Source organism: Hibiscus syriacus, unplaced genomic scaffold (genome assembly GCF_006381635.1).
Source record: "Hibiscus syriacus cultivar Baekdansim isolate YM2019G1 unplaced genomic scaffold, ASM638163v2 tig00110499_pilon, whole genome shotgun sequence".
NCBI classification, from domain to species: domain Eukaryota; kingdom Viridiplantae; phylum Streptophyta; class Magnoliopsida; order Malvales; family Malvaceae; genus Hibiscus; species Hibiscus syriacus.
In genome coordinates this window covers 897,294-969,382 of record NW_024062761.1, presented here as the reverse complement: position 1 = coordinate 969,382, position 72,089 = coordinate 897,294, and the positions used below count along the sequence as shown (strand labels likewise).

General features: G+C 33.6%; 1 long non-coding RNA gene and 2 pseudogenes across 1 annotated transcript; all 3 read right to left on the bottom strand.

Annotated features, from left to right (window-relative positions):
* Positions 1 to 26,486: 26,486 nt before the first annotated feature.
* LOC120129404 lies at positions 26,487 to 27,690 on the bottom strand. Its single transcript, XR_005516736.1, has 2 exons — positions 27,318 to 27,690; positions 26,487 to 26,792 (listed from the first exon to the last, which is right to left on the bottom strand). It is a non-coding gene; the product is annotated as an uncharacterized LOC120129404 (long non-coding RNA).
* A 2,465-nt stretch (positions 27,691 to 30,155) lies between these two features.
* On the bottom strand, positions 30,156 to 34,151 carry LOC120129413 (annotated as a pseudogene).
* Positions 34,152 to 37,643: 3,492 nt separating this feature from the next.
* Positions 37,644 to 45,485, bottom strand: LOC120129412 (annotated as a pseudogene).
* Between the last annotated feature and the right edge of the window lie 26,604 nt (positions 45,486 to 72,089).

Below are 72,089 nucleotides of genomic sequence, written 5' to 3'. Positions count from 1 at the left end.
TGAATAGTAAACTCGGTTAAACCCCCCCGATTTCAAAAAACTGAAAATCCCCAATTCCCAAACCTAGCCATCATACCTCCCTCCTCAATTCTTCCTCCTTCGACCAGCAGTGCAGTCACCGCCATCCCAATCGAACTAGCATCCCACCCTAACCAAACCCCAACTATCGAAGGCTCCAGATTGATCGTTGTTTTTCGTGGGTGAGAGGTTGAAGCTGCACCGAATACCCCCCTCATCGCATCAGTTTTTCTTTCGAGTTATCTGGCCGCCTCTATCGCTGTCTCGCCTCACTGCCACTCTAGGAAGACTCCTCAGCTCCGTGAGATCAAAACCCGACCAGTGGGGTGAGCTTGTCGCAGCCGATTTCCCTCCATCGTCGACGTGGGTAAGTCCCGAATGTTTCTAGTTATTTTGGCTCTGTTTGGTTGATTTTTGTTGTTTGATTTTGGTTAAAAATGGTGTGTAGCTGCTATTGGAGTACTCGGCCGACCACTCTGAGCCTTCGCCACTGCAACGCGCCTCTACATGCGCGTGGGCATCCTCCCCTACCCTTGAAACATTATAGAACTGGCCCAAACTTGTCAACCCGGTCTGAACCAAGTTTGTTTGACCCAATCGAGTCAACTCGTCCGAGTCAAGTCGTCTGAGTTAACCCGTTGACTTTGATAGTTGACTTTGAATGTTGACCATTAAGTTTAACCCAAAAAGTTAAATTTTTCAAAAAGTTGTATTTTATGTTTTCGACGTCGTGAGTCCGAATCTGAAGTTCGTTTTTCCAAATTCGCACTCGGTAAGTCATTTTTCAGTGTTTTACCTTTGGATTCAATATGGTTTCTCAATTAAGTTCAGTTCTGATATAAATTCGATTGTTATGTATTCAAGGAATTATTAGATTTTGAATTCAGGTTGGAGAGTTATATAATGGAGTTTAAATATTCAATCGATGGAGCACAAAAATTGAGATAATATTTAAATACCTTATGTATGCTTTCTGGAACTTGTTGATAATTGGTAACTGGATCGATAAAATGATTTGTCCTTTGGGTAAAATTAATTATTTTTGGACTCGAACAGAATTTTGGTAAAAAGAAAGTAAATTGTATAATACTCAGATGGCTTGTATAAGAAACCAGAAGATTGATTGGAAATAATTACAAGTTCAATGATTCATTAATAAATGAATTGACTTCAGGATTCATAAATTTTGATTAATTTCTTTAAAGGTTGAATACTGGAAATATTTGGATATGAAATTACAAAAAATAACAATATGGGCTAAAATTATGAAAATGCCCTTGTAATATATAAGACCACAACTTCCCCTGATGGTGAAGAATAACCTTGAAAATACATACTTGACCAATTATCATAAAAGTACATATTGTTTGGATTGAAAGGAATTACCGAAATTTCCTCGAGGTACAAAATAAACTCAAATGTTCAAATGACCAAAGTACCATGTACTCTAAAGGAATATTTTGAAGTCTAATTTATTGGAAGTAATGCCACTGGCATAATGGATTGGAAAGACGTTAATAGGCTTAAAATGTAAAAGGGACTGTGGATGGTTATGATAATGGAAATGAACTGAGAACTCAAATTATGATTCTCTTGAACCTTGGAATCACTGATTAAATTCTCGATCTATTTGAAAAATGCCAAAAATAAAATTCTACATTTGGAAATTCTTAATAGGGCAATCCCCCTGGTTTTGAATGATCATTTGAAGATTAGATTATTAGAAGTGCGACACATCACTAAGTATTTAAATGATGGATTATTCTCAAGTTTTGAAATAACTAATGTGTTTGTACCCAAAATGATTATAATAACCTCGAATACCAAGATGACTTAAATACCTCTAGGATATGAATTAAGTGAATGTCGTTGGATAGACTATGGGAAAATCGATGAACCTAAATGATATATTATCTCTAAAGGTTATGGAGCACGACCCAAATCGTCGGACATTTTGGGATACTATTACAAAGTGGAAATGAAATAAATACCAACAAAATATCTATTCGTCTCCTCAAGAACTGATCAAGGATGATTCTGATATTGATTAGATCAGCTGGTGTAGTCAGTAATAAGAAATGAATAATAGTGAAGTATCATGGTCCTAATGATTGATAAGTATCGTAATATTGGGAGATGTAGTTCAATCGGACTCGAAATCCTGATAATTTTATACATAATCTTGAATACCAAAAATCACCGCTCTATCCTTATTGACTTAAATAAATGAGAATTCTCCAAGAACCAAAATGTCTGGAATACCTCTGTTTGTTTGAGTAACGAAATCACTCTGTCATGCTTGAAATCTTAAGTACTCTGATGCATAAGATTTTGAATGTCTTACTGATACTCAATTGCCTACGAAAAATATTTGAATATTGTATGATCTTGATAAATCACTTCCCGAATGAATGATGAATCAATTAGCTATCAAACCCCCTATTATAGGGATCATGATTATAAAATCCTATTAAAATACAAAAGTTTTATGGTTCCCTACCAGATAAATACCAAGTATCTTCGAATAATATCTGGATCCTCTATTGTGTTCCTTTTGTGACATGTAAATGTTTTATCTATTTTAAAATGTGATTTTCTAAAATTATTAATTTTTTGATTTAATGGTTTATGAACTATGGTTACCTGAAATGTGTTATCTGGTTTCTTGTTTTCACTGGAAAATATAATAGTTCCTGTTTTATGGATCATGTAATCTATTGGTTACTACTTGAACTATTTTATTGGGACATTATCTGGGTAGGATACTAGAGTATGGGGGTTCAGCTCCGTCAAACTGGTAATTCCATATATAGGCTTAGAATGATCGAGCTAGTAATTCCTTACGAACCTAAGGTAACCCTTGGGTAGGCTCCAAGGTCACAATAAACTTTCTTGGCTAGGTTTTTAGGCCCCAAGGCACTCCCTTGGGTAAATCATGGGATTGCATATGGTGTATGGGTTGAGGGTATTTATATGATTTAAATAACTACATGATCACTTTTACTATATATTATTGGATCATTATTTTGATACTAAAGTTACTGCTCAATCTGATTTCTACTGGTACTATATGGGTAGGTTGGAGTATGCAGGTCCAGCTCGGTCAATCTGGTAATTCCTTATATAGTTCAAACCATTCCAGCTAATAATTCCTTATGGACCTAAGGTAACCCTTGGGTAGGCTTCGAGGCCCCGAGAAACTTTCTTGGGTAGACTCTTAGGCCCAAGGTACTCCCTTAGGGTGGCTCCTCTGCTGTGTCCTTAAGGTAAGTTCTTATGGATGCAATTATGGGGAACTACATAATGGTGTTCAGTTGGAGGATATTACTATAGTTTTTAAAATATATTTTTGTCGATATCATTTTTTGCCAGGGTGGGGAAAGATCGATACCGACTAGGAGGTTTTCTATTTGAAAATGTGAGGAATCGCAGCCAATCATTTAAGGTGCACCCACTAACCAAACTACAGCTGGCCACCAAAAGATGGTGGCCACCCCCTTTGCCGAAAGATGCCGACAACCACAAGAGCAGCTCGACCCCCTCACCGATCAACCAAGACCGAAAGATACTTCTTTTGTGGAAATAATAACGCACGATCACTCTCCACCCTCTCTAAACGATTGGTGGTGGCTCTCCACAATCAGTCACCGATTTGGTGGTCATTCCTCACTTTCGTTGACGTCAGCGACTCGCAAAACATTGGTGAGACCAAACTGACGCCTCTACTTCTATTCTAATCTTACTTTTCCCTTAACCGAAACTCCCACGATCCAAACCTTCGACAATGGCCAAACGACCACTGGCTACCAATCATCGCCCTCAAAGCTGAAGAGGGCTGACTCTGGCGACAGACCTCTCACCCCTCTTCACTCTCACCGTACCTAGAAAAAGAAAAAAATAATATATAAAAAAACATAAACATGAAGGTGAGACAGAACAATCTTTATTTTTTCTTCAACTTATAGAAAATGGGGGAAGAGATAGGGGGTTTGTTTCTATATTTGTTTTTGGGTTTTAAAGCCACACAAATATTAAAAGGTTAAAATTATATGGTTGGTCCCTATATTTTGTTCCTTTTTTTATTTTAGGACAAAATTAGGGTATTTTAGCTACCCCTCTTTTCTCGGTGTTGCGTAAACAATGATAAAGCAAAGATAAATAATAGCCTAATTTTGTCTAGCTACGATGTTTGTTTCGCATTTGTATTTTTTTTGATTGGATGAGTTTTTCTCATTATGAACTCTTCTTTGGGGATGTCACTCCATTTCCTTTTGTGATGGAATCACCAATGTTAAACAAGTTCTTCTAATATGAACTTTCTCTCCCTCATTGGATGAGTTCTTCTCATTATGAACTCTCCACTCGAAATGTTGATCCACCTCCTTTTGTGATGGAATTGAACAAAGGTTGAACAAGTTCTTCTCATTATGAACTTCTTCTCCTTCATCAGACGAGTTCTTCTCATTATGAACTCTCAATTGGAAATGTTGATGCAAGCTTGAACAAGTTCTTCTCATTATGAACTTATTCTCCCTCGTTAGATGAGTTCTTCTCATTATGAACTCTTCATTGGGGATGTTCATCCCTCGAGTGAGGTGTTGCTAATTCGAAGTGTGATCCAGCTCCTTATGCTGGATGAAAGTTTCAATCCACCTCCTTCTGTGATAGAATCGAACTAGATGTTGGTGTTGATTTACCTCTTTCTATGATAGAATCGAGCAAAAACTTAATGATGATCCAACTCCTTATGCGATGGATTTGAGTGAAATAAAAATGTCGATCAATCTCCTTCTGTGATAGAATCGAATGATATGTCGGTGTTGATCTACCTCATTTTGCAATAAAATCGAGAAACAAGTTGATGATGATCCAACTCCTTATGCGATGGATTTGAGTGAAATAAAATGTTGATCCTCCTCCTTCTGTGATGGAATCGAACGATATGTCGGTGCTGAACTACCTTCTTCTGTGATAGAATCGAGCATAAAGTTGAACAATCTCTTCATTATGAATTCTCTACTAGAAATGTTGATTGGTTTATCTTCTCTTTGAAGATTTTCAAACCTGCAAAAGATTATCATGTAAGATAAAATTTCTTGTTTCAAGGAAACTGTTTCCAGTGAGACGAAACTTTGTTTCAAGAGAAACTGTCTCAAGGGAGACAAAATTTGTTTTAAGGGAAACATATTCAAAGATTCTGTTTCAAGGGAAACTGTCTAAAGAGAGATAAAACTTGTTTCAAGGGAAACAGTGTCAACAGTGACAAAATTCGTTTCAAGGGAAACGATCTCAAATATTTGTGTTTCAAGAGAAACTATCTCAAGGGAGACAAAAATTTGTTTGATTAAAAGTTGTCTCTAGTGAGACAAAATTCATTTTTTAGAGGAAATAATCTCAACTGAAATTAATTTCGTTTTAAGTGAAACAAACTTGAAATTTGCATTTTAAAGGAAAAATGTTTCAAGCGAGACGAACTTTGTTTTGAGATAAATTATCTCAAGAGACAATTTGTTTTAAAGAAAACTTCCTCAATCAAGACAAAATTTGTTTTACAATTTATGGAAAAGTGTGTCAAGCGAGACATAGTTTGTTTTTTTAGAGAGGTGGTCTCAAAGGATTATAGACCGTCTATTCCTGAATGTTGAGGAAATATGTTTGGAAGATCTAATTATTGACTTCAGGAAGTCTAAATTGTGGATGTCATTATTCCTTTAGGTTGAAGACATCTGGTCATTTTTGAGCTTTTATTTCCTGAAATATCGACATGATGTATTCATGAATGCCTACCTTGTATGCTTACGGGTGTCATGATGCAATTTATTTGATGCGTTGTTGAATTTGTCCTCAAGGGAGGGCAAATCAAAGTCTTTATTGCACATGGTGATGAATGCAAAGATGTAAATTTCATGTGTCATGTACATATGTGTAGATGTATGTATATGTATGAGGAGAATGATTGTGTGAGCAACCTTTATTCTATCTCTGATTCAAGTTTGTTTTCATTTCCACCAAGGTGTACTTTTGCAAACATAGACCTGAGACAATTTGTTTTCCTTGCCTCATCAAATTTTTCCCTAAAAAATTGGTTTCCCTTGACCCAACTTCGATCTTGAGCTTCGGAGGGATATTCGTCAACTACCAAGATCCACTCCAGAGAGATTGTCTTGTTTGAAAAACGTTTTTCTTCTTCTTTCATTTGCAAAAGTCTAAAAATATAAATTAGAAAAGAGTTTTGAAAAATGTGTAATCAAACAATTTTGAAAATATTACCCCTTTCTAGGTTTCACAATTGAGACATATCATAAAACAATAGTTCATTGGATATTAAAGAATTAATTACACTTTTAATCCTTCAATAAATTATAGCTATTTGACAAGTGTCAAGATCAATACTATCTCTGAGGTATGGTTAAGTAAGGAAAATAAAATGTCTCAGGTTATTGTCTTTGGTCAAAAGTTTGATATTTTTATTTTTTTATGTTTACTGATCTGATAGGGTAGCTTCTATGCTTGTCTATTGGAAGTGTTCTATGGTTCTCAGCTCTCATGATCAGACTCGGGTTGTGCGATGCCTTATCAAGGGAAAACAACTGCATCGTCTTCATATTCGAGCCGTCTTTTCAGGTTTTCAACTCGAATTCTCCTTTGGTTTCAAGACGTTATCCAGAATTTACGTATTGAACCCCCCTTTGCTATTTTTTCTCTATCATGCATTAAAGATTTTAGAAAACCTTTTTGTAAATAAAAGATTAATCCTAATGCACGGGATGAAATCTAAAGATAATCTCTTCTATTTAGAAATCCATGTATGATTAGAAGGGACTTTTTAGGTACGTAATGGAGGTTATGGTTCATGGTTATGAAATAAAGTGATAAATAGACCCAAACAAGTGTTTAATGGTTATTGAACCAAGGATCAATTCATTCTGATACCTTCAATCTTGTCTTACTCAATTTGAATCTGCTCGTATGTGTCTTTATTTTCCTAATGCTCTATGATCTTCTGGTGAACTGATTCTGAAATGATTGTGCTTGATAAATCCTATGGTTTGAAGCTTGATGCGTCATTTGACTTAAGGGACTCTTTGCATGTGCTTCTTATCTTTTTTCTTTGCTTTTTCTTTTTCTTTTTTCTCTTTGCTTTTTTCTTTATTTGTTTTTTTATTTTTTATTTTTCTTTTTTTTTTTCTTTGCTTTTTCTTTCTTTGACTTTTTTTCTCTTGGATTTTTTCTTTGCTTTTTTCTTTGCTTTTTTTTTTTTTGCTTTTTCTTTGCTTTGATTTGATCTTCGCACTTTTCATTTGGTTCACCTTCTGGTATCTCATTTGGAATGCTGTTCTTCACTCATGCGATCATATTTCCTCCACCTTGCCCCCTAGTGTGGAGGGTGATCCTTGGTTAGAGTTGAATCATAAGAAAACATAATTTAGGCTCAAAGGGGACATAAGAAATATATTTTATCCTTTTATAAGGGATAAATAAATAATGTTGTTCACCATTTCATACACAGAAATCCTTGCAAAAGAGGTATCCCTAGAGGGATGGATTTTCAGGATTAATTTTAGTCATTGGAAAACAATGTAATTAATGCATGATGGAATTATTTTGAATTAATTTCTTCCTTTTTTCCTGCTTCTTCCTTCTAGTGTGTTTCAATTGTTCAGGATCATCTTCAGGAAGTTGAGTCAAAAGGCACCATCTTGTAGGAAGGTTTACGTCCAAGTGAACATTTTGTATTCAACATCTTCAGGTTTTATTGGTAAAATGTTGGTTTTGCGTTTAAGAAGATGATGGTGTGACTTTATTTGCTCAAAGAAAGTGAAGGGTATGGATTTTTTTGTCTCGAAAAAGATAAAAATAATGTTTTAAAGTCTCAAAGAGAATGAATGTCAAAATTTGGTTCTTTGGTAGTGACCATGAATTATTTCGGGTAAAGAATCGAGAGATTTTATTTTGGGATTTAGATAGGATAAGAAATGTCTAATCTTGCCATATGTCAAAAATCTATAATTCTTAAAGAATTAAAAGAATTCATAATTCATTTGATAATCTAAGAACTAAAGATTAAAACTCGTTCAATTATTCAACCTTAGAAGGTAGCATAAGTTCAATCATCAAAAGATTTAAAATATTTAAGCAAATATTAAAGTCATAACAAAAACGAGTTCAAACAAAACAATGCTCATAATGCAATTGCAAAATGCCTCTTGGTGGATGAAAATATCTCTTCTTGATTGGAATGCCCTACCATTAATCGACTTTCCATACCCCTGAATCAATCAGATTCTAGATCTTGTTCTTCAGTGCCCCATAATTTTCAATGAGGTGCCTTGATCTTCATATGGTGATAGCATCATGTCCATAACTTTCAATTCTTTTCTAGGAACGAATGGGATGACTTCATCTCACATCAAAACCTTTATCACAAGATTCTTCTTGAGTTACTCTCGGGACCCGTAATTAATGCACATGTTGAGATGCAATATATATACCATGTAATACATAATGTGTATATACTAATGCAAAGATGCATATGCAAATGTAAAATGCGTGTCAAAATGTGAGATGCAAATGCAGCAAGGAATTGATCCTAAAATAACTGTTCCTAGAAAAATTCTAGAAAAACCGACAATGTCTTGGTACAGTGGGGAAATGAAGATTTGGTCCATCTGAAAGTTGCCTAGCTCCTACGAGCATCCGGATACTGCATCGTCTTCAAAGCTTCTACTTTATCTCCTACATTCAGAAGTTTTTTGAGCTGGTTCATGATCTGGAAATGTTGGCTTCAACGTCGAACATTCTTGAATCCAACTTTTTACCTTAGTAGGTATACGTCTAGCTTCTCAGTAGGTAGACTTTCCCTTGACGTTACTCGATCTACTACTTCCAGAAATCACTCGAGCTGGTTCATGATCTTCAACTGTTGGCTTCATCGTCGAATCGTTTCAAGTCAAACTTGTTACCTCAGCAGACAGATGTCCGGCTCGTCTCCTTGGTAGGTAGGCTCCCTCTTGACACTACTCAATCTTCGTAGAGCATCTTTGAAATCCTACAGATCATAGAGAAAGGTATTTATGTGGTATTTTTTTCAAGAACCTTCTAAATGATCAGTTACTTAGGGATCAATACCTTTGAATGATATGGCATGTTCATGCAAAAATCCAATAAGAGCAGACAAAAGGAAACCAATGTTAGTAAAAACAAAAAATCAGGTTAGTTGAAATGAGTGGTCCAAGAAATGTAACCATAGCAAAAATAATCAAATACGACTCAAAGTTGAGACTGAAAAATAAAGCATACAAAGAAAATTAATAATCCTAACCGTATGCATTCTAGTTCTCCTAGGTTATCCACATGGTTCTAGCGAGGTAGGCTTACTAAATTCTCTATATGAGGCTGTGGTTCTAGCAAAGGTTCCCGAGTAATTTTTATAATTTGCTAAGGTTAACCCCGATTCTGGCCCATTACAGACTTACAAATCAGGTTCAACTTATAGGATCACACCACTAAAGTGTACCTCGGATCTGATATCCGGATAGGCAACTTAGGATGCTTTCTAGAGATACTTTATCAGACCCACACAAGGAAGCTCAATGCTCCTCGTGAGGTGTGACGTTTCTCTCTACTTAGGTAAACCGAGTATGATCTCGGGCTTAGAGCTATGATATGTAATAATCCTAAATAATTCCACAAAAGTGTAAGCATTAACCATAGAGAAAATCTATTTTTCTTTTCGAAATAACATAATGAACTGTAAATTAAATAAGATCGAACTCGTAATTTCCAAAATAATAAATATAGGGTAACCAACTTGTGGCTCGACTCTCAATTTGTTTTAAAAACAAAAGTCCCCTGCGGAGTCGCCAAGCTGTCAACACCATTTTTAGCCCGGGCGGGGAAAGACTGATACCAACTAGGGGGCTTTCTCTTTGAAAATATTTTGAAAATGTGAGAAGTCGCCACCAATCATTTAAAATGCGATTGGAACACTGTAAAAACTGAATGATTTTAATAAAACATTTTATTTTAATAAAATATCGAGTTTTAGGGTCTACGAAAATCCAAAAATCAGGTTCGGGAGTCGGTTACGCATGGGGAAGGATTAGCACCCCCATAAGCGCCCAAAAATTGATACCTAGTTGGTTACCCTATATTTAAAATTAGAAATTTTGAGTTCGATCTTTATTTAATTTGAAAATCATTATGGATGCAAAGTTAAAAAGGATATTCGTTTATCGAGACCGATAGCATTTTCCCCGAGCGTAAATGCGGGATATCAACTATTGTACCTAATAACCGAATATTGTCTCGTTTTTAGAAAATATGATGCAGTTTTTTAAAAAGGATGTCAATCTATTTAGGGAATCACCGGTAGTCACTCCCTGAGCATGATTACGAGAGATATACTATTAATTCTTTAAATAAGTGAACAGTGCCTTAGAGTTCAAATAAAATGCAATTAAAGAAAATTTTATTCAATCCTAATTAATCTAAGATAAATTAAGGTTTTTTCTAACTTAAGGTGACAAATTATGGAAATTAAAGAACCTAGCGGCTTAAATCTAAAAACGTAGGTTCTAATATTAATGCTATTTGATTTTATTCGATTATTGAGTCGAATAATCGGAATGGTCCCTCGAGCTTTTATCGAGAGCCACTTCGAATTATCCCCAAAATTAAGAGACTAATTTGAAATCTAAGTTAAACTAAAGGCTCTATCTAACCTATTTAATTATATCAATATTAAGAGTCTAATTTAATTTCAGGGACTAAAAAGGTCAAGGTCTAATGTACCGAGTTCTAAAAGATTTAGAAGTTTGGGACCTAAATTAATAATTTCTAAAGTTAAGGGGCTAATTAAAATCTAATTATTACCTAAATTATTGCAAAAAAATTTAGAAAATATTATTTATTAATTAATTTTAGAATTGAACAATCGATTCGAGTAATCAAATGTATAATGCGAAAACTCAATTCGAATTGCTCCCTAATTAAAATAGAGTGTCCTCCTAATTTTTAAATTTGATTCGAATATTAATTCAATTTAAAACTAAATCTAAGAAAATAAATCATGAAACCATACAATTACTAACAAACTTAATTAAAAAAGTATAATAACAAAAACAGTAAAAAAATTAAAAAAATGAAGTGTAAGTTAATATGCTTAAATGCAAATACAAAAAAAATATTGGGAATAATAAAAAGGACTGAAATAAAATACAGCAAAATTAAAGGGAAGAAAAATAAAATGTTGGAATTTAAAGTGCTGAAAAATAAATAAAATAAAATAAAAACAAAAATAAATTGCATAAATTTAAAAGTTAGGGGGTTAGTTTATGAAATAAAATAAAATGTTAGTAAGTTAGCAGTTAGGAGTTAGCAGGGTCTGGACCATATTAATGTGGGTCTTACCTCGGATCGGGTCACCACATGGTTGAATCAAATAATGCAAACAAATATATATATATATATATATATTAAAAATAAATAAAATAAAATAAAAAAATTAGTGGTTAGGAGAGTCCGAACCATAATAATATGGATCTTACACAGTTCCGGGTTACCACATGGTCGAATCGAATAATGTAAGCAAATATATAAAAATAAAATAAGTTAGTAGTTAGCAGGGTCCAAACCATCGGGCTACCACAAGGTTGAATCAAATATTAGAAATAATAAATAAATAAATAAATAAACAATGGTTAAAATGCAATAAATTAAAAAGTTAGTGGTTAACTTGAAATAAATAACATATCAAAATAGTGACCAAATTAAAGTAAAGCATAACCAGCATGTATATTTAGAATAAATAAATAAAGAGTGACCAGAGCAAAAAGGACTAAAATATAGGGGCTTATACGTAATTTACCTAAAAATTAAAAATACCTACCCCCACCTAAGTATAAACCACGTGAAAGCAAATACAACTTTCACCCTTTTCTGCCCGTGTAACCTATTAACCAAACTACAGCCGACCACATAAAGATGGTGGCCACCCCCTTTGCCGAACGACGCTGACGACCACAAGAGCAGCTCGACCCCCTCACCGATCAACTAAGATCGAAAGATACTTCTTTTCAGAAAATAATAACGCACGATCACTCTCCACCCTCTCTAAACGAATGGTGGTGGCTCTACATTATCGGCCACCGATTTGGTGGTCGTTCCTCACGTTTTTCGACATCGACGACTCGCAAAACACTAGTGAGACCAAACCGAGGCCTTTACTTCTATTCTAATCTTGCTCTTCCCTCAACATCAACTCCCACGACCCAAACCTCCGACAATGGCCAAATGGCCACCGACTACCAACCATCGCCCCCAAAGTTGAAGAGGGCTGACTCCGATAATAGACCCCTCACCCCTATTCACTCTCACCGTACCCTTACACGTTAAAGCTAGAAAAAGAAAAAAACAATATATATAAAAAACATAAACATGAAAGAGAGGGAGAACAAGCTTTATTTGTTTTTTCTTCAACTTACAGAAAACGGGGGGAAAGAGGGGGGTTGTTTCCAGCTTTGTTTTTGGATTTTAAAGCCACACAAATATTAATAAGGTAAAATTACATGGTTGGTCCCTATATTTTATTCCTTTTTTATTTTAGGAAAAATTAGGGTATTTTCAGTTTTTAATTGTTACTGTTTTAAAAGAGATATGTATCTCTTCACTGGTTTTGGTTAGAACACACTAGACATCCTTTTCCGATCTCCTAAAAAATTGGTACTCTGAATGTTTTGTAATAACCCGAAAAAGTGGAAAAAAAGATTTAAAATTGTGTAAATTGGTGAAATTTGATGATTAAATTAAAAGTTTTCAAAACTTGTAGGTCATTTTAGAAGTGAAGGAAATACAGGGATCAAGCCTTGAATTTACCCTTGGAGTATCGGCAGAATTTTTGTTATATATGAGTGCAATTGGTTTTTGTAAAACAGAAACCAATTGCTCAAATTATCTCCTCCAATGTCCAATTTTCAAACCCGATCCCGACGCCGTCTGACCACTGATCATCGATTTGAAACCACCATCTTGTTCGTCATCGATGGATGGATAAACCCCATAAAACAATTGAAGTGAAACACTGTCGTGAATTTTGATTCAAAATCTTGACGATTTTTAGCACCACCGCAGAAAGTTTTCAATTAATCTCCGATCGTTGCTCCTTTTTCGACACCTCCTGCACCATCTTATTCCTTGTGTCGTTTCGAGTCCACTAGTGTCCGTCACGTCTCCGTCATCATCGGCGCTTTTGGGAGGTGAAGCAGTCAAAGTTTTCGACGTGTTGAAAGCGAGCTCTTCATCGTTCAAAATTATGAACCGAGCTTTATAAGTTCCTCAAAATCGCATAAAATAATTTTAAGAAATATTTTTGCAATTTTTCCTTCATCGGATGAGGTCCCACGCGCCGCCCTTGCGCGTGGGAGAGCTTCGAAATAGGTTATAAGTAGTTTGACCAGTCTGAACCAGTTTGTCAAATCCGTCCGAACCGCGTACTATGAGAATTACCCGTAGGTTTCCATAAATTATTTAAATAAAGGTTAAGATTACTTCATTTTAGGATTCCAATATGGATTTTTTTGATTCGTAGGATCTAGCGCTGCAGCAGAGCGTGATCGATAGACTCAGTAGTAGGCTTCCATATCTGATTTCTCATACTGTTACAGGTGTGTTTCCTGAAAATGTTACATTACTGTTTTAAAATATACGTCTTAACACTGTGTATTTGATATATGATTTACCGCATATTTCTGATATGATTTATGGTTACGGTATTTTATACCGATTTCTGAATACTGATATCCGACATCTGAATTATCATATATTACTGATTTGATTTCTGATTTCTGTATTTCTGCTTATGGTTTCCAAGCATGGAATATGCTTATGTTTTTAAAGGATTATTCATTGTTTTCACTCGAATACATTCATGTTCATTACTGTCACTGGGGGGTATTTTTGGAGGAACATTATCTGCAGACTCCTTAGCTTTGTGCTCAAGGCCTTACTGGTTGTGCAAGGTGTATGATTATGGGGAACCTACACAAACAGATTGTGAAAGGATGGGGGTAGTGTTCATGTTTTTAAAACATGTTGCATAAACCAATTTTACTGGAATATTTTATTAGTATGTTTTTATACACTGTATGGAGCAAACAAGGCTTTTTAGTTCATTTTGTAAATTTTACCCTTTTCAGATAACAGCAGATCGTAAACTAGTAGATTTGGCATCAGGGGATATAAACTACTTTTACATTGTACGAACGTATTTCTCTAAATGTTTTTCAGTTATATTTGGTGACATGTATAATGCTATCATTTTTGGATATAACCGTATTACTGATATTCATATATGTTTATCGTATAAATCTTTATTATGGATAAATTTCATATATTAATGAAATGTGGATTTCAACGTTGTTTTAAAAATAAAAAGAATTTCTGAATGTGATACGTAATTACCTAGACATAGGCATAACGTCCAGGTCGGGTTTAGAGGGTTATATTTGGTGTAACAGAGCTTTCGGTTTTAAACACTCGGACTGTGGATGAGTCCTAAACTCTAGATTTTTAAGAATTTTGATATTTTCAAAAACCTGTCACCTTATTTTATGAATTATTTTTATCCGAGATACCTGATGCTAATCTGACTTATGTTTCAAATTCTTTCTGTAGAGCCTTATAGATCCAATGATGAGCACTACTAAAGGTCGTAGGACAGGACGTGGCTGTGGTTGAGGTCAAGTCGCTCGACCTTCTATTACAATAAATGGTCTGATGTCACCACGTGATCCTCCTATTTCGCATGTTGATCCAACCATTTCTCAGGATGATCCGATTACTCCTGTGAGAGACCCTCCCTTCATTGAAGATGAGGATACTGACATGAATAAAGATGCCATTAATAGAGTTGTCTTTCGCATATTTTAGAGAGCTGCTAGAGTCCCTAGTAATATGATTACAGTTGAGATTTCTAATTCCTTGGTAGCTGCTGGAGTAGTTACATTTGAGGGTATTACTGGTGGACCTCCGACAGACGCTGAGTATTGGCTGGAGGATACAGAGATAATTATGGATGAGATGGATCTGAGGCCTGAGAAGAAGTTAAAGGGAGCCCTGACTATGCTAAAAAAAGAGTTTCAGATGGTGGCAATCAATTTCTGGTAGTTTTCAAAGGAACCAGTTAACATGGGATCTTTTTAAGACACATTTTTGAAGTCGCTATATCGGAGAGAGAGATTTGCAGGAGAGACACTAGGAGTTTTAGAATCTGGAGTAGAGTAATATATTTGTTATGGACTATGAGGTTGAGTTCATCCGATTGAGCCACTATGCTCCTAGACCTGTTGACACTCAGACAGATCGATGGTTGAGGTTCGAGAATAGACTCAGGTATGAGATCAAGAGTCGAGTTTCTACCCATCGGGAGAGGAATTTTGATGCCTTGGTTGAGATAGCCAAGACTGTAAAGGAAATAGAGCGATTGGGTATGGAACGCAGGAGAGATAGAGATCGAGCTCAAGATCGATTCAGGAGGCCTTCTGGTTCTGTTGATTCTTCTGTACACCCCAGCAAGAGACGTAGGGGTGAGTCTTTTCAGAGAGGCGGTGTGAGTGTCAGGCCTGTGACATTCGATTCTTCAGTTGTTCATCCTTCTAGACATGGTGGATATTTTGGGTCTCAACCTTTACAGACATGTAATTATTGTGAGAGACCTCATTTTGGGGAATACAGGAGGAAATTGGGAACTTGTTTTAGATGTGGTTCAGGTGACCATATTGTAAAGGATTGTCCAGAGTTAACTCATTCAATTCAGACACCAGCTCGTACTCCCATTTGTACTCAGAGTACTATTCATACTCATGCAGGTGGTCGTACTCAAGAGAGATCATCAGGATCGGCTAGTAGAGGTCGAGCATCTCAGAGTAGTGGTCTATTCAGATATGAGGCCAGACAACCTGCATTGGTTTACACTGCTAGACTTCGACAGGATCGCGATGGGCCTAATGTGATTGCAGGTACTGTTACTATTCAATCAGTTCCCTACTTTGCATTGTTTGATAGTGGTTCTACAAATTCCTATGTATCACATTCTATTTCTGAGGGTTTGAATATTCCTGTTGAGAATACTAAGAATTCAGTGACAATTAAAAGTCCCTTAGGCAAGTCTATAGTGTTGGATCGTATTTTTAGAGAGTGTCCTATAGAGATCAATGGGGATATTTTTCTGGCCGACTTGATGGAGTTACCTTTGGAAGAGTTTGATTTGATTCTCGGCATAGATTGGTTGGACAAACATCGAGTTAATCTTGATTGTGAGACCAAGAGAGCTGTTCTGAAGACCCTAGTTATCCAAAAGATTGTACTGATTGGGGAACGTCGTGGATTTCTAACAAATGTTGTGTCTATTTTGGTAGCTGAGAAGATGATCAGAAAGGGTTCTGAGGCGTTTCTTTCTTATATTTTGGCCACTAGGGGTTCTCAATTTGATATTGAAGACATCCAGATTGTCAAGAATTTCTCGATGTTTTTCCTGAACAGTTTCATAGATTACCGCTAGATAGAGAAGTTGAGTTTGAGATTGAAGACTATTCTGGTTTCACCCCGGTTTCAATGGCTCCTTATCGTATGGCCCCAAAAGAGCTTAAGGAACTTAAAGTCCAACTCCAGGAGTTGTTGGATAGGGGATTTATCCGACCTAGTGTATCACCGTGGAGAGCCCCAGTTCTCTTTGTCAAGAAGAAAGATGGGACATTGAGATTCTGTATTGATTATAGGAAACTAAAACAAGCTCACGGTTAAAAAAAAATATCCTCTGCCCAGGATCGATGATCTATTTGACCAATTTCGAGGGGCTTCTATCTTTTCAAAAATAGACTTGAGGTCTGGTTATTACCAACTTAAATTGAAAGATTCTGATATTCCGAATACTACTTTTCGTACTCGGTATGGGTATTATAAGTTTTTAATGATGTCATTCGGGTTAACTAATGCCCCTGCTGCTTTTATGGATTTGATGCATCGGGTGTTTCGACCTTATTTGGACCAGTTTGTAGTTGTGTTCACCGATGACATACTAGGGTATTCTCGAACTGAAGCAGAACATAAGGAGCATTTAAGGATTGTTCTATAGACTCCAAGGGAAAATAAGTTATATGCTAAGTTGAGCAAGTGTGAGTTATGGCTCAACGAAGTGACTTTTCTTGGACATATCATTTATGCTGATTGTATTCGGGTGGATCCGAGCAAAGTAGAGGTTATTATGAACTGGAAGCAACCCAGAAACGTTTCTGAGATATGTAGTTTCTTGGGCTTAGCTGGTTACTACTGTCGTTTCTTTGAGGGGTTCTCCCTTATTGCAGCTCCTCTGACGAAACTATTGAGAAAAGATGTTCCATTTTTCTGGTCTGAGAACCAACAAGCTAGCTTTGAGAAACTGAAGATTGTTTTAACTCAAGCCCCAATGCTGATTCACCCTGAGTCTGGAAAAGATTTTTTTGTATATAGTGATGCTTCTCACTCTGGATTAGGATGTGTTTTGATGCAAGATGGGAAGGTTGTCGCTTATGCGTCACGTCAGTTAAAGCCATATAAGCGTAATTATCCTACTCACGATCTGGAGTTAGCTGTCGTGGTTTTTGCTTTAAAGATCTGGAGACACTACCTATACGGAGAAAATGTTATATCTATACCGATCAGAAGAGTCTAAAGTATCTGCTTACTCAGAAGGAATTGAATTTAAGACAGCGTCACTGGTTGGAGCTTCTAAAGGACTATGATTTTGACATAGATTATCATCCAGGGAAGGCTAATGTAGTGGCCGATGCCTTAAGTCGTAAGGCGATATCAGATCTCAGAGCCTTATTCGCCAACTTGAGTTTATTTGATGATAATAGTCTGTTAGCAGAATTGCAGGTTAAACCCACTTTGGCCGAGGATATTAAGGCCAAACAGCTCCTTGATAGCTCATTGTTTCCCATTATTGAACAAGTTAAGTAGGGATCGAGTTCAGAGTATACTATAGACCATAATGGTATTTTTTGCTTTCACGATCGTTATTGTGTCCCTAAAGATGATGAGCTTGGGTGGGTTATTCTTCAGGAGGCTCATAGTAGTCCTTTTGCTATGCATTATGGCGGGGACAAAATGTACAATAATCTCAAAGAGCGCTACTTTTGGACTGGTATGAAGAAGAATATTTCAGATTTTGTGGCAAGGTGTTTAACTTGTCAGCAGGTTAAGGCAGAGAACCAACATTCGTCTAGATTGTTACAGTCAATTAAGATTCCTGAGTAGAAATGGGAGCGTATTACGATGGATTTTGTTACTGGTCTTCCTCTGACTCCTTCCAAAAATGATTCTGTTTAGGTGATTGTTGATCGACTCACCAACTTAGCGCACTTTATCCCTATCCATGTTAATTATTCTCTAGACAAACTGGCTAGATTGTACATTTCTGTGATTGTTAGACTTCATGGTGTTCCGTTGTCTATCATATCTGACCGAGATCCGAGGTTTACTTCCAGGTTCTGGAAGGCATTGCACAAGGCTCTGGGTACTCGTTTGAATTTCAGTACAACTTTTCATCCATTGACTGATGGTCAGTCTGAGCGAGTTATTCAGGTGTTGGAGGATATGTTAGGGGGTTGTGTGATTGATTTCCGTGGTAGTTGGGAAGATTTCTTGCCATTAGCTGAGTTTGCTTACAATAATAGTTACCAGGCAAGTATTCGTATGGCACCGTATGAGGCTCTGTATGGACGTAGATTTCGTACTCCTATATGTTGGAAAGAGTTACATGATAGAAAAACTTTGGGTCCAGACTTGGTTTGAGAAACTGAAGATATTGTCAGATTGATTCGTGATCGGTTAAAAGAGGCATTTGAGGCAAAAATCATACGCATATAAGCGACAGAAGGATATCGAGTTTGAGGTTGTAGATCATGTTTTTCTCAAGGTATCTCCATGGAAGAAAGTATTGAGATTTGGACGTAAGGGTAAACTGAATTCGAGATTTATTGGGTTATATTGTATTCTGAAGAAAGTCAGACATGTTGCTTATAAGCTTGAGTTGCCTCCCTAGCTCAGTCGTATTCATAATATTTTTCATGTGTCTATGTTGAGGCGATACCGTCCAGATTTAGATCACATCATTCAGGTTAATGAGGTAGAGCCGAGACCTGATTTGTCATACGAGGAGGAGCCCGTTCAGATTTTAGAAAGAGATGAGCGTGTTCTTCGGAATAGGCGTATTCCAATGGTCAAAGTTTAGTGGAGTAACCGTGGCCCCTCAGAATTGTAACAACCCGGAAAAGTGGGAAAAATTTATCATTGTGTAAATTGGCGAAAATTGAGGATTAAATTAAAAGTTTTCAAAACTCGTAGGCCATTTTAGAAGTGATGGAAATTCAGGGACCAAGCCCTGAATTTACCCTTGGAGTGTCGGCAGAATTTTGGTTATATATCCGTGCAATTGGTTTCTGTTTTTGTTTCTGTAAAACAGAAACCAATTGCTCAAATTACCTCCTCCAATACCCAACTTCCAAACCTGATCCCGACGTCGTCCGACCACTGATCGTCGATTTGAAACCACCATCGTGTTCGTCATCGACTGATGAACAAACCCCGTAAAATAATTAAAGTGAAACATTATCAAACACCGTGAATTTCGATTCAAAGTCTCGATGTTTTTTAGTACCACCGCCGAGAAAATCTTCAATTAATCTCCGATCGTTGCTCCGATTTTGACACCTCCTGCACCATCGTATTCCTTGTGTCGTTCCGAGTCCACCGGTATCCGTCGTGTCTCCTTCGTCACTGGCGCGTGAGGGATGTGAAGCGGTCAAAGTTTTTGACGTGTTGAAATCGAGCTCTCCACCGTTCAAAATTGTGAATCGAGATTTGTAAGTGCCTTAAAATCGCTTAAAATAATTTTAGGAAATTTTTCCAACACCGGTGGAGGTTCTACGCGCCGCCCCTGCACGTGGGGGAGCTTCGAAATATGTTATAAGCAGTTTGACCGATTCGACAGGTTTGAACCGATTTGATCGATCCAAACCGGTTTGACCCGTTGACCCAACCCGACCCGTTGACCTGACCCGTTGATTGTTGACTTTGACCGACTATTGACCGTTGACCGTTAACTTTGATCGTTGCTTTGACCAAAAAGTCAAATTTTTTGAAAAGTCATATTTTAGGTTTTTTGACGTCCTGAGTCTGAATTTGAAGTCCATTTTTTTGAAATTCGAACCCAAAAACCTTCAATCGTCAGTCAAACCTGTTGACTTTGACCTTGACCAAAAAGTCTTATTTTATGATTTTCGACGTCCTGAATCTGATTCTGAAGTCAGTTTTGCCAAATTCTAACCCGAAATCCCAAAATCAAGCTCGTTAACCCAAAAATGCTTAGTATTTTTAGCATTTTTTATTCTTTATTTGAGATATGGTTATGGAATTAATCCAATAAGATATTTATGAAGGTACTCGTGTTTCACCTGAGCGAGAATCAGTTAGGTCCGGTATTGTCCGTTTTTTTCAAATCCGCCCGAAATGCGTACTACGAGAATTACCCGTATGCTTCCGTAAATTATTTAAATAAAGGTTAAGATTATTCATATTAGGATTCCAATATGGATTTTTCCGATTCATAGGATCTAGCGTTACAGCAGAGAGTGATCGACAGACTCAGTAGTAGACTTCCATATCTGATTTCTCAGACTGTTACAGGTGTGTTTCCTGACAGTGTTACATTACTGTTTTAAAATATATGTCTGAACACTGTGTATTTTATATATGATTTACCGCATATTTCTGATATGATTTCTGGTAACGGTATTTTATATCGATTTCTGAATACTGATATCCGACATCAGAATTATCGTATATTACTGATTTGATTTTTGATTTCTATATTTCTGCTTATAGTTTCCAAGCATGGAACATTCTTATGTTTTTAAAGGATTATTCATTGTTTTCACTCGAATTCATTCATGTTCATTACTGTCACTGGGGGGTATTTTTGGAGGAAGATTATCTGCAGGCTCCTCAGCTTTGTGCTGAGGGCCTTACTGGTTGTGCAAGGTGTATGGTTATGGGTAACCTACACAAACAGATTGTGAAAGCATGGGGGTACTGTTCATGTTTTTTAAAACATGTTGGATAAACCAATTTTACTGGAATATTTTATTAGTATGTTTTTATACACCGTATGGAGCACACTGGGCTTTTTAGCTCATTTTGTAAATTTTATCCTTTTCAGATAACAGCAAACCGTAAACTAGCAGATTTGGCATCAGGGGAGATCAACTACTTTTACTTTGTACGAACGTATTTATCTATATGTTTTTCAATTATATTTGGTGACATGTATTTTGCTATCGTTTTTGGATATAATCATATTACTGATATTTTGTTCCGTAAATATTTTATATGGTTTTCTAAAATATGTATTCATATATGTTTATCGTATAAATCTTTATTATGGATAAATTTCATATTAATGAAATGTGGATTTCAACGTTGTTTTAAAAATAAAAAGAATTTATGAATGTGATACGTAATTACCTAGACATAGGCATAACGTCCAGGTTGGGTTTAGGGGGTTACATGTGTCCTATGAACTGAAATCTATATGACTTTTACTTGATGAAATATCAGTGGAACCTCAGCTCATTACGAAAATCTACAGACAGCTGAGTCAATAAGGAAAATTTATGATGTTCCTTTTATCTGCATGTCCTTTAGTATCACTTGGTAGTTATGTATTATTGAGCTTCCTAATGCTCACTCTTTTACTCACCATTTCAAGTTAAAAGAATCATACCAATTCAGCTATCAGCATCAGTAAAGGAGTTCCACCGGTGTTGATTGCGAAGTATGGTGCAAGTGATTAGGGTCATGTAGGTTGTATTCTGTTTTTATATCAGAGTCTGAAACTTGTATGATTTTAATCCTGTTTATAACATATGAATGGTTTTTCTGAATTTGTATTATTTATAAATTGTTTTATGATTTTACGTGTTTTAATAAAAATTTAAATTTTCCCGGATTTTTATTGTGGGTCGCTCCAGTGGCCCTAATGTGATACCCCGGATTGGATCAGGTCACTCGCATCAGTCTGTGGGTGTTACTAAATGAGAACAACAACTGAAATTATGAATAAAAAAGAAACAATGAGAGCAACAACTGAGTCGTCTGTGGGTGTTACTAAATGAGAACAACAACTGAAATTATGAATAAAAAAGAAACAATGAGAGCAACAACTGAGTCGTCATTGATAAGTCTGTCTCGAGTGAAAGAAGAGGACCTCATTATTGTGGTTTGGAGAGTCATCTATGAATAAATACTTCCTTGTATTTACCTTAAATTAAAAAACAAAATCCACAAACCCATGTCATCCCTTGCAAAAACCCAATTGCGTCGTCCCTACCCTTTTTTCAAATTGTCGAACGGTCAAAGGAATGACCGACTATCACATTTGGGCAAACAACCAAACGGTCGATTGTCACACTCAGGCATTTAGATTTATATTTTTTTAGGGATTTGAATGTTTGGATATTAGGAGTTTAAGGATTTATGGTTGGGGATTTAGGGGAGTGGGGCGACGATCGGTTACTGGGTGGTCGATGAGGACCAAGGTTGTTGTTTGTCGACAGATGACGATGACTAGGGCGACATCGATGGTAGAGACACTTAAAATAATAATGTTTGTAACGATAGGCACTTAGATTGACCAAAAAATAGTTTAGACACTTAAATGAGAAAGAATGTATAATTTAAGCATTTATTTTTATATTAAGCTAAAATTAAATGAGGACTATGTAGAAACAATTTGTAAGTATTAAAGTTAAATTTATTAAATTAATTCTAATTTAGGACTAGTTTAAAATAATATGTTAATATTGAGTGTTAAAATGAATACCATGTTTTAAAATGGTATCATTAACCTTGTCATTATTAATTTAACGGAAAATATTTTGAATGAAATCATAATAAAAATTTAACGACTTCATTGACAATTTTTTTTTTTCAACAATAAGAAATTCGGAATAGAATCAACCTACAATCTAGTGATCTGTAGGATAATTTATCCTTATTTGTTTTAGTAAAGCCTTTTCATCTGAGAAAAAAAAGCCTAACTTATTTTTTTCTCACGATGGTAAATTTCAATTGTTAAGTGTTTTTTTTATTATTTTCAAGTTTTAATTATTTGTTATTTAAATAATTTAACTAGAACTCGTTGAATATAATAAATATGAACAAAAAATTAATTAAAATTGATTGAGTTGGAAACGATACTAATATGAACGTGGACAAAATAATAATTATATATTTCAAAGAATGACTTTTCATTATATTATAAGAATGCGTGTATATATGTTTCCAAAGCAAATTGTAGTTATTTCCCCATATTCATTTCAAGTTTCCATCTCCCAAAGAGACGCTTTTGCTTCTTGCAATTCGAATACTATATATGAAGCTTCTTAGTCAATCAGATAAGCCAGTTCATAAAAAATGGGTTCAAACGGCAAGTGTGTGATAGCAGCAACTTAATCAATTTATATCACTCTTTCTTGTAGTAGGAAAGAAGAAAAGAGGAGTCTTGTGAAGGTGCGGTTTGGTCGAAAAGAAGCCGAGCAGATACACTACTGGATGGGCCGAAACACACCGTTGAGGGAACTGATGAATGATTACACCCCACGCATTGCTATTTCTCCAAACTCCGTTCGATTTCTCTTCGATGGCTCAGCTATCAACCCATCCTCTTTACCCACTGAATTGCAAATGGAAGACGGTGATTCCATTGATGCTATTCGGCGTGACGAATTCATGGCAGGCACTGGATTGACATCGGGAAGTCTATCTGGGGTGAAAGAAGAGGACACAATTGTTGTTAATGTCAAGGCACGGGTTTAGGGTTTAGGCGGGACACGAAGATGCGTTATCTGATGCTTGATTACTTCCAACGAATTGGAGTTGTTTACGAATATATGAGGTTCCGTTTTGATGGTTCTCGTTTGAAGCTTGACCAAACTCCCAATGATTTAGAGATGGAGGACGGTGATGTCATCCATGCCGTTCCGTAGCTGTTTTGAGGTTGATTGTATTGTTCATTTAGGTCTTTAATGTTTCAATGTTATTAAAAAAGCTTATTTTCAAGTACTATTAAGCTCATATATATGTTTTTAATGGAGTTTAATTAATGGGACATTGGCTCATTAGTATTCTTCTTTATTTATGTTGGCGAAAAGGCTTAGGGTACACTACACATTTAGTACTTAATCTATTATTTTTGTTTTGTTTTAGTATCTAAATTTTAATTTATTTCAAAATTATATTTAACGTTTATTTTTTGTTTCGTTTTTTTATTTCTCATCATTAAAAACATGGGTGAGTTATACGTGCTATCTTTTCTATGAATAAATTACATTTTGAGCTCACTAAAGTTTATTTTTTAATTTAATTATTTAACTTTCAAGTTACTCTTAATTTAATTACTCTAACTTTTAGATTTTTTTATTTTGATTATATATTAATAAAGTAATAATAAAAACTGTTATGTCACAAAAATTATGAACAAGATAAATTAGAATTATTAAAATGAAAGCAATTGAAAAGTTGAATAGTTAAATTGAAAAAATTTAAATTTTAGATACCAAAGTAGGAATGAAAAAGATATAATTTAACCATAAAAATATAACGCTGTTAAGTTTTAATGACGAGATACTAAAATAAAATAAAAAAAATTAGTATGATTTTGAAACAAAGAAAGTTTAGGTACTAAAACAAAATAAAATTAATAATTTAGATACTAAATAAATAATTTACCTGAAAGCTTAAATATGACTTTGTTTATGTGGACTAAATAATTTTTGGATTGAGCCAAGAAATTGAGAAAAGCGAAAAATTGATTAGAACTGAAGCATGTGATTCAATTTGATTAGAGTTTTTTTTACTCTATACTAATAACATTTTTTATGGATTTAAATTTGTATATTTATATTCTATTTTAGTTTTAAACTTGTTTTATTTAAATGTTGAGTTTGGAAAATAGAGACAGTCAAAAATAGCAAAAGAGAATTTAACTGAAATCGATGATTTTTGTGACATTCAGTTTCAAATTCTAAAATCCAGTAACGTACAATTTAGTTTATAATTTATTGAAAAATGGAACCAAACTGAATCAAATGTACTCCTAAATAATTGTACTTAGGATTTGAGGATGAAACAACATTTGACCATTGCACCAGCTCAAATATACTCCTACATGGTGATGGAAAAATAGAATATTACAAAACGAGACATTGACTAAAAATATTAAATAAAATATTTAAATAGAATGATAATTGTGTCGTGGTAATCCATTGCCTTAGAAGTGAACTCATCCTGATGTGTGTAACCGCTACAATTGACGAATAACCCCTAAAGTTAGCACGACTCTCTAATTTTATATTCCCGAAAAGTGGAATGGATTTTTATGGTACTAATTTTCTCTCGAAACTCAGAATTAGAACTCAGAAGCATCATGAAAACACTATGAAGAAGGAGAGTGTTTCAAAGAAAATATTTACTTGGGATGATTGAAATGGGAAGACTTGGCCACAATTTATAAGCTAAATGGTTAGGGAAAAAACATCATTTCATTCAACAACATTAAAATGTTATTTAAACCAAATTCAATAGCATTAAAAATGATATTAAATCCAAACACTAACAACATTCTTCTACTAATGCGAAAGAATTCTTTTATAAAAATTGAGAGTATTTTAACGTAAACCATGAGAATAGCAATAGCGAGATTATATACTTAAGCACTAGTGAATGTATCTGGAACTTGTACATAGTGATGATGAGTAATTCTCCTCTTAGATAAGTGAACGAATCTTAAATTTTCTAAGATCAAGGTGAACTAATAACACATAACTAACTCCTTCATCCACCAAAGTCCTCAATGTGTCTACAAAGTATATTATGATCCTATATATAACGTTCGGATCAACTTACACATTGTAAAACTCTTTAGTTTTACAAAGATGTAGGACTATTGGATGAGTGAAAATAGATCACTGTAATTGACTACTTGTTTTTTTTCTAGTAAATATCTTCATATTTCCTACTTTTAATCTCAACCATTCGTTTTCACTCATCAAACGATCTTAATCTATGTAAAACTAAAAGAGTTTTACATTATGTAAGAAGATCCTACCCCATATATATATATATCTCTTTCCTCAGGATTCTAGAAAATGTAAGAAAACATCCCAACACTTGTCATAGAAGGTGGCTAATCCTTCTCACTTACTTAGGTTATTTCATCAGGTTTATCTGAACATAAACCACCTAAATATGGACTATGAAATAATTAAGAACTTTTTACGTAGGCATATTTATATTTTTCAGTCAAAATGGTAACCATAGAGCATATATTGGGCAAACATAGTTCATAAACAGTAATTCAGGAAATCAAGATATCAATCAGATAAAATATTCATAAATAAGTTCAGTTATCAAATCATATTTCAAAACAGATAAAGAAATCATATAGCACACAAGGAATACACCTAAATAAGGATCAATCCAAGGAGGTCTACAAAGCACCAACCTTACTACTCTCTATATCAGCGCTCGAACCTAAACCATAACGAATTCAAGTTACTACTGACATAATATTTAAATCTAATTATTTGTATGGTTTACAAAATTATACGAGTAATCTCGAGCTCATACGATCGAACGGATCAAGTGAGCTGGGTCAAGCTGATGTGCGGTCGGAGAGTCTCCAATATTTTCAATAATCAAAACCATAAATTAGTCCTTGACCAAAAATTAAATGCACTTAAATAAAATAATTAAACGTATATGCATGTTTGGGGTTTAACACTCTTTCGATTATTTTTGGATTAGAATTTTGTAAAACAGACTGCAAATTTGGATTCAATAAGTAAAAAAACATAAAATGCGACTTTTATGCAAATTTTGACTTTTTTGTCAAGGTTAACGGTCAAGGTCAATGATTCAATCAAAGTCAATAGTTTGACCGGTTCAAATTGATTCAGACTGGTTCGAGTTGACTCGATTTGGTCCGAGTTAACTCAGCCCGATCTGAGTTAACTCGAACCGTTCCAGAATATTCGACTGGGAAAGCGAAACCCATGTGCGACGGTGGCGTGTGCGATTGTGACATAGTCGATTTTGATAGTTCAATCACTCTGAAAGCTTTTACTCACCATTTCAACGCAATTACAAATCAATACTTGACCTAAAATGCTACGAAATAACTAGAAAAGGGAAAAGAAACTAACCCACGGTGCAACGGAGGATACGATGGTGGTGAGGGATCAAGAGGGTCGGGTTTTGGTCGAATCGAGTGAAGGGCTCAGCGATGAGGGCGTTGTGGTCATCGGAGCTCAGGATCAGCGAGAATTTGAAGAAAACTGAGGTGGCAGTTGTTTGGTTTTGGCAAGTAAACAAATATCGATTCACGGTGAACAGTGATAGTTTCTGATGTGGGACGATGGGGCTTTTGGTCGTGGGTGGACGACAGTCACGATGGTATCAACAGTGCACTTCACGGAAATAGGACGGAGCTTGAATGTTGAGGAGACGACGATGAAAAGTTAGACAATTGAGAGTTTAAATTTTAGGTATTAGGGCATTTTCGAACTAAGAACTCAATCTTGGGATTTAAATCCAATCTAAAAGCTTAAAAAATCTGATTTAAAATAATAATAAAATAGTACCCAACCTAGTGGCTAGGGAAAGGGTGATCATGTTTCATCATGTCGGTTCAAATCTCACCTAAACACTCTTTTCTTCTTTGCATACAAAGGAGGGACAAATTCCAGCTTAGGTCTTTTAATTTTTAAAATTTCCAAAATACTGCCCTAATAGTTTTAAGATCTTACAATTTAGTCCTAAAAGTATTTAATTAAATAAATTTAATACAATTAGATAAAAATTAGGGGTGTGACACTCAAACTTGTATTTGACATCTCATAATATCTCGGATACAAAACGAATTATATCATAAACAGAACTTAGATGTAAAAATCGGATCAAATCAGACCCCAAAAACAAACTTAGAATGTTAAAAAAATCAGGATAGGTGGTTTATAAAAAGTCAACTTTGGTCAACAGTCAATCAACTATGGTCAGCAGTCAACGGTTGACTTGGATAGATGGCTCGGCTCGACTCAACTCAACTCCCAGCTCGACTATGCTCGGCTCAACATGTGTCACCTCTTGATTGAATGGTTAATTTATAAAATTAAATTTAAATTATACAAATTTCTGTTAATTGTCACGTCACCTCTCCGTTAGATTTTAACGGTAGTGACTTAAATGATACTACTTAAATAGTTCAGTGGTCATATTGACTTCAATTTGAAAATGGTGGTCATTTTTATACCAATCCCATAGTTGGTTATCATTCAAGTAGTTTACCCCCTTTTTTTTTTTACTATTTTTAGGCACCACTACAGGGATGACAGATGGGTACAATTTCGTGCGTTTCGCACTGTATCATGTTCTATTGGGTTGGGGATGGGTATAAGTTTAGAGAGTAATGGGCAGGTGTGGATGTAAAAAGTCATACCCACCGTGGGTAATGGGTAGGTGATGGGTTTGAGACCTTAACCGCCCTGCATCCACCCGCCCCACATTCGCCCGAAAACTAACTACTCACCATATAAATTTTGGACCATTATAATTTAGATATAATTTTAGAGACTATTATGTAAATTTTAAGATTTTATAGAACATGACTTGTAATTTAACCTGATGTTAGGGTATAAACATTTTTAAAATCGAAGACTGTTGTTTCTCCTATCTCAAATTGACAGGTATAGACGGGTATAGACTGGTACAAACGAATATGGGATGGTTGGTGGGTATTCAGTTGGGTAGTAGGGGTGGGGTAAATTTGCGAATGTATTCACGTGAGTGGTTGTAGATTTATAAATTTTTCCCATTGTGAATAGTAGGTAGGTGGTGGATACGAAAATATTAGGTGAGTATGACAATGGGGATGAGGAAGGGGTATTCACATCCACCCCACCCGTTTGCCATCACTAACCACTACTCCTATAAATTTTAAGCTTCTTTTTCATTCTAAACACACCAAAAATTTTTGAAGATCTTTTCTCTTATCTGTTTTCTTTACCCCTCTTAAGTTTGCTGAATATTCTTATCAAAAACTATTATTGTTTTTGAGTCCAATTTTATGACAGAAAAGAAAACTATTCTTGTTCTCGAGTCTCGTTTTAATAACAGAAAAGCTTATTGAGTCCTAGATGATACGTTATAAAAAATATTCTTAAAGATAATGTCTAATACATGTATCAAATTAGTTAAACTCTTAGCTTTGTCTCGATTCAATCCAATATATATATTTTTTGCATGAGCATGTATCCAACACGAATATTTTTTTTCAGCTTTTTCATGTATTTGAAAGATTCTTAAATGTCATATTCTCATACTCAAATGTCAAACATGAGTATCGAAATGTAGATAATTCATTCATGGAAAATAAACAGTACGAGGAACTTAGCTTAATACAATGAAAAAAATGCTTAGACGAGAATTAAGCGAATGTAGCTTTTAATAGAACTAGAACTCGGCTTAAGTGCCAAAGATTTTGCATATCAATTATAGGAAAAATGACCAAAATAAGTAAAATATATATAAGTTAAACCACGTTCATTAATTGGCTCAATCGTAGAAGGGATTGTTAATCTTCTTATAGGTATTGAGTATAAGCAGTCACGTCTGTATGATGTATGTGCGTTGTCAATAAGTAAAAATATCTTCTGAGTAGATATTATCTTATAATCACCCAAACTATGCAAATAAATATAAATTAAACCTGTCAAACCGATCAAATGCTTTAATTTTTAACCTTGTCAATATTTCTTGACTATATACTTCATTATCAAATAAAATTGAAAATTGAACTATTTTTGTATTTAAATTTTTAAAGTTGTTATCCAAAAGGTTATGAGTTATAGCACTATCGACTGTAAGGAATTTGAACGTTTATTATCAAATGATGAAAAATCTTTAGAGCATAAACTATCACTTATATTCAATCTAGATTACTTTGAAAAAATTTAAAATTGTACTTCCGAAGAAAGATAATATAGCTAAGTCGTAGACATGGATTTTACATCCAAAAATCCCCATATTTCATACTCTTTCCTCCAAATACCCTCCTGTTTCCAACTGGTTACCTCAGTACTAATTGTTTGATCATTGTTTTCAACTTTTTATACACAAAACTCTTAGTAGTCCACAAATAAACACTCAAATTAATCCCACTAAACCCTGCCAATACCAAATGAAAGTAATTAAGATTTGAACGGTTGAGATTCTCCTAGCCATTCACGCCCGTGCTTTGAAGTAATGGCTTGCACCACTGAGATTATAACTGTGTTTACGAAGCTCCCAATTCTCACTACTCTTATATATGCAGCTTCTCCGATGCTTCTCATTTCTTCTGGCATTTGATCGTAGAACAACTCTTGTAACCCGAAGACCGTGAAGGCGTCTCCGATTCTTGTGAGTACGTATTGTGGAACTAACCACCGTACGGTCATCGGCAATATGGCTTTCAGGGTGCCAAGTAGGCCGTGTTTGCTTGCGGTGTTTACTCTAGCCGTCTCTACTAGGCCTGCAACAGGCATGTTCAATATGGAAACGAATTGACCAGTACCGATTCTTTGTAGCATTATGATTCCGCGGGGATGTCCCGTTACATTCCGAGCGATGGGGATGAAGACCCGATCATAAACGGGGACGACGATGAGGATTGTGATGCCAACGAGACTTTAGAGTGCTGAGGGAGGAACTTGGAAATCGGGACCTATTGATCGAGACATTGTGCTGCCTTGATTGGTGAAAAATGTGTGCATTTGAGTTATCACGGCACTGAACATTAAGCAAGCAAGCCATATAGGGATGAGGCGAAATACAAGCTTAACTCCTTCAACTTTGTTCAATGAACAAAGCCGCCATGGATCCTTGGTTTTGCTCAAGGCATTTTTGTTGTCAATGATCATTGCCTAGTCCAAAAATCTTCAATTTCAAGTTATATCATAAATGATTCGAACTTCAATCGAGACTTGAGATTTTTTAATTCGATTATAAAATTACTTTTATCGTATGAGATTGGTTATTAATATAATTTATGACTCAAAAGTTAACATGCCAAGCCTATTAAGTAACCTGAGTTATTAAAGGGATTTTTTTTTTTAAGATTTTGAGTTCTATGACGAATCTACAAATATATAAATGGGGTCAACAAATTTTAATACTATTTTTTCAACATGATGGGTATGCATTTTTTTCTTCTTCTCTTAATATATTTAAATATATTTTCTAACTAATATAAAATAATGAGTATGTATTTGACCCCTTATGGGGTCATATGTATCCGCCTTTGATTGGATTCAAATAGGATGTGTATACATGATGAATGATTAATAAAAATTACAAACATATCATATCTTATAATTATATAAGATTATTTAAAAATAAAAATTAACCTTCTATATTTGGGGTCTATCCTTAAAGACTATGTTTGCTTCTGATTCTTTAGCTTTTTTCATTCATCCTATACGTTACCCATTTTTTAAGTACAATTAATTAAAATATTTTAAATGGTAACTATATCAAATATAGTAAATACATTTCTTAAGCTAAAACCTTTTAATATGCTCTAAATAGCAAAATATACATGCATCATCCGTTTACTCTCTGTAATAAACTCTTTTTTTTATATAAATATACTAATTTTAAACAAACTTCTTCGGAGAAAATTTTACTTTTGATGTTTCTCTGCTTCTAAAATTCAAGTATTGCCAACTATTTTATTATTATTATTCAATAATTTATTATGATTCATCACAAACTATGATCCTCATTCTATATTGGCCCTAAACGTTTAAATATTCCAATTTTATCCCCAAACTTTTGAATGATTTTAAGAGATGTTATTGGAAAGTTCAAAAGTTTAGAGTCCAATTTAGAATGAAAGTCATAGTTTGGAAATGAATTTGAAACATTCAAAAGCTTGAGGATGAAGTTAGAATTAGTCATAATTTGGGATGAAATCAGAATATTTAAAAGTTTATGGACTAATTTAGAATAAAGTTTGTAGTTTGATGGATTTGTTGTGCAATTAACTCTTGATTTTTTTGATTGTATATAAGATTTTTTAAGATATTTACCTTAACTGTTCGGTACGGGCCAAATTGTGGCTCCTGGTTTGGCCATTGGTGTTGCTCCCACTGACTCTATCATCTTCATAACAAATCCCCCCGCCACCGTGGGTTTCACTCACGCGCCACTTCTTCACGGCAGCGACTAAGACCTGAGCCATGGTGGTGAAGGGGCTCCCCGTCGGCCTCTGCTTTCGGTACCTCTTGATTCCGATTAAAAACACTGCCAACACCACCGCCAATGTCCCTGCTAACACCCCAAATCCTGCTGCCCGACTAACATTAGCATACACGACATCAAACATCGCCTTCACGTTAAAATTTAAAAATAAAAGGAAATGCTTTAAATTATGTTGTTAGAATTTTATATTTTTTAATTGTAGGACTCAATATATTTAAATTCGAATTAATTGTAAGAGAATGTGAAGGAAAGTGAAAATGATCTCACTTTTACGTTGAAATTATCATTATCTTTTAATACAAAAGTTGTGCTTAAAAAGCAAGAAAAAGGGGTGTGGAGGATTACACTGGAACTTCAAATTTCATGATTTAAGTCTTATATAATTATATAACTTGACATTATAGGTGAGCAAAAATCGACTCAATTTGAAAAAATAGAATTTTTTTACTCGATTTGATGTCAAAAAACTATATTCTACTAAACTTGACTCGTAATTTCATAAATTTGAATGGAAAAATTTTCAAATAAATTTTGAGTTATAAAATAAGACTTAAATAACTCAAAATTTTTGTTAATTAGTGGATTAGTTTTCAAGTTCGAGTAGAGTCTCTCAACTCTGCATAATATATATGTATATTATATATGAATATAGAAAATCATTTAAATATTAATATCAAAACATTATAATATTTACAATTAAATTTAAACATAATTCGACTCAAATTTCATAAACTAGTATTGACTCGAAAAAAATTCAAATAAAATCTTAAGTTATAAAATAGGACTAGTCAACTCGACTAATTTGACTCTACTCGATCGAATAATTACCCATACCAAGAATAATATTATTAAATAGAAGAATCCAATTATATTAAATTAAAGTGTAGGGAAGGGATCTTGAATTTAAGCACAGTAGAAGGATTAAGAGAAGATTTTGACCTTGAGAATCATATGAATTAAACCCGGATTAGCACGCAGGTATTTTGAGAAGTGAAACTTCTAATTTCACGTGGAGATAAATGACGACGATATTGGCGACAGAGGCTCCCGTAACGATGGCAAGGTACCACCAGTTGAAAAATGAGCTTTTGCTGCTCTCTCTTGTGGATTATCCTCATCGAATTGATCGGCTGCGAAGGTCTGAACGCATGGCATGTGGCCTCCTTCGCCTATGGCTAATACGTAGAGCGCAGTGAAGAACACTGCTTTGCGGGAATGCATAGGGACTACGGACACTGATAAAATCAACAACACCAATCCCTATTACCACCAAAAAGAAATGCTTTAAAACAAAACGTATTGAGAATCGTGAAAAACTCAACACGACCGGATATCATAAATGTTATACCCAGAAGTAGATCGAGGAGGATGCCAGGATGGTCTTGAAGCGACCGAGGTACGAATCGGCCACGAACGCGCCGAGCAAAGGGAATATAGCGGAGACACTGACCAACGTAACGTTCTTGGCAGCGGTGGCCACCGGTTCGCCGAGATTGTTCGTTAGATATGTGATCAGGTTTCCGGCCAAACCGTAATAAGAAAATCGCTCTACCATCTCCACAACTGCATCAATCAAACACTTGTCAAACTAAACACCCTAGATTGAATCCGTGAAGAGGTAAACGAAAAGGGGAAGAAAAGATTTGCTTACAGATGACGAAAACGGCAGCGTTCCATCCTGCTTTGGAGAGCTTTCGATGGTCATTGCCGATGGTGGCCGGAGCAACTGAGCTATTCATGGAGAATCAGTTGGAGTGTAGGAAATTTGGCTGAACAACTCTTATGAAAATGGTGGGAAATGTTAAGGACCATTCGTCCAATTTATATAAGTGAAAAACTTTGTGCATTTGTGCATTTGTGTAAACTAATTTGTTCCTGTTTTTTCCATTAAATTTTAACATTTGTGTAAAGTTATTTAGATTGCAGTGTAAATTATTCAATATTCTTTTATAGTAGAGTTAATTTTATCTTTAATAACTAAATAAATTTATATATATATATATTTTAAAAAATATTAAATTACAATTTCCATTCTTGATATACTACACCAATAATTAGTTGGTTTACCAAAACAACACATTTAATTATTTTTAAATATGATTAAAAATTTGAATCTCAAAATTGTGACGTAATAAATTGAGTTTGAGGAGTCGTCTAGTACTAGATATCTATAATATTCTATCTAAATTGTGTTCGATGGTAAATGAATTGTTGTTATTTCTTCAAGTTCCGAGTTTGAGCATCATGAGTATGTCGTAACCGTTTTTCGCCCGGAGGGAGAAAGACCAATACCGACGGGGTTTTCTCTTTGAAAATCGTTTTGAAAGGTGGGGAGTTGCCACCAATTATTTGAGGTGTGATTGAAACACATAAAAACCGGATGATTTTAATAAAACATTTTGTTTTTTTAATCAAAATACTGAGTTTTGAGGTCTACAAAAATCCAGAAATCAGGTTCGGGAGTCGGTTACGTGTGGGGAAGGATTAACACCCCTACAAGCGCCCAAAAATTGATACCTAATTGATTACCCTATATTTAAAATCAGAAATTTGGAGTTCGATCTTTATTTAATTTAAAAATCATTAAGGATGTAAAGTTAAAAAGGGTATTCGTTTATCGAGACCAATAGTATTTGCCCCCGAGCGTAAATGCGGGAGATCAATTATTGTGCCAAATAACCGAATATTGCCTCATTTTTAGAAAACATGATGTGTTTTTGAAAAGGATGTCGACTTATTCAAGAAATTACCAGTAGTCACCCCTGAGCACGATCGCGGGAGATATACTATTAATTCCTTAATAAGTGAACATTGACTTAGATTTGTAAAAACAATGTAATCAAACAAAATTTTATTTGTCCTAATTAAACTAAAAGTAAATTAAGGCTTTTTCTAACTTAAATTGTCAAATTATGAAAATTAAGGAACCTAGGAGCTCAAATTTAAAATGTAAGATCTAGTATTAAAGCTTAATGCTATATATTAAAATGAAGTAAATATTCACGTATTAGAAAATTTCTTTCAATAATTTTAAAATGATTGAATATCACCCTTAGTCAATTTATTTCGATTCAAGTCAAGTGATGCTTATGAGGGTATTATGTAAAATTAATTAAGACGTCATGCAAATTATATGTATACATAAATGCATTTAAACGAAAATAAAAATACATCCAAATATTTAATTAACGATAAATAAAATAGGACATATGCACCAAAACATACTTAACTAATTAAATCCAAATGGTAAAAAATGAACCAACAATAAGAAAAATTCCATACTTTTTGGCACAATACACATATACATAATAAGGAACCATAATGTGAACATAAAAAATAATAGTATAATTATTCCATATGTATTATAATCAATAAAAACTACACACTATACGTAGCTTGAATTAGGGAAACAAGTGGAGTGATTCCATATATTTTATAATCAATAAAAACTAAACCACTATAGCTTAAATTAAGGAAAAAGTGGAAAACAAATATTGTAATGATTCTATATATATTATAATTAAAAATTAAACCACTATAGCTTAAATTAAGGAAACAAGTGGAGAAACAAATATTATAATGATTTCATATTTAATATAATTAAAAATAAACCCAAATATTATACATGACAAAAATGGTGGTATTTAAAACTAGTCTTAAATTAAGATCATAACGTAATTTACATAAACTAATACAAGGACTAAAATGATATTTGACCAAGAATTATAATCAAGTAAAAATGGAAAAATAACTAAAAGGTCCTTTCGTGACCATTTTGTAAAACACATAAAGTATGGGGGACTTATGATGTAATTTAGCCCGAATTACCCCTTATAAATACCATTTATTTCTTTTTTTTCATTTGAAGCATAGTTTCTAAAAAAAAAAGAGAGGGATAGGGAGAAATTCTCCCAAAGTGGCTTGGCCGGCCCACTGCCGGCCAGCACTTGTCGCCGTCCAGCCGCTATTTTGACCGCCGCATGTGGTGGTCGAAGTTCCCAAATTTACCCAAATACTCTATAGGCTTAGATCTATCCCCCTAAGGATGCGTTTGGTTCACGGAATGTAAGATTACCAGTGGGAATAAAAGATTACTAGGGAATAAGATTACTGTGAATGTTACATTACTTTGTTTGGTTGGTTTGGCAGGTATGTAAGATTACAGTGTTTGGTTGAAGGAATAAAAGATTACTGGAATGTATATTTTACCAAATTATCCTTGTTCTATAGTTTTTAACAAGTGAAATTCTAAATATTTAAATAAAAATTTTTTATATAAAAATTCTATTTGTTGATAATATATTACTTGAGTATTTAAATATATCATGTATTATTTTAATTTTAATTAATATTAAATTTTACATAATTTATGTAAAAATATATTAAAATTTTACATAAACATTTAACTAAATGTTTACATTGTGAAAATTCTTCATAGATATTCATAATAATAAAAATATGTAAATGATTTTTGGTATCTAAGAATTTTCGAGTCAATTCGAGCTCCATTTCAGAATTTTCAAGTCGAGCTCAGCAATATTCTTTGGACATCCCAAAAACTGAAATTGAGGTATATAAATAATGTATTAGTTGATAATAGGGAATGATTTTTTATGGATTTGTTTAATCGATTCATTAAGTAAATAAACTCAACTTTCCCCTGTTCAGTTTTGTGCTAGAGACCTTATTTTCTATAGAAAAATTAACTTTGGTAACAATGGTTGATGATATGATGCTTCAACAATCATTGTAGGAAAGCAGTGCTCATGACATCCCAATGATTGGAATTGAGGTATGTTAGGATATGTTTTGCTTTAGGTGATATGAAATGCATGTGTTTGTTTTGCCTTTTATTCATAAACCGGTAATACCGTTTGTAGAAGTTGGCAAGTCAAGTGCAATGTTCAAATACTAGCATGTTTTCTGTAGCTTAGAGGTTATTTTCCAGTATGATCTGTTGGTTTTAGGCAAATAAATGTGGCATGTCAAGAATACTCGATCTAGTAATGTTGAGATAGGGATTGTAGATGCCATTTTAACAAAGTTAGATAGAGGTTCCTTGAAATAAAACCATAATACATACTAGAATGGCTCCAGTTGCACCTACATGTTGAAAACATTTATTTACTGCCTATGTCCTGAATGAAAGTATTTCAGTTTATGGGAATAAGTTAACTAATCGCAAGTCTACATATTTGCTTCAAGAGAGGCAAGTTCCTTGTTCCACCGCATCAGTCTCGAAGTAGCCTCACCTCTCTCTTCAGGAATAGAGGCAATGCAAAAGCAGCCCTATACATCTATCAATAGAGAATAAATATTTTATTTCTACCATAAAATGGTTAGATCACAAAAGAAATTACAGTAAAAGAGATCAGACTTTGCAGGCCAAGATGCTAAGCCATCGAGAAATAAAATGGACCATCACTCTAACTCGATAGGGTTCATTTCCTTGCACGAAACAAACTATAATAGCTTCAAGGAGTCAATGTTCATAACAAAAGTGAATACCAGGTACTCTGCAGAAGAGTGAAAGAGTGAAAACTGAACTTGATGGAATGAGTTCTCACCTCAGAGTTGTAAAATCTAAGTTATCTCTTATGATGGTAAGCTCCATCTAGCTTCTTAATAGGGTTTATGAGATTCAAAAAATCAACCGCTAGTCCTCTGTGGAGCATTACAGGAAACCAATCACACCACTGAATTGCAAAAGAAAAGGAAAACATAAGTCAGAAGTTGGAAATGAGATAGGCTATGATTCAAAGACAGGTCTATAATTGGTAAATGATACCATATAAAATTACCACTGTCAAAAGCATCATTAATATCTAAAAGAGAACCAAGGGGAAACAACAGCTTAATTAAATGCCTAGGATAAGTTGGAACACTTGTCCATGTTATAGAGGACACCACCAGGCCTTAATGCTTGAGCTATAGTCTCAAAAAATGGTTTTTCTACAAGCTCTTAAGCAGGACCTAAATTGCAAACCGAAGGAGTAAAAGCTTGAATGATGTTGAGTCTTAAAAGCAAAAATACCATGTAAATGTTCTTTAAGAAACCATCAATGCTGAAAATAAAATTTTATCAGATCATACATTACAACGTACCTACAGGATCTGATGAATCAACAATGATTGCATCATACTTTGCTTTTGGAACATGATGAAGAAACTCCATAGCTGTTAAGATTATATGCAAGCAAAACATCAGTTTGGGAATTAAAGCATCTTGCTTGACCACTCAACAGAAAATTCACATAAAAAAAGAGTATAAATAAAACACATAAAATATTCAATATTGCTTTCACATACCATCACCAACATGAAGATGAACACGAGGGTCCTCAAATCCAACAGCTAATTCTGGAAAGAACTTCTTGGAAACTTATAAAAAAGTTACATATGGATACTAAATGAGCGTTTTCATACAAAAGATAAAAGGAAAATGAAACAAGAATAGATACTAAAATACAACATACATCTATAACCATCTTATCTATTTCACATATATCAATGTGTTCAACGGAGCTGTGCCGAGAAATCTCCCTAAGAACTCCACCATCACCACCTCTAACAATCTGTTACACTCTAAAACCCAACTCTCCATCTCCATGTCCATCCTAATTCCTGCATTATTCTAACCCTTAGCCCTCAATTCCCCTTTATACAAGCATAAATATCATAACTGTAAAAAAAATTACCCTTTAACTTTGCAGATTCTTCTTCAGACAGCAGGTTCATACTGATCTATTTTCATTGTCTTGGCTAATATTTTACAGGCAGTAGAACATGCATCATTACAGATAAATGAACATAGGATATTCACTCCCTGCTCCAAAGCTTCCCATCAAGAAAGCAATGCCCAAAGCTTAACAAATCATTGTCTTGGCTAATATTTTACAGAAACTAGAACACGCATCATTACAATATAAACCACCTTAAGTTATTTGGTAATCAAATTCCCACATGGCGGGTTGCAGCATATTAAAAAGGTAGAATGTATATCATTACAAAAGCCTAAAAAATACATAGCAAATATGTTGATAATGAAATTCAATCACTTTCATTTATTTTGTACAAAATAGATTGAACTTCTACCATGGGCATATGTTTTCTTGTCTTATTCTTGATTAACATATCTCTTTCTCAGTATAAAGCTTTCATTATTAAAAGTATAACTATGATAATCTAAATTAAAAAGAACAAAAGAATTATATGAAATACTATGAGAATTTAATTAATGTGCAATCGAAGTTTCCAGCTTTTTAAAACGTAAGCTTAGGAATCCAAAGTAAATTGATAAGCAAACGGAATTGAAGGTTTACATACTTGACGAGGGAGAGAAGGCGTTTCTCAGCAGCGATGATTTGATCGGTAGATATCGGAATCCAACAGAGAACGGACGGCCATGAGGACTTTCGTTTGACTACGGTGGTTGATGCAGAGGATTGAAATTCGGGTTGGTTAGTTTCTTCCACCATTTTTATCGAAATCAAACTGGAAGAACCATGGAGAGAGCAGTTCGTACAATGAATGGGTTGTTTCTTTACTTTGAGGATGGGAAAGCACAAGCATTTTTCTTCGGTTTTATATGCAAAAGATTTGATTTTGAGTCTACATCTAGAAGGTGAATATTATAAGAGATTAGGAAAAAAAAGAAGGTGGTGATGAATCAGAACGCGTTTGCTGAAGCCATAGAGTCATATAATACTAACGAAAATAGAAAACAGAACAAACCCAGATTTTATATAAAACGATGAATTTCACTGCTAAGAAAATAAAACAAAGGGAGTAAGAAGTAATCTTACCAGGAGAATCTCTCTGGGAAAACAAAATTTTTTGCAGTGTCAAGCTCGCGGGAAGAAGAAGATATGCAGAGAAAAACATGAAAAGAAGGGTATTTTAGCCCTTACCAGGAATAAACACCCCAATATATACTGTTGGTATTGAAAGATTACCCTCACTTGGGAATCTTTCATAACCAAACATGGGCATCTTTAATCAGGAAAAAAAATGACGGCCGAAAATGATAAAATCCATGATCCAAACACACTCTAAGTAGTTATTCTAGGCTAAAAATATCCTAAACAACCTTAAATAACCCCAAATCAATCCCTGACCATTCAACTTCTTAAACCTCCAGCCACCGTGATGGTTCTCTCCGACTCAGGTACTTTTCTTTCTCTCTTAAACTCTCGATCTACTCTTTTTTTACATGCAATGATTTTTATCATTCACATATTTTTCATTTCATTTGAACATATGAAAAAAAAAATACCTTTTGAATATGTTTTTTGTATTGCTTTTATTTGAAATCCAGAGGTTTTGACCCATTTACAACGTTTTTGATTCGGGTTTATATAGACCCTGATTCACATTATTTTTTTATGTTTTTCATTTTTCTCTGAAAATCCGTGACTCCACTAAGATATAATATTGTTCATGAGCTTGTGTTGGTTTTTGGTTGCTTGTGTTTTTTCTTAACATGGCAGGTAATCAAGTGGGATGGCTGACAATTGTGATTGGCTCCAACGACAGTGGTTGCTTATTGGTCGAAATGAGTTGACAGCAGGACGCGATCTGGACCGTTGGGTCCAGATCCAACGGTTAAGCATCAAGGCGGTAGCTAAAGGGTTCTAGAAACCCTAGTATAAACCTTAAATGAGTTTAGGGTTTCCTCTTGGTACTGGATCAGTTATGGGCCCCAAACGGGTCTTGGGTTGGGTTATTGGAATTGGGTCGAGTGACCCTTTGTAATTTGGGCCCAACCTGGGTTGTTGTAACCTACAAACAAATAAATAAATTAAATAGTTAATAATAATATTATTAAATATAATTATAATGATATATTAAAAGACGGGTCGAAAAATGAGTGTCGACAGAAGAGACAATGCATTTTTCGTCCAGTAAACTTATAGTTTGAAATATGATAAGGAATTTGTTCCGCTGTCACTTAGGGAATATCAGATCTGGGGTTGTTGATCCACTCTATTGTTCTTCAAGGAAGATTGAATCGGGGTATACTTTTTCGCTGTCACTCATGGAATATAAATATCAAATCTTGAAGGAGAGAGATGTTCCGCTTCTTTCTGAAGGGAATACCAATTCTCGAAGAAGAGAGACATATTCCGCTTACTCTGAAGGGAATATCAGATATGGGGAAGTTGATCCATTCAATCGGGGCAGACTTGTTCTACTTACTCTGAAGGGAATATCAAATATTTGAGAAGAGAGACCTGTTTCGCTTATTCTGAAGGAAATATCAAATCTTGAGAAGAGAGATATGTTCCGCTTACTCGGAAGGGAATATCAAATTTTGGAGAAAAAAGACTTGTTCCGCTTACTCTGAAGGGAATATCAAATCTTAGATTTCCTTCACTACTCTTTCGTGAAGGCTTAAGATTTATTTGCTTCATTACTCTTTGGTGAAGGCTTAAAATGGATTTGCTTCACTACTCTTTGGTGAAGGCTTAAAATTGATTTGCTTCACTACTCTTTGTTGAAGGCTTAAGATGGATTTGCTTGACTACTCTTTGGTGAAGGATTAAGATGGCCTGGAGGACTTAATCATCATGCTAGGAAGACTTATAATGGCCCGAAGGACTTATAAATTTTGGAAATAGTTTACTAGGTAAGAAACCTTTCTTACTTTTCAAAAATTTCAAATCTCAGATTTAAATGAGAAACTTTTCTCATATTTTAATAGACATTTGAAAACATCCTTCCCGAAAGACTTACAAATGATCTGAATGACTTCTAAATTTGGGAAATAGTTTACTAGGTAAGAAACTTTCTTACTTTTCAAAAATCTCAAATTTAAGATTTACATGAGAAAACTTTCTCATGTTTTGATTGATATGTGAAAACATCCTGCCCAAAGGTCTTATGGATGATCTGAAGGACTTATCATTTTGCTCGAAAGGCTTACAGATGACCCAAAGGATTTAAGTATCATGCTCGAAAGACTTACTGATGGTCCGAAGGATTTATAAATTTGGAAAATATTTTACTAGGTAAAAAACCTTTCTTATTTTCAAAAATTTCAATTTTCATATTTAAACGAGAAACCTTTTTCATTTCATTTTTTACTTATAAAACAACTTAATGGTTGGGGAAACATGCTCCACTTTAAAGTAATGCTTCCTCCGTGGATTGGACCCACACTATTCTTCAGGTTCTGCCCTCTTAAACATGATAACCTGTATTTGAGGTTTAAATTCTAGTTTCCACTTGTTGGGTTTTTAATACCATGAATCTTTTTTCCCTAGAAGATCTGTAAAAACCAAATGTTTATGTATGAAATGCGAATGCAATGCAATGCATTTTCTTTTATGCAAATGATGTTCTCATGCATGCATAAATGCTGATTTAATTTTCCTTTGACTCCAAACGGGAACCAAATTTTCTTCCTCTTGATTGCTCTTCTCTAGGGTTTACTCATATATCGATGTAACAAATTGCAACTTCTGAAGATCTGTCCAATCATCTTGTGGTATTTGTTTTTTGTCTTCATTTGGGAGAAAGTGTTTTCTCTCTCGAATTCTTGCTGCAATCAGTAATATGATCTTGATGCACCCTTTTCGTCCTTGGCTCAATTACGTTTCAAAGTTGTTCTTTCAAGACTCTGTCACTGATTTATGCTCAACTGATTTGCCTTACGAGTTAAGCTCTGCTCAAATTCAATATTTTCCCCTGACACTTCAAATTGTGAGACATTTTTTCCATGTCTTCTTGGTCTAAACCTTGTTATCCCAACATGATCTGGGTTTCTGGTCATGCTCCAAAGTGGGCATTTTCATGGCTCTTCCCCACTTAGGTGCCAAAATTCATCCTTGACTGGTCGCATTCTTGCATTTTTGCTATATGCTGGGATATGTACCATTTTCAAACAAGGTGATCATTTGTTTCTTGATGGGTTACCGATAATATCACAAAGGGGTGTTACGAGCTCTTATTATTCATTCTTTATGATCTCTTAGACCATCTGCTTCAAGATTGTGGAATGCTTCATGTTCTGGCATTGCTTATTCTTCTTCTCCAATAGAGGCACAATGAGCCTCACCAGCTTTAAGAACCTTTCACATTTGAAACTATCATGTTTGAAAATGTTTTTTCTTTCTCTTATTTTAGGGATCAAATAATGAAAGAATTTTATAAAACATTGCCCCTTAACTTATACTTATAATTGAATCAAAGTATAAACATGAGTTCACAGAATATCAAAAGAATCAATAGCTCTTTAATGTTTTCAGGGTTATAGCTCTTTGACAAATGTCAAAATTGAGGGGTTGGCTTCAGGTTGGATTCGTATTTTCTAAGGTTTCAACCACCAAAATGTCATTTCTTTCTTGATCAATGTGAACATCTCAACATGCCCTTATTTCTTGGCATGGTATTTTAATCGGATGCGGACAAAATGGCGCAACTAGCATAATCAATTACTAGATTTTCTAGAACACTTCTATTTCAGTTCTCGGGAATCTTGCATTTGTTCAAGCTTCGTAGACTCCTCTAACAAAGGCAGTACAAAAATATTGGTCTAAAAATAAAATTCCTTAGTGCTCGTGTGAAATTGACTATAACAGGTGTTTCTTAACTCCCTTAGTCCATCTTTACCGATACTCCTTATTTATAAAATTTATTTAATTTGCCATTGTATGGCTAGCTGAAATCAGCTTTATTGTAATTTGCCTTTATCAGGCTAGCTGAAGAGTTCATCCCATCACAAAGTCTTCGACTTGACAATCACAGTGGAGCATACACCGAATTGCCAAGTACCCAATCAAGGTCTTGGTTTGAATATAATATATTCATAAAGCTAGGGCTTTCAAGTTTCCTCTATAACCAATTGCCTTAGCGGAATAGCTCAGCTTTATTGTATACATATAATATAATCACTTTTATCATGCTAGTGAAATTATATCCATAAAGCCGAGGCATTTAACCAATTGCACTAGAGGGACAACTCAAGCTTTATTGTATACATATGATATTATAATTTGTGTATACGGATCCAATTTCTTAAGCTCGTCAAGAAGAACCTGTTATAGTCTAGGTGTTGTTGAAAGTCATAAAATCTCATCGTTAGAGTTCAATTTCCAAGCAACTGACCTAAACTAGATTCACCTACTCGACCATTCCATCCATAAAGATCATAATCATCATTGAACGTCATAAAAAAAGTGTGATAGTCAGTTTTGTAATATCATACACAAGAGATTCCCCATGTTGTCTGCTCCTATGCATACCTGGATACCAAGCCTATTATTCATTCCCTTATGATAAAAGAAGGTAGTATTGGTCCCTGCAATAAAAATGTATGGTGTTCGATTGTATCTTCTGGGGATAAGGTCAAGGTCCTTGTTTTATCAGGTTTCAACCTTGTCATTTTGTCAAAGATTTATAACTATAGTCATTTAAAGAGTTTTTAATTCAGTTGATATTCAAAGAATTTCAAGTCGTAAATTCTATTCAATGCTCACCATCCTTAAAGTAACATAGATTCATTTAAATATCCTTACAAATAGAAAGATGAGAAAGTACAAAAAAACAAGTTCAAACAAGATGCCGCAAATGGAACATGTGATTGTGGTGGAGCATAACCTTCATTTTTTCAGCCAGAATGCCCTATTTTCCCTAGAATGATGGGTGCCCAGTCGAATTAGGGTTTTTACCCTTATTACTCCCCATTTCTCAATTATGTCTCTTGTCAGGACTCCCTTATCAACGAGCCTTTCTATCTCTTCCATCAATGGTATGCACTTATCAGTGTGATGGCCAAATGCCCCTAGATAATAATCGCAAGCACTATTCAGGTCATAGCCATAAGCGGATGAGCTAGTTTTCATTCTTAAAGGTCTTGGAGTGAGGTACAGATTCTCGATTAAAGAAGATAACAAGTCAAAAATGGGCACTTGAAAAACCTTGAGGGTCATATTTTCCCAAGGCATCTTTTGCGGCCAGTCTCGAATTACCTCTCCTTTGACTTTTTTCTCATCACTTCCCACCTCTATCTTTTGTTTTAGCATTAGATATGTCTCGAGAGTTGAGTCCTTTATCTCTGCCTCACATACCATGTTTTCCTTGATTTCGCGCTTCTCCTTTTCTGCATGTACTTCACTTATTTCGACCCTATCAAATTCATTCTAAGGGTTGACTTTCAACTGTTTGACTGAAACATACCGATTGTTACCATCCACCTCTATAACTCCATAAGTTAAAAGATCTTGTACTTATCGTTTGAAGTTACTGCAATTCTCGATGGAGTGTCCTTGGGCTCCAACATGATATTCACAAGAAACTTTCTCATTATACCAGCTCGGATAAGGGGGCAATAGAGGCTTATCCAAGCGTGGAGCAATCAACTAGGCTTGAGCAACTTAGGATATAACTAGTTGTATGAAAGCTCTTTTGACCTCACTTTCTCCTTGCCATTATTATGACCAGATTGAAGACCTCGTGATTGATCACTGAAACACTCACTTTGAAGTTTTAACGTTTGACCAACATCCTGAGCGAGACATTGGATTGCAGATCTCCTTTCATCGACAAGTTTTGAGCTTCCAGGGAGATTACGTTTTCTATTTTCAAAGCATAATAGTCCTTCCGTGATGAGGTTTTGAAGTTTAAATCTCAGGATCGTACTATAGAGTGGTAAACTCTCTAATATGATAGTCGCATGAATTTTTGACATCTTGTCAGTCTGGACGCGAACAAGTATTGTACCTCAGAGGAAAAGGCGTTAGGAGACCACTTTCAAAGAGAAAGGGTAACAAGTATGAGTATGAGATAATCGGAATCAAAGGTATCATCTTCTTCTTTTTTTATTCTTTTTGGCCTTCTTTACTGGCATTTGAACCTCCTCTATGCCTCTCTTCTTTGAGTCAAACTCAACTTTTGTGTTAACAGTTTCACCTTAAACTTTTTCTTTTCCACGCATGATATCTGTCATATTTCCTAGAATTATGGTCGATTCTTTGAGTTTACCTAGATTACCACACTCCCTAACAGGTTCTTGATCACTTGTTGTCATCGCATTGGCTGCACCACTAACATTCATATTCTTACTCGAAGTCTTCATATTTCCTTGCATAATAGGTCCTCTAAAGATTTCTCTCCATGTATTACTGTAACCATCATGCTCATCAACTTGGACATCTGTTCCATAGACTCAACTTGGAACTTTCTTTCTTCCTCAGTCATTTCTTGCTGGGTCCTTAAGAGTTACTCTTGGATTCTCTCGATCCTACTAACACGTGCTAATATTTCATTCATTTCTTTCAATTTTTCAGAAACACACCTCGGGTAACTTTAATTTTCTTTTAGAGCTTCTGTCACATTATCTTTCACGAGTTATTCTCATGTTTTTATGATTGATGCATGTAAAAATGCTTAAATTAAAGCAGTGTGTATGCAAATGTGGATGCCGAATGCACATGCAAAAGGTGTTAATTCAAAAAGTGACCACCATAGAACAACCTTCATTTAGACAACAAGATTTCATTACACCATGTGGTCAAAATATAATTGTGATTCTTTATTTCTTCATTTCCTTGTACCTTACTCTTCATGGAATCTAACATTACACCCTAAAGTTGTCGGTGCATTCTATCAACTTTGACAACGTCGGATGCCCCCATCTTTACTTTCAATGCAAAGTGATCTTTATATCTTTGTAAAGGGTCTTCTCATCATTGGTATGACTATATTTATCTCTTGAGGGAATATATTGGCCTTCACTTCTTTAAAGAAAGTCTTCAACCAGCTTCAAATTTCTTTCTTCATCGGATGTCATTCTTCATGGATCGTTTAAACATCTTTGGATCTCCTAGTTTTGACTACATGATTAAGAAGTTCTTGTCTCATTATGACCAGTCTTCTTATTAGTCAATCACTTGAAAATTAACACCTTTGGATGACATGAAAATGCAAATGCAATAAATCCGATATTGATTCCAAAATAACTTAGTTTATATAAAAAGTACTCAACAACACACAACGTCTAAGCACTTAGGCAAAGAGAATACATCAATATGGAAATTAAGCGTAGAATCTTGCCATATTCCCTAATCTCTCGAGCTTTATCATCAATCCCATGATACACCGTTCTTCTTATGATTCGCCGATGGTATCTATGTACTGTAACTTCTAGCTCAATAATCTTGGCTTTTAAGGCCTCATTTTCTTGTCTGGCCATCTATTGTGCAGATGAGTGGATAAACCTTGATCCTTCTAGCTCCATTATCCGCTTCTTTAACATCTCATTTCCTTTTTTAAGATGGAAATCATTGCTGTTGTAAGGGTTCTGAAAAGTCTCATCGAAACTAAACAGATATGCTTCGAGCTGCTCAATTGTGCTCACCTCTGCGCCAATTCCTAATTAGCCTCTTCTCTTTTCTCTCTCAGTGCTACCAGGCTCAGATAATTACCTTCTCTGGCAAAACTGATTCATCGGTAGTGACAAGGCTATCTCTAAATTGCATCTGCCCGTACTCAAACCAGGTCTGAACACTGATTGCATTCTCAGTCCTATCGGAAGATATTACTGCCTTAATCTCTTTTTATAATAACTAGGCAATCTGGGAATCAATACCATTTATGAAATGATGTGACATGACAATGATACATGCAAAAATACAATAAGAGCGTACAAAAGAAAATCAATGTTAGTAGAAACAAGACAACAAATATCAAGTTAGTTGAAATAATTAGTCAAAAAAATATGACTTAAAGTTGAGACTAAAAAATAAAGCATACAAAGGAAATTAATGGTCCTAACCGCATGCGTTATAGTTCTCCTAGGTTATCCATATGGCTCTAGCGGGGTATGCTTACTAAATTCTCTATATGAAGTTGGATTCTAGCAAAGAGTTCTCAAGCCATTTTACAACCTGCTAAGGTTGCCCCTGATTATGGCCCATTACAGACTTACGAATCGAGTTCAGCTCAGGGAATCACACCACTAAAAGCGTACCTCGGAACTGATATCCAAATAGACAACTTAGGGTGCTTTCCAGAGATACTTTGTCAAACCCACACAAGGAAGCCCAATGCTCCTCATGAGGTGTGACGTTTCTCTCTACTTAGGTAAATCGGGTTTGAGCTTGGGTTCAGCTATGATATGCAATAATCCTAAATAATTTCACAAAAGTGTAAGCATTAACCAGAGAGAAATATATTTTTTTCTTTTTTTGAAATAACATAATGAACCGTAAATTAAACAAGATCGAACTCATAATTTTCAAATAATAAATATAGGGTAACCAACTCATGGCTTGACTCTCAATTTGTTTAAAAAACAAAAGTCCCCAGCGGAGTCGCCAAGCTGTCGTAACCGTTTTACGCCCGGAGGGGGAAAGACCAATACCAACAGGGTTTTCTCTTTGAAAATCATTTTGAAAGGTAAGGAGTCGCCACTAATCATTTGAGGTGCGATTGAAACACCATAAAAACATAATGATTTTAATAAAACATTTTGTATTTTTATCAAAATACTAAGTTTTGAGGTCTGCGAAAATCCAAAAATCAGGTTCGGGAGTCGGTTATGAGTGGGGAATGATTAGCACCCCCACAAGTGCCCAAAAATTGGTACCTAGTTGATTACCATATATTTAAAATCAAAAATTTGAAGTTTGATCATTATTTAATTTAAAAATCATTTAGGATACAAAGTTAAAAAGGGTATTCATTTATCGAGACCGATAACATTCGCCCCCAAGCGTAAATACGGGAGATCAACCATTGTGCCTAATAACTGAATATTGCCTCATTTTTAGAAAACATGATGTGTTTTTGAAAAGGATGTCAACTTATTCAAGGAATTACCAGTAGTCACCCCATGAGCACGATCGCGAGAGATATTCTATTAATTCCTTAATAAGTGAATAGTGCTTAGATTTGTAAAAACAATGCAATCAAACAAAATTTTATTTTTCCTAATTAAACTAAAAGTAAATTAAGGCTTTTTCTAACTTAAAGTGTCAAATTATGAAAATTAAGGAACCTAGGATCTCAAATTTAAAATGTAAGTTCTAGTATTAAAGCTTAATGCTATATATTAAAATGAAGTAAATATTCACGTAATAGACAGTTTCTTTCGATAATTTTAAAATTATTGAATATCACCCTTAGTCAATTTATTTCGATTCAAGTCAAGTGACGCTTATGAGGGTATTATGTAAAATTATATAAACGTCATGCAAATCATATGTATACATAAATGCATTTAAACGAAAATGAAAATACATCCAAATATTTAATTAACGATAAATAAAATAGGACATATACACCAAAACATACTTGACTATTTAAATCCAATTAGTAAAAAATGAACCAACAATAAGAAAAATTCCATATATTTTGGCACAATACACATATACATAATAAGGAACCATATTGTGAATATAAAAAAAAATAGTATAATTATTCCATATGTATTATAATCAATAAAAACTACACACTATACGTAGCTTGAATTAGGGAAACAAGTGGAGTGATTCCATATATTTTATAATCAATAATAACTAAACCACTATAGCTTAAATTAAGGAAAAAATGGAAAACAAATATTATAATGATTCTATATATATTATAATTAAAAACTAAACCACTATAGCTTAAATTAAGGAAACAAGTGGAGAGACAAATATTATAATGATTTCAAATTTATTATAATTAAAAATAAACCCAAATTTTATACATGACAAAAATGGTGGTATTTAAAACAAGGCATAAATTAAGATCATAACGTAATTTACATAAACTAAGACAAGGACTAAAATGATATTTGACCAAGAATTATAATCACGTAAGTAAAAAGGGAAAAATAACTAAAAGGTCCTCCCGTGACCATTTTGTAAAACACGCGTAAAGTATGGGGGACTTATGATGTAATTTAGTCGAATTACCCCTTATAAATACCACTTATTTCTTTTTTTTCATTTGAAGCATAGTTTCTAAAAAAAAGAGAGAGATAGGGAGAAATTCTCCCAAAGTGTCTCAGCCAGCCCACTGCTGGCCAGCTCTTGTCGCCGTCCCAGCTGCCATTCTGACCGCCGCATATGGTGGCCGGAGTCCCCAAATTTACCCAAATCACTCTCTAGGCTTATATCTATCCTCCTATGTAGTTATTCTAGGCTAAACATACCCTAAACAGCCTTAAATAACCCCAAATCGATCCCCGACCATTTGACTTCTTAAACCTCCGACCACCGTGATGGTTCTCTCCGACTCAAGTACGTTTCTTTCTCTCTTAAACTCTCGATCTACTCTTTTTTTACATGCAATGATTTTTATCATTCACATATTTTTCATTTCATTGGAACATATGAAAAAACAAAAAACAAAATACCTTTCGAATCTATTTTTTGTATTGCTTTTATTTGAAATCTAGAGGTTTTGACCCCTTTACCACGTTTTTGATTCGGGTTTATATAGACCCTGATTTACAATATTTTTTATGTTTTTCGCTTTTCTCTGCAAACCCGTGACTCCACTAAGATATAATATTGTTCACGAGTTTGCGTTGGTTTTTGGTTGCTTGTGCTTTTTCTTAACATGGCGGATAATCAAGTGGGATGGCTGACAATTGTGATTGGCTCCAACGACGGTGGCTGCTTATTGGTCGAAATGAGTTGATAATAGGACGCGATCTGGACCATTGGATGGGTCGAGATCCGACGGTTGAGCATCAAGGCGCAGTTGAAGGGTTCTGGAAACCCTAGTATAAACCTTAAGAGGGTTTAGGGTTTCCCCTTAGGCCTAGATCAGTTTTGGACCCCAAACAGGTCTTGGGTTGGGTTTTTGTAATTGGGTCGATTGGCCCTTTGTAATTTGGGGCCAACTTGGGCTGTTGCAACCTGCCAACAAATAAATAAAATAAATAGTTAATAATAATATTAATAATAATTATAATGATATATTAAAAGATGGGATGAAAAATGAGTGTCGACAGAGTGCTAGGAGTGTAAGCGTTCAATGTCAAATGATTGATAATTATATTTAAAAATATATTGTCTTCTACTTATACGAGATTAATAAAATAAATAAATTAATCAATTGTAATATATATACAAATTAAACCATAATAATAATTTAATACAAATGCATCATTAAATGCAAAATACATATGTAACACCCATAACCCGTATAATTATACCTATACAGATTATAGATGTCACCCGTATTTTTCCAAAACCATTTCAAAATTTGAGAGCAATTTAAGATTTATTTTCTTAAAATGGTAAATGATATTATAAAATTATCATATCATAAAAATTTCGTTTCGTTGTAACCAATTTAATTCAAAATATATTTATTTATGAATAGTGAATAGTACCCGAATAGTGAACAGTAGGGGAATCGATTCCCTATAGCAGGGGAATCGGTACTCCTTTAACAATCTGGAATTTTAGCTTAAAAATCGTGGTTACTGTTCATGCTACAGTAACTTCCGAAAATTTACATATAAATTCATAAAAATTAACCTTTAATCACTATAAAAATTTCCAAAATTAATTCAACAAATAAATTGAACATTTTCAAATTACATGCCACTATCTAAAATCAAATTTCACAATAGGATGTCTTACTGATATTGAAATATACCTCTCGATGCTTGATGTCGTTCTGAACTCTTTATTCTTATTCTTTGCTTTTTACCTACGCGTGAAAATCATCATACGCTAAGTATAAACTTAGTAAGGCAATTAAAACAATATATAGTGCAATACAATTCATGCATGAATTTAGATTTCAAATCCAATGCCATAAAACCATGCTAATAGCATCTTCAATATTTTACCATGATCAAAATAATATAAATTTCTTACCTTTTATCCCATAAGCTCATAAGCTTATTTTTACCAAAATACTTACCATTTAAATTCCATAAGCTCGTAAGCTAATTTTTTTTCAATATACTTGCCATTATTCTATAAGCTCATAAGCTTATTTGTATGGTTACCATTTATTAACCAATAAAACATAATCCATAGCCAATAAACCGTAGACAATAACCCAATATAACACCCTGAGGACCCTGGGTATACGAGTAAAATACCTGCACCGTAGTGCTAAACCTGCACTAAGCTTACGCCATAGTGCTAATCCGGACAATACACATAAGGTCGTGCCCACCACCTACACTAAGCTTACGCTATAGTGCTAATCCGGATATAAACCTGCACTTACTGTCCTTACACACTATAGTGCTAATATAAACCTGTAGCTACTATACTCTATGGCATGCCAACTATACCCTGTCCCTCAATGACTGATTTGGGCATATAGTCTATTTTATTCGATCCATCCATGGCAAAGTATATTATCAAATTTAACATTGGGCAGTTCATACCCGAAAACATTCATGGTAAAATACCACATTTTTTTTTCATGATCAATACATTTTAATTTCATACTATGACATCTCAATGTCAATTTATAAAAAATGATATAAAATTATGCCGATATAAACAAGGTCGACTTATCGCAAGTCTTCCTTATGATGTATAAAACATCCATGTATAATTTCATGCATGTATTGCACTCACCTTGACACTTTATGTCTTTCAAAATATATAAGCCTCGCTATTGTCCACCATAAACCCTTTTATATTTGATTTGCTTCGATTACAAATCAATCACAATCTGTATAAATCATCAATTCATAATAATCCATATGTTAGTATTTTACTAACATAAATACATTCCACCATATCTCCATACTATATTTGAAATTCATCATCTATCAAAATATTTACTCTTAATAATTCCTTATAACATTGGAACCAACTTTTCCCATTTACTCAAAATGGTCTTCACCATTTTACCACTTAAATTCTTAATACCAATAATTCCAACATTGAAATTATTTCCATTCAAATGCTTTTACAAAAGCATAAATACATTTAAGTACCCCAACTATGCAATTGTTGTACTTAAATCACCAATCATTTCAATCTTCCCAAAATAATCAATTTCACATTTAACACACATTTCAATTCTCAAACAACAATTCCAGCATAGTACATCAATTATACAACACTTATACAATAACCCATCAATTTTCCAGAATTCAGACAACTCATACTACCTTTAAAGAATCATTAAACTGTATTGATAAACACACTGAATTTAATTACGTTTTTCCATTGAAAACTAGACTCGAATACAAATCTATCCATATAAAGAAATCATTCTAATTCATTCTGTACAATTTATGGTGAATTTTCAAAGTTCACCAACAGAATCTGTTTTGTTACAGAATTCTGCTGTCCGACTTTTCTGACCTTTCCTCAGTTAACAATTCATATCTATTTGTATACAACTTGAAATTGATCTCCGTTTGTTTTAAACGAAACTAAATCCATATATGAACACAATATATAAAAATAACCTCCAAATTATTTTTATATATTTTCTGGTGAATTTTCGAACCTACTGTAATTCCCAAAATCTACACTGTTTTTTTTAACCTCATCCTTATGTTCATCAATTCTTACAACCTCAAAATCATCAATAATTCTCATCAAGTTAACAACCATAGTATAAACCCAAATTTCCAGATTTGGGGATATTTGAATCAAGTAAGATTATCATGCAATATTGATATCAAATGATAGCATTTTTTGCAAATAACCATTTTCTATTTTCATCATAATCATAATCCTAAAGAAATTGCTTGAAAAATGAGTTGAAGATTTCTCACCCTTTGAAGAAGCCCACGTCTGGTTTGAAGAAGAAGAAAGCAAATTTAGATGAAATTTAGGAAACATTTCATCTTAATTAACATAATATCTCACTTTAAATGAAAATAAAATTCATTTAATTGGGATAAGACCAAATCACCCTTAATGAATCTCCAAAATCACCATAAAACCAAGCCATCTGATATTACAAAGTCAAATATAATTTAATTTGACTTTGACCTACGAAAATGCCCTGAAATTTTCAAAACTTATGTTTTAGTCACTAAATTCCACAGTTTCGCTTTAATCTAAAAAATTGCACAATTCCAAACCAAATTTCTCTGATCCAAAATATTAAATAATATTTCCAACCATTTTATAACATCCTTCAAATTTTTGTAAAATTCCGATTCGATCAGAATTTACCGATTTCTTACCGGCTTTAACTCTTTCTTTACTAAATTCCAAATCCAACAATATGATTTCCATAAAACTCCAATCTCAAGAGTAAACCATATATTTATGGAATAAAAATCTTTTTAGGAAATTTATCACTTAATTCCCTAAACTTTTCCCAAGTTTTAACTTTGACCATCAAACTTTCAAAATTTACATTTTGGTCATTGTCTAAATTTTTGGGGTATTACAATTCTCCCCTCCTTAAGAAAATTCGTCCTCGAATTTTAAACTTTCTATGAAAACCATAACTTCTCTTTTATGAGGATTGCACTTTCTATTGTAGATTCATAACCCTAGTTTAGGGTTGTGCGAACTGGTAAGACATAATCTCGTCTCATACAAAAACCTCTTCTGTCAACTTCTTGAATTCCAAATTTTTTTCTTCTTTACTTTGAGAATTTTTTAAAGATCGTGCACATTATTATATTTTGAACTTGTTTAATCAAATTCTTCAATCTGATTTAAAAATATCTACACATTTTCATATCATCCAGAATTTAAAAATATCTACACATTTTCATATCATCCTCTCTATCCCAAGTAACGTCCTCTACATTATGATTTTTCTGAATCACTTTAACTAGAGAAATCATCTTGTTACGCAGTTCTTTGATTTCTCGAGCTAATATCCAAACTGATTTTTTTTAATCAAATCTGGTCGGCTCTTAATTTCCTTTGATGAAATAACATGTGAAAGATCCAATCAATACTTTCTAGGTATCGACACATGAAAAACATTGTGTACTTTGTCCAACTCTGGTTCTCCATTACCTCCATAATAAATGCTAACTGATAATCCATCAGTCTAAATTTTTTTTATCTCATAAGATCCAATGAATCTTAAGCTTAGTTCTTCTTTGCCTTTTTGAGCGCACAATATTTTTTTCCAAAATGATACCTTGAGAACTACTTTATCACCTTATAAAATTCAATCTCTTATCACTTCAAGTCTGCATAAGACTTTTGCCAATTACATATCATCTTGAGATTTTCTTGAATTATCTGTACTTTATCATAAACCTCTTTCAATAAATCTAGGCTAACAAAATTTCAATCTTTTAATTTGAACCCATTCAATGGTGTTCGACATTTTCTCCCATATAAAACTTCACACGGAGTTATCTTGATGCTTAATTTAATAATGTCATTGTAGAAAAATTCTACTAAAAACTATTACTTTTCTTTTCCCATGATTCCTTAGAATCAATCACACATGCTCTCAGCATATCTTTTAATATCTGAATAGATTTTTTTTAATTTACCATCCGTCTGTGGATTAAAGATCATACTGAAATTAAATCAAATACTCAACACTTTATGCAAATATTTCCAAAGTCTTAAAGTGAACTTTGGATCTCTGTTGGATATAATGGATACTTGTATTCCTTGTAATCGATCTATCTCCTTGATATACAACTCTGTATATTTATCCAATGCATAGTCCATTCACATCAGAATAAAATGTGCCGATTTATTTAACTGGTCACTATCACCCAAATGGAATCCTTTTTATTTGATGTCAAAGGTAGTCTTCTAACAAAATCCATAGTGACTCTTTACTACTTCCACTTTGGAATAGAAATCAGTTGTAATAATTCCGAAATCACTTGATTCTCAGCTTTTATTTGTTGACATGTCAAACATGTAACAACAAACTCAGTAATGCTTCTTTTCATACCTGGCCACCAAAATAACTCTTTACATCCTGATACATTTCGTTCCTACTTGTATGCATAGTCAGTAGACTATAATGTGCCTTAGAAAGAATATCTTTCTTTAACTCATCATTATGAGGAATACAAATTCTTCCTCAATAATTTCCATCAAAGTTGAATTCAAAGTCTTTAGTCTCGCATTTTTTTTCCACAAGTGAAATATTTTTTTTTCATCTCTCATTTTTTTCTTCTTCGTTTTCATTTTCTTTTTCTATATTTTTTTCTTCTTTTTTTCTTCTTTTTTTTTCTTCTTCTTATAATATATATATTTTTTTAGCTCTTATGCCATATGCCGAGACAAATGACTAAGAAAATCAACTTCTGATAGCCAAAACTCACTCTTTGACAGTTTAGTATATACCTTTATATCCTTAAGTATTTCGAATACAGCACGAATATAAGCATCATGCTCTATCTTTGTATTCGAGTATACCCGAATGTCATCAATACAACCACCTCAAATTAATCCAAGTAAAATTAAAATACTTGATTCATCAAGTCTATGAATGCTACCTGAGCATTTTTCAAACCAAACGGCTTTACTACGAACTCGTAGTGTCTATACCGTTTCTTGAAAACTATATTTGGAACATCTTCCTCTTTAAAATTTAACCGGTGATATCCCATTCAAATATTAATTTTAGAAACATTATTGCTCCTTTTAAGCTGATAAAACAAGTCATTAATCCTCAGAATAGGATATTTGTTCTTGATAGTTACTCTGTTTAACTATCAATAATATTTTCAATAATATATGCATAATTGCATATATCCATTTTTTTATAACCAATACCTGTTTACCCCAAGGTATAAAATATTCAGTCTAATGCATCCTCCATTTATCAGCTCTTGCATTTGTTTATTTATTCTTTTAGCTCAATCGCAATCATTCAATATGAATCCATAGATACAAGATCAATGCCTTAATAACCCTTAATATTGAATTCCACCTCTCAATCTGGAGGTAACCCATAATAATAAATCTAAAAAGACTTATGGAAATTCCCAAGTTATGGAAATAGCATATAATCTTACTTCAGATACTTGAGTATCTATTACCTTAGCTAGAAAAGCTATGCATCCTTTTTACATCATCTTAATCGTAACCATTGTGATATCACTTATTGATGATTTCACTTTTTCATCAATCATTAAAATTTTTAATTTCTCTGTATTTTTTTTCACTTCTTACGACCATTAACCCAACCTTATTACAGAGACCACCAACTTATGATCAAAATGGTCTAAAACTCGTTAATGATAATCCCATCAGATTCATCAATAACATAAGCTCATGAATCTTTATCGAACATTTACTATTTGTCCGACTAACACTTGTATCATGACCATGACCATGACCATGACCATGACCATGACCTATGGGTCTTCCGTTATAATATCACTCGATATCAAGTAGAATTGAATATTTCTACTTTATAATTCCTTAATTCATTCTTAAGGAAATTTGTATAACTTTTCCAAATCCAAAGATAATATTTTCGAACAATTGAAACATTTTCCATCTTAAATGAAAATCTCAATGTTCACATCATTCAATAAGAAAAATTGATAAATTTGTAGCAATAACTCCATAACAGTTAATGCTAAAATCACACTATCAAGTAATTTACTATTTTTTTCTCATTAGGAATCTGACACTTTTCAAGTTCTTGAGAATCCATCTCAATCTAAACAATAATTCATTCCAGAATGGAAAGTTAGACAATCCATTTTCACATATTTACCTTCACAAGGTAACTCTATCCAATTTTATGGACTTGATATCCATTTTCAAACCAACTCATAACCATTTGATTTACTAATAATTCAACTTTCTTTAACATTTAGCGGAAATCATATTACCGCTTATGTATTTCCTCTTGCTCAAATCAACAATGCTTTTAACAATTATTCAACAACAACAACAACAAAACCCAATTCCCATATGCAATGGGGTAAGGGGGAGGTAGGGTAGTAGGCTGCCCCCAACGCCAGGTTGAGAGTAGCTTCCGTGGAAGACCTCCGACAGTCAGAAAATTAAAAATATAGATAAAATGCAATGCATGTATACATAAATACATAAATACATAGTTGAACAGTATTCATATGCAGTCATTAATATCATTAATATCATATGCGCGTCTGTACTGGGCAGATATCCCTGCAAAAAAAAAACAAAAATCCCTGCGAAAAAATCTCTGTATATAGACAGAAACGTAAGACCCGACTAAATTTAAAAGTGGAGAGAATGATACAAGAAGTCAACGATAGGAAGCCTTTTCTTGTAAGTCATTCAAACTTTTTAATCGATTCTTTCCACAAAATGGAGAAAAATCCTTTATAACATCCACCCTTCTAAGGTGTTTTATATAAGTCATATATGTTCCCTTTTTGTCGATTTCAATCTCGACATTCTTTTCAACCATTTTGACTTTATTACCTTTGTATTTAATTTCAACATCTGAACATAGTCAGAATCATCATACATTATTAAAAGTAACTTTACTCCCAATAAACATCATCACAGTATATATACAAATATCAGTAACTTTTGACATCCTAGTGGCATGTATACACTTTTTAACTCAAAAACAACCTCGGTTTAGTACTAGAATCGGCTAAACCTGTAGCTCTGATGCCAATAAATGTAACACCCATAACCCGTATAATTATACCTATACAGATTATAGATGTCACCCGTATTTTTCCAAAACCATTTCAAAATTTGAGAGCAATTTAAGATTTATTTTCTTAAAATGGTAAATGATATTATAAAATTATCATATCATAAAAATTTCGTTTCGTTGTAACCAATTTAATTCAAAATATTTTTATTTATGAATAGTGAATAGTACCCGAACAGTGAACAGTGGGGGAATCGATTCCCTGTAGCAGGGGAATCGGTACTCCTTTAACAATCTGGAATTTTAGCTTAAAAATCATGGTTACTGTTCATGCTACAGTAACTTCCGAAAATTTACATATAAATTCATAAAAATTAACCTTTAATCACTATAAAAATTTCCAAAATTAATTCAACAAATAAATTGAACATTTTCAAATTACATGCCACTATCTAAAATCAAATTTTACAATAGGATGTCTTACTGATATTGAAATATACCTCTCGATGCTTGATGTCGTTATGAACTCTTTATTCTCATTCTTTGCTTTTTACCTACGCGTGAAAATCATCACATGCTAAGTATAAACTTAGTGAGGCAATTAAAACAATATATAGTGCAATACAATTCATGCATGAATTTAGATTTCAAATCCAATGCCATAAAACCATGCTAATAGCATCTTCAATATTTTACCATGATCAAAATAATATAAATTTCTTACCTTTTATCCCATAAGCTCATAAGCTTATTTTTACCAAAATACTTTCCATTTAAATTCCATAAGCTCGTAAGCTTATTTTTTTTTCAATATACTTGCCATTATTCTATAAGCTCATAAGCTTATTTGTATGGTTACCATTTATTAACCAATAAAACATAATCAATAGCCAATAAACCGTAGACAATAACCCAATATAACACCCTGAGGACCCTGGGTATACGAGTAAAATACCTGCACCGTAGTGCTAAACCTGCACTAAGCTTACGCCATAGTGCTAATCCGGATAATACACATAAGGTCGTGCCCACCACCTACACTAAGCTTACGCTATAGTGCTAATCCGGATATAAACCTGCACTTAGTGTCCTTACACACTATAGTGCTAATATAAACCTGCAGCTGCTATACTCTATGGCATGCCAACTATACCCTGTCCCTCAATGACTTATTTGGGCATATAGTCTATTTTATTCGATCCATCCATGGAAAAGTATATTATCAAATTTAACATTGGGCAGTTCATACCCGAAAACACTCATGGTAAAATATCACATTTTTTTTCATGATCAAGGCATTTTAATTTCATACTCTGACATCTCAATGTCAATTTATAAAAAATGATATAAAATCATGCCGATATAAACAAGGTCGACTTATCGCAAGTCTTCCTTATGATGTATAAAACATCCATGTATAATTTCATGCATGTATTGCACTCACCTTGACACTTTATGTCTTTCATAATATATAAGCCTCACTATTGTCCACCATAAACCCTTTTATATTTGATTTGCTTCGATTACAAATCAATCACAATCTGTATAAATCATCAATTCATAATAATCCATATGTTAGTATTTTACTAACATAAATACATTCCACCATATCTCCATACTATATTTGAAATTCATCATCTATCAAAATATTTACTCTTAATAATTCCTTATAACATTGGAACCAACTTTTCCCATTTACTCAAAATGGTCTTCACCATTTTACCACTTAAATTCTTAATACCAATAATTCCAACATTGAAATTATTTCCATTCAAATGCTTTTACAAAAGCATAAATACATTTAAGTACCCCAACTATGCAATTGTTGTACTTAAATCACCAATCATTTCAATCTTCCCAAAATAATCAATTTCACATTTAACACTCATTTCAATTCTCAAACAACAATTCCAGCATAGTACATCAATTATACAACACTTATACAATAACCCATCAATTTTCCAAAATTCAGACAACTCGTACTACCTTTAAAGAACCATTAAAATGTATTGATACACACACTGGAATTTAATTACGTTTTTCTATTGAAAACTAGACTCGAATACGAATCTATCCATATAAAGAAATCATTCTAATTCATTCTGTACAATTTATGGTGAATTTTCAAAGTTCACCAACAGAATCTGTTTTGTTACAGAATTCTGCTGTCCGACTTTTCTGACCTTTCCTCAGTTAACAATTCAAATCTATTTGTATACAACTTGAAATTGATCTCCGTTTGTTTTAAACGAAACTAGATCCATATATGAACACAATATATAAAAATTACCTCCAAATTATTTTTATATATTTTCTGGTAAATTTTCGAACCTACTGTAATTCCCAAAATCTACACTATTTTTTTAACCTCATCCTTATGTTCTTCATCAATTCTTACAACCTCAAAATCATCAATAATTCTCATCAAGTTAACAACCATAGTATAAACCCAAATTTCCAGATTTGGGGATATTTGAATCAAGTAAGATTATCATGCAATATTGATATCAAATGATAGCATTTTTTGGCAAATAACCATTTTCTATTTTCATCATACTCATAATCCTAAAGAAATTGCTTGAAAAATGAGTTGAAGATTTCTCACCCTTTGAAGAAGCCCACGTTTGGTTTGAAGAAGAAGAAAGCAAATTTAGATGAAATTTAGGAAACATTTCATCTTAATTAACATAATATCTTACTTTAAATGAAAATAAAATTCATTTAATTGGGATAAGACCAAATCACCCTTAATGAATCTCCAAAATCACCATAAAACCAAGCCATCTGATATTACAAAGTCAAATATAATTTAATTTGACTTTGACCTACGAAAATGCCCTGAAATTTTCAAAATTTACGTTTTAGTCACTAAATTCCACAGTTTCGCTTTAATCTAAAAAATTGCACAATTCCAAACCAAATTTCTCTGATCAAAAATATTAAAATAATATTTCCAACCATTTTATAACATCCTTCAATTTTTTGTAAAATTCCGATTCGATCAGAATTTACCGATTTCTTACCGGCTTTAACTCTTTCTTTACTAAATTCCAAATCCAACAATATGATTTCCATAAAACTCCAATCTCAAGAGTAAACCATATATTTATGGAATAAAAATCTTTTTTAAAATTTATCACTTAATTCCCTAAACTTTTCCCAAGTTTTAACTTTGACCATCAAACTTTCAAAATTTACATTTTGGTCATTGTCTAAATTTTTGGGGTATTACAACATATTTAGGTAATACATCTACATTAATATCCCATACTAAATATAAGTTCATACAAGGATTTTGCATTAAATATAATCATGTTTTTGCAGTAAGCTGTATTGGCACGTTTTAGAAACTATATTAGAAATATAGTTATGTTATTACCTTCTAAGTTTTGTACATTTTTTATTTTATAAAATGCGAAAATTAGTCTTGTTTATTATAATAATCATTTATGTTTTTAGGATAAATTTTGTCCACAATGTTTTATTTTAGGACAAAAGATCCTTAATATGTGATTGAATAGTCACTATGACCCTTATTCTTTTTTTTTTGGAACATTTTAGCCATCAACGTTTCATTTTAGTGTAAAAAGACTCATATTTTATAGTTTTAATTATTTGTTAATCAACAGTTCTCATCAATAGATGAGCCTTTTCCCTCAAAATGAAATGTTGGGATTAAAATGCTCCAAAAAAATGAGCATTTTAAAATGATCATTTTAATAAATATTTTTGGGATAATTTTGGTATTATACATTTCTATTTTTAAAAAGTTAAAGAATAAAAATTGGGTATATCTCCCTATCAAACTTAAGCCATAATATGGTCAGAATAAATCTATTAAAATTGGGAAACAGAAAAGGAAAGTTGTGAATTTGTATGAAATGCAAATTAGATTAACTTCCAAAAGCGATTAGGATAATAAAATGAACCATTAGTATAATTGTACAATGTAATAAATTTTTAGAAAATGCAAATTTGTTTACCATATATATATATATATAATTTTAGCACCAACCAACTTATCTCAGTGGTCAACGAAATCGTTTTTTACAGATCACAAGTTCGAGGACCATCAACTGCAGTAGAGTGATTGGACTGCTCATTGTCAAATAATTGAAAATATTTAGAACATATATTACTTTGTAATCACCTTAACTTAATAAAAAAAATTAGATTATTCCGATAAATTTAAATTTTATTTAATAATTAAATTTTGTTTTATTTAAATACAAATATTAAATTTAACATTGAATAAAAATATTTAAATACAAATTGAGGGTCGAATTAAAACTTTTCAGAACTTGAAGGCCATTTTAAGGAATTGAAGGAAATTCAGAGACCAAACCCTGAATTCCCCCTTTTAGTGTCGACAGAAAACTTGTTATATACGTGCAATTGGTTTTCTGTTTTTAAAACAAAAACAATTGCTCAAATTACCTCCCCCGCACCCTCCTTTCAAACTCGATCCCGACTCGTCCGACCACCGATCATCGATCTGAAACCACCATCGTCTTCGTCGTTGACCGATGAACAAAACCCCATAAACCGATCGTAGCAAAACGTTGTCAACCTCCATGAAAATTGTCAATTCATCACCGATCGTTGCTCCGTTTTTGACACCTCCCGCACCATCATGTTCCTTGCGTCATTCCGAGTTCACTGGTGTCCATCGGGTCTTTGTCGTCGCCGACACTGGCGCGTGAGGGAGGTGAGGAAGTCGAAGTTTCTGATGTGTTGAAATCGAGCTCTCCACCATTCAAAATTTTGAACCGAGCTTGGTAAGTGTCTCAAAATCACTTAAAATAATTTTAGGAATTTTTCAGACTCGATTGGACTGTTCACGCGCCCCCACGCGCCGACCCTACTCGTGGGGGAGCTTCAAAATCTGTTGGGGCAGTTTGACCCATTTTTGACCCGACTGGTTTGATCCGATTTTGACCCGGTTTAACCCGACCCGACCCATTGACCAGATCCATTGACCGTTGACTTTGACCAAAAAGTCAAATTTTTTGAAAAGTCATATTAAATGTTTTCCGACGTCCTGAGTCCGAATCCGAAGTCATTTTTTCCAAATTCGAACCCGAAAGCCTCGAAATCGTCAATCAAACCCATTGACTTTGGCCAAAAAGTCAAACTTTTTTAAAAGACATTTTATGTTTTTGGACGTCCTGAGTTCGATTCCGCAGTCAATTGCCAAATTCGAAGTCGAAAGCCTCCAAATTGTCAGTCAACCCGGAAAATGCATATGCACTTAAGAGTTTTAGATTTGAATGATTAAATTAAGACTTGAGGCTGAGTAGTTACTGTTATTTGAAGGTATAAGAGACTCTCCTGATCGCTCGACAACTCGACCCAGCTCCTCCATATCCATTAGACCGCGTGTGCCAGTATTCACTCGTATGACCCGTAAATCTTATTATTTTATAAATCAATTATGTTACCCATTAGTAATATAGTGTTATTATAAATTAGGTTAAAAAATTGTAGTAGAGCGTGGTGAGGCCAATGCTCAATAAATCTACAATTTGACCCTATTATCGAGGTGTGTTCCCTATATATTACTTAATTGTTTTTTTGTTTTAACATATGGTACACTTAAATCTATGGTTACGGTTTTATTGATGCACCAACTTAATGTGATGGCTTATGGATTATGTCTGCTATCTGATTATTGGTTTTCATTGGTATATGATTACAATGATTAAGGATTTATGGAAATTATGTCACGGTGCAATTGTATTTTTGAGATACTGATTTATAAAGTACATCTTTGATCAAGCTGGAAAATTTTTATAGACCTAATGTGACTTTTAGGTAGGCTATGCGGCCCTAAGATCATTCTAGGGTAGGCCCTGCGGCCCTAAGATGTGTTCTTATATAGGCCCCGTGGCCCCAAAACTTTCTTAGGTAAGCTCTCAGGCCCTAATATGTTCCCTTAGGTTGACTCCTTATACAATGGGTTTAAACTATTAGTTTAAAAAGCTCCACTACAGTATGATTTATGAGATTTACTGAACTATTATTTGTTTAGTGTACCTATCATGGTTTTATCATAATGTTGGGACACATTGAGCCTAGCTCACTTTTTGAAATGTTTTTCCCCTTTCAGATATTGTTGGTTAGATACCCAGGATCAAGCACTTGGAGGATTGGCATATTTCATATAGTTCATCTGAATGTAATGCTTTTATCTTACAAGTTGACGTTATTATCAAAACACAGGCCTTTATTTTGAAGTATTTGATTTTTAACTACTACTTTTCTGTTATTGATATTTGGTTTATCGTGATTTAGATTTTACGAAATATTTTAAATTTATTTTATTACTTATTAGTTTTATAATCATTAGTTGGGTTTTTATTGTTAAATTATTATAATTTTATAAATGTCATTTGTATCATGATTTTAATTATCGAATAACGTTTTTAGAAAAATGTCTTTAAGATCCATGAATGTAACCTGTTGGACTTAGTCGAAATACATAGACCGGGTCTAGGAGGTTACATTTAATTAGTATCAGAGTACTGACGCTCAAGTCTGACAAAGAATAGCAAGCTTCCTCGTTAACAAAAATGACTTAAAAGTTACAAAATGATCACCTAACTATAGGTTGTTATTTTATTGAATTCATCAACTATTAAAAGTTACAAAATGGTCATTTGATAATTCATATATTCCAAAGCGTTCTTTTTCGTTAAAAATTTGACGATTGCCTGAGCTGGACGTTAACCTACTAATTAGATATAATAAAATTATATTTTAATGATGTCTACAGGCACCACTATTACTTTTAAGTATTGGGTCGATGACATAATGTGTAACCCCCTCTACCGATACGGGTGACCCGATCCGATCCGGGGTCTCACATTAGAGCCATAGAAGTGACCTATCATAAAAATCTCAAAAAATTTAAAATTTTATTAAAACATGTAAACTCATAAAATGATTTATGAATACAAAATAAAATTTATCAGTATTTAGAAATAAACAGATTTTCAGACTCGTATATAAAGCAAAATACAACCTACATTCCCTCTAATCATATGTACCATACTTTGCCAGCAACGGCAAAAGAATTCCCTTACTCATGTCGATTGATGCACTATACGATTCATGTAACAAAAAAAGGTGCGTAACAGAGTGAGCTTTGGAAAGCTCAGTAATACAGAACTACCAAATGATGTTGAAAAACATAAAATAACAAATAAACATATATTTCCTTTTTGGTTCTGACATCTACAGGCTAAGCTGAGGTCCCACTGATATCTCAGGTAGTAACAGACAGTAAGATTTCAATTCAAAGAAATATTTCAGATGACTGAGTTCAGGAGATCATAATGGGTTATCTAATGTATTCCCGTAAAACCAGTGAAAAGGTACAGATCTTTTTAAAACATATTTTTAAAAACATGAACACTACCCTCATCATTTCACAATCAAAATGTGTAGGTTCCCCAAAACCATACACCCAACCACACAACCATAAGGCTTGAGCATAAAGCTGAGGAGCCTGCAGATATACTTCCTCCAACATATAAAATATTTACTGTCAGTAAACGGAGATATCATAAATCAAAACAGAATTCAGATCAGATATCAGAACAGAATCTAGATTAGAAATCAGAACAAAATTAAGATCAGAAATAATAAAAGAGTTTAAAATAGAAATTAGATAAAACATTCATGTGATCAGGGAACACACTAGAGTTTCTAGATATTATTTAGAGATACTGGATAATCTTATCGGGCTGATAAATACAGATTTTCAGTATACCCAAAGAATTTCGGAAGTTAGAATCACTATCAAAAGAGTTCATTAACTGAGGGAATCATCAGTTATTCAGAATGTGATTTATCAAGATTATATCTTATTTGGACATTTTTCGGAAGCTCTACGTAATTAGAAGGGTATTCAGAATCCTTTACATCTGAGTTACTTGTGTTTTCAAATATGACTAGAGTGATTTGAGCTAATAATGGAGAACAAGATTCAAGACCTTTACAATCTATATCGATTCATCGGATTATCGAACAACTTGAGATTAACAGCTCCCAGAACTAATACTTGTCGACTGGTCAGTTCATTGTCCTTCTAGGGTATTTACTCTTTAATACCAAAAATTCTTGTTCATAGATCATCTTCAGAATCATTACTGAATAGATCTTCTAATGGTCTTTATTTCATTTTCATGTTTCAACAATATCAGGAAATACTGACATATCTGTTTCGTGATTCATGACCCATAAAGACATTACATCATTAAAGTTCATTAGCTTTCCGGACTCATCCAAATCAATTATTTAATCCTCAGTCATTGATTTTACTTAGTTCATTTAGCAGTCAAGTTTATCCCGATTACTTCAGAGTTTTCCAGAGCAATTCAGATGTTTATGAATTTCGGATACATATTATACTTCTGTTCTGTTCAATTTGGTATTCATGGTTGATTTGTCTAATGAATATCCACTTATTAGTACCGAATGCGCTCTAGACTTGAGATGATCTGAGTACTTCTAGAATTATCATCGATCCAAACTTGAAGAGACGAACAAGGATTTAAGTGGTATATATGCCATTCAGGTACTAATATAGCACTAGCATTGGTTGACTGACTTAATCTGTGTTCCATAACTTTTAAAAGTAGTACAACATCCATGTTTATTTGAATTAATTAATTAATCCAAGACATTTACTTATTCTAGGCCATAAGGGTATTTTGGTTATTTTGGTGTTCAATGTTAATTCAGTCTTTTTAGAGATTGAGGATATCCAATCATTCATGGGCTTGGTGATATTCTTAATTCATTTCCATTCTAGGGGTATTTTGGTCATTTTACAGATACATGGTATTTCAATTCTTTCCTTTCATCCAATCTTATTATTTAATTCAAACTTATCATTAATTTTAATCCTTTCGCATAATTCTGACAAAAGAGCACCCTCGATAAATTATTCTTCAGGTATTTACTCATAACTCAGAGATTTCTGGGTCAAGTGCCTCCTCAGATGTTACAAACAAGTTATAAGGAATTTTTTTGTACAAAGATAGGATCTTAACAATTAAATTTGTAATTTCTCGGGTTAGGTACAAATTCTCAGGGTACTTTCTCATTCAGAGTCAACTCGGACTATTTTTACCTCTCAAGGGTATTTTTGTAATTCTTTAACCAGTTAACTTGGTATTAAAACTCATAACAAGGATAAATAGAATTTAGAAATCCTAGAGTTAAGTGCTTTTCCAAATAATATATAATCATGATAAATCACATTCTGAATAACTGATGATTCTGTTAGTTAATGAACTCTTCCGATAGTGATTCTAACGTCTGACATTCTATCGGTATACTGAAGATCCCTATTTCTCTGCCTAATAAGATTTTCTAGCATCTCTGAATAATATCTGGAAACTTTAGTGTATTCCCTAATCATATAAATGTTTTATCTGATTTATGTTCTGATTTTTTATATGAATTCTGTTATGATTTCTGATCTGAATTTTGTTTTGATTTCTGATCTGGATTTTGTTTGATATCTGATCTGATTTCTATTTTGATTTCTAATATCTTCATTTATTGATGGAAAATGTTTTATTTGGGGGGGGTAATGCTAAAGGAAGTACAGGCTCATCGGCTTTGTGCTCAAGGCCTTACTGGTTGTGCGAATGGGTGTATGGTTATGGGGAACCTACATATTTTGATTGTGAAAGTATGGGGGTAGTGTTCATGTTTTTAAAAATATATTTTAAAATGATATGTATATTTTCATCGGTTTACGGGAATACAGTAGATAACCCATTCTAATATCCTGACCTCAGTCATCTGAAATATTTCTCTCAACTAAAATCTTACTGTCTGTTACTACCTGAGATATCAGTGAGATCTCAGCTTAGCCTAAAAATCTGTAGATCTCTGAACCAATAAGGAAATATATGCTTATCTGTTATCTGCACGTTCTTTAGCATCATCTAGTAGTTCTGTATTACTGAGCTTTCCAAAGCTCACTCTGTTACTCATATTATTAGGTTAAGAGAATCGTATCAGTGCATCCATCGACATCAGTAAGAGAATTCTTCTGGCATTGCTGGCATAGTATGATACATGTGATTAGGGGCATGTAAGTTTTATTTTTTTATATATGAGTATGAAAATCTGTTTTATTTCTGAATACTTATAAATTTTATTTTGTATTCATAAATCATTTTATGAGATTACATGTTTTAATAAAAGTTTTAAAATTTTCTAGATTTTTACTGTGGTTTTCTCCAATGGCCCTAATGAGACACCCCTGATCGGATCGGGTCACCCGGATCGGATCGGGTCATCCGCATCGGTTTGAGGGGGCTACATTTAGTGGTATCAAAGCTAGAAATGAGGGTTAATTAGGAAGGAAATTGGGGAAAACATTTTGGGAAAATAGATTACACGAGGGAGGGGAATTTATTTTTCAATATATAAGAAAAATGGGTAAATTTAAGAATGGGTCCCCAAATTTTGTGTACATTCTAAAATTAACTATAAGTTTCCAAAACTTATAATTTGACCCCTAAATTGGGGTGTGACAATTCTCCCATCTTTAAAATAATTTCGTCATTGAATTTCATTCATGTCACAAAATTACAGAATGAAACTTCCATTAGTTTTTTCATATCTTCAATTAGCTTTTACAAAAGTACGTGTCCTCTATTAATCCTTAACCAGCTGAGCATACATTTTCATCAGAACTCTCCCTCATTCCAATAAAATAACCAGAATAAATTTATCATTGTGGAATTAATTCAACCTTGGTTACGAAAATAGGTTCATAGAGTTTAACAAATCTCAATTTTATTTATGGAGTCAGACATAATTTCTCGGATAAGTAATTCTCACATTACTCATGAGGTATTTTACAGAATTTGGACAGACGTTACTAGTATTCCTTTATGCAACGATAAAGCCCTAACGAATAGAAAACTTAGGTTAGCTCGTTACAGAGAGGGACTCGATCTTGGAGTTCCGGCTTAGAGAGGCACAATTGTAGTTTAGGCCCTTAGCAAAATACTGAGGAGCCTGCAGATATACTTCCTCCAATAATACCCTCCAAATAAAACATTTTTCCATCAGTAAATAGAGATATCAGAAATCAAAACATAATTCAGGTTAGATATCAGAACATAATCTAGATAAGGTATCAGAACAGAATTCAAATCGGAAATCAGATAAAACATTCATGTGATTAGGGAACACACTAGTGTTTCCAGATATTTTTCAGAGATACTGGATAATCTTATCAGGTAGAGAAACACGGATCATCAATATACCAATAGAATGTCAGAAGTTCAAATCACTTTTGGAAGAGTTCATTAACTAACGAAATCATCAGTTATTCAAAATGTAATTTTTCAGGATCATATCTTATTTGGACATTTTTTGGAATCTCTACGTAATCTGAAGGGTATTCAGAATCTTTTGCATCTGAGTTACTTGTATTTCCAGATATGACTAGAGTGATTTGAACTGATAAGGGGAAAAAAGATTCAGAACATTTACAATATATGTTGATTGATTGGATTATTGAATTACTCTAGATGAATAGCTTCCCATAAGTGTTACTTGTCGACTGGTCAATTCATTACCCTTCCAAGGTATTCACTCTTTAATACTAAAAATTCTTTTCCATAGATCAACTTCGGAATCATCATTGAATATATCTTCCAATGGTCTTTATTTCATTTCCACGTTTCAACTATATCAGGAAAAGCTAACGTACTTGTTTCGTGATTCATGACACATAAAGATAGTACATCATTTAAGTTCATTAGCTTTCCCAGACTCGTCTAAATCAATTATTTAATCCTTAGTATTCGAGGTTACTTAGTTCATTTAGCAGTCAAGTCTGTCCCGATTACTTCAGAGTTTTCCAGAGTAATTCAGATGTTTCTAAATTTTGGATACATATTATACTTTTGTTCAGTTCAATTTGGTATTTGTGGTTGATTTGTCTAACGAATATCCATTTCTTAGTACCAAATGCACTCTAGAGTTGACTTAACCTAAGTACTTCTCGAATTATCATCGATCCAAACTTGAGGAGATGAACAAGGATTCAAGTGGTATATATGCCATTCAAGTACTGATATAGCACTAGCATTGGTTGACCGGCTTAATCTGTGTTCCATAACTTTTAAGAGCAGTAGAACATCCATGTTTATTTGAATTTCTTAATTAATCCAAGACATTTACTTATTCTAGGCCATAAGGCTATTTTGGTCATTTTGGTGCTCAATGTTAATTTAGTCCTTTTAGAGCTTGAGGATATCCAATCATTCCTGGGCTTGGTGATATTCTTGATTCATTTCTATTATAGGGGTATTTTGGTTATTTTACAGATATATGACGTTTCAATCATTTTCTTCCAGCCGATCTTATTATTTAATTCAAACTTATCATTTATTTCAGTCCTTTCGAACAGTTTTAACAAAAGAGTACCCTTGATAAATTATTATTCAAGTATTTACTTATAACTCGGAGATTTTAGGGTTAAGTGCCTTCTCAGATATTACAACCAAGTTATTAGGAATTTTCTGTACATAGACATGATCTTAACAACTAAATCTGTAATTTATCGAGTTAGGTACGAATTCTCAGGGTACTTTCTCATTCAGAGTCAACTCGGACTATTTTTACCTCTCAAGGGTAATTTCGTAATTCCATAACCAGGTAACTTCGATATTAAAACTCTTAACAAGGATAAATAGAATTTAGACATCCTAGAGTTAAATTCTTTTTTCGAATAATCTTGAACTTGAAATTATTCATTATCAAACTTCTAATTTCAGGTACAAGCCATCAGAATTTTATTCACTTACCGACTTTTTACCGCATTCGTATCGAGTGTAGGAATTACCTAACTATACAAATGAGATCAAACATTTTGTTATTCATGCATTTACCAATACCAACATGTTTCATAAAGCATGAAAAGGTAGTAATGTATTACCTCTATTTTTGTGTCATACTGATCGACCATTTAAATTCCATTTGAACGCCTTCGATATTTAATTCAACCTCCAATAATTCCTAAAATACATAACAACATAAATTTCATAAAAAACAAAGCTTACTTGCCAAGAAACGGATCGAATCAGGTGATTAATCAGTGAAAATAACTTACCGGGTTCGAAATTGGCAAATAAACCTAAAAAAGGACTCAGGGA